We start from the raw sequence: 72,089 nt of genomic DNA, 5'->3' as shown, positions 1-72,089 counted from the left end.
AAAAACAATTTGAGAGATGACTACAACTACTATATAAGGCAGGCATTATCTTGGTTAGCAAGACAAAGTATTGGTGCAATGGGGTTACATTCTAATGGGGGGCACAAATAGATTTAAAAATAAATGTATGATGTAAAGGTGCCTTGCATGTAGTTAATGCAAATAAATATTTATTTATAATAACAAAAACAATTAAAACTGAAATTAGTCATAAGAAATATCACATATAATATGATAATTTCAACCAATTATTATTATAAATGTGACAATAGAGGGAAGCACAGACCTCTGCAAAAGTATAGAAAAGAAAATAAAGAGATCATGACATTTAACCAGAGACTTAAAACATGGCTTTTCCAAAGAAACAAGCAATTATTGAAGGGAGAAGAAACAGTGGGTTTGAAAGAACTAAGTCCAGACAAAATAGTGTATTGGTAGAAATGCAAGTAGCTCCTTCACAAAGCACCTTAACTCCTTTGCCCCCCTCTCCCTCTGTCATACTTATCTGGCAAATATTCCCACATAGGATAAACCTCGCGACTGCATAAAAAAGTGAGCTTGCTGGAGAAAAGCAGAAGGCTGTACTAAGTAATAAGTATATATTTAAATTTGCAGTCACAAACGTGAAAGGAATACAACATTGCTCAGCAATCTTACACGTCCTATTATTTTTGCTTTCCCATAAGCCATAATTGCTTTTCCATACCTTCTCATCTCTCCTCAAAGCTCCTAACTCAATTTTCTTATAGTCATTCTCAGCTAATGACTGAACTCATCTACAGTTAAAATAGAAGCAAGAAAAATTCCCTCCTATTTGCATCATATAAACAACTAACATTCCTTCAGCTGTACCCACACTTTTGTTTCTTTGAGTGGAGGATCTCTATCAAAACTTCTACCAAAGGCCAATCTGTTCCTGTGCTCTGGATTCCTCAGTCTCAAGTATTCAAGCAGAAGTTCTTATTGTATCGGGGAGAAAGGAGTTAGTGAGATGGCAGTGAACATTTGCTAAGTTTCAGGAACTGAGAGCTCATAGTCCATTTTAATTGCAATGAGAAAACAATCAGGTATGTGTCAACCTGTGTGTGTGTGTGTGTGTGTGTGTGTGTTAGTATATGTGTGTGTGTGGAGAGAAAGAACAATACTAACAAAAAGTCAGGTACCAATTCCTTTTCTCTAAAGTTCTTTTCATTCTCATACCTTTGCATATCTGTATTGGATCAACTTCACTTGCATAGCTGGGCTTACTGTGGTAAAAAGGAAACTTTCCTTTCAGGACCCTTCATTTGCATGACACTAGAGTGGACCCTATCATATGTATACATTCATAATCAATTTTGTATTCATAACTGCATTTTTTTCTTAAAGTGAATCCTCCAAATCGCAAAAGTTTCAGGCCCCACAAAACCAGGATCCACATGCTTTATGTGCATATGAAGCCCTATAAATCTAATTGAAACTGGATTGCTTTCTGATCCAGAACAAGTCAGTCAGAGACTTTCACTTGGAGATCTAATGCACTGACTGAACTAGGAGACATTGAAATGCCAATTTTAATTATTTTTAATAAAATTTATTGTTTTAGATTTATAGAAAAATTGCAAAGATAGTACAGACATATCCTTCACATCTAGTTTCCCTTATTATTATCTTACATTAGTATGGTATATTTGTTACAATTAATGAACCAATATTGATACATAGTACTTTACATACTCTTTTCAAATTTCCTTGGTTTTTACTTAAACCCTTTTCTGTTCCAGAATCTCATCTAGGATACCACATTGCATTTAGTTTTCATGTCTCCTTAGACTTTTCAAATTTTCCTTGTTTTTTTCTTTTTTTGAACTTTTTATTTTGAAATGCTTTCAAACTTATAGGACAAATACATGAAACATAAAACTCCATACAGAGAACTCCAACATACCCCTACCCCCAGACACTCAGATCCACCACTTTTAATGTTTTGCCTCATTTGCTGTATCATTCTGTTATCTATCTACCCACTGATCTATCTGTCTGTCTGTATATCAATCCATTTTTTGAAAACTTGAGTGTAGGTTGTATATACATCATGATCCTTGAACATTCAATTCTGCCTTATACATTTTCTAAAACAAGGATATTCACATATGTAACAACCTTAATTACAATTATCAAGTTGAACAAATGTAACATTGATGTAAAGATTACAGTCTATATTCCAATTGTTTCATATGTCTAGTAATGTCCTTTTGAGTCTTTTCTTCTCCCTTGTAGGATCCTGTGCAAGATCATGTATTGTATTTAATTGTCATTTCCTTTTAGTTGTTCTTTATTTTTAAATTGTAGGGACATATATACAACATAAATTTTTCCCATCTCAACCACTTCCAAGCTTACCATTCAATGAGATTAATAACAATAACAATATTTTGGCACCCATGCCACCTTCTATTATCAAAACTTTCCCATCTCCCCAAACAGAAACCCTACATCCATTTTCAATAGACTCCTCATTCCCCATTCCTCCTGGCCCCTGGCAATCTGTACTCTAGTATCTGTCTCTGTGAGCTTACATATTCTCTAAATTTTCTGTAGTTACCATGAGGATTATATTAAACATCTTAAATCTATAACAGTCTAACTTGCTTTGATACCAACTCAATTTCAGTAGTATACACAAACTATGTTCCTATACCACTCTATCCCCCACCTTTATGTCACAAATTACATGTTTATAGATGAGGAGTCCAAAACCACTGATTTATCATTACATTTTACGCATTTGCCTTTCAGATCCTGTAGGAAGTAAAAAGTGTAGTTACAAACCAAAAAATACCATTGTATGGCATTGCTATTTACCCATGGCATAAACCTTACTGGAGATCTTTATTTCTTGATGTGGCTTTGATCTATTATCTATTATCCTTTCCTTTCAACCTGTAGAACTCTCTTTAGCATCTCTTGTAGGCACAGTCTAGTGGTGATGAACTCCTCAGATTTTGTTTATCTAGGAATGTTTTAATCTCTCTCTCTTTCTGAAATTCAGTTTTGCCAGATATTGAATTCTTGCTTGGCAGTTTTCTGCTTCTAGCACTTTAAGTATGTCATCTCACTGTCTTCTTGCTTCCATAGTTTCTGATGTGAGATCAGCACTTACCTTATTGAGGCCCCATTGTACATGACACATTGCTTCTGTCTTGCAGTTTCAAAATTCTCTTTATCTTTGGCATTTGACAGTTTGATTATAATGTAAGTCTATTTGGCTTTGTCCTGTTTGGAGTTTGCTGAGCATTTTGGATGTGTATATTCATGTCTTTCATTAAATTAGGTAAGTTTTAAGCCATTATTTCTTTGAATATTTTTTCTGCCTCTTCTTGTCTTTCTTCTCCTTGTGGGAATCCCAAAACATATAAATTGGTATGCACGATGGTATCCCACAGGTTCCTCAGGATTTGTTCACGTTCTTTATCTTTTTCTTCTTTCTGTGCCTCAGACTGGGTGATTTCAGTGGTCTTATCTTCAAGTTTACTGATTCTTTCTTCTGCCATTTCCAATTTGCTATTGAACCCCTCTAGCAAATTTTTCATTTCTGCTCCTCTGAGTCTTCAGCTCTGTTGGTTCCTTTTCATAACCACCATTTCTCTCTTGAAATTCTGTTTGTGTTCATTTATCATTTTTCTGATTTCCTTTAATTTTTGTCCATGGTTTCCTTCAGTTCTTTGAGTATATTCAGGACTATTTTAAAAAAGATTTTGTTTGCTGTGTCCCAGGAGTGGTCCTTCTCATTGATAGTTTCTAATGCTTTAATCTCCTTTGCCTGGGCCATCAATTCCTTTTTCCTTTTATGTTTTGTAACTTTTGTTGAAACTTGGACATTTTGATAGATCGTTAATGTTATCACTGGAATTTAGACTCTGATGGGGTCTGTTCTTTAAGCTTGTTTTCAGCAAGTGTTATGATGGACCTTTCTTTGAATGCCAGGAGCTAACACAAAAGAAGAGGAAGAAGGAGGAGAAGGAGGAGGAGAGGAGGAGGAAGAGGTAGGAGGAGGAAGAGGAGGAGGAGGATAATAATAGTAATAATAATTAGAGGAGGAGGAGAAAATAGATTGCAGATTGACTTGCATGATTGCTCTTCTTCAGAGCTGATTCATACAATGCATTTAGGGAATTGCTCCAGGTCAAAGATGTTTTTTGCACAAGCAATTTTTCTTGGGCATGAACATTTGGTCCTAAGAATTCCCTAGTTTACATAGAAAAAAATTCCCTTCTTCCTTAGGAAACAGTTTCCTCATTGTCTCACGCATTGCACTGTATGTCATACATCTAGCATCCCTTGCCCCAGGCAGCCATGACTTAACTGTTCTCCCACAGTGTTCCATAGGAGAGTTCTGTGAGCTGCCTTCTACATGCAGGGTGAGTTCTGGGATGGCAAGCTTGATATAAGTATCCTGGTTCAGTCTCTCAGTCTGCTACCAGAGAGACTGGCCAGACACACATGCTCTCAGTATGTGCACAAGGGTTACCTGCCGCCTCCAGAACTGGGACCAGGGATTCCCACTGACAGCATGGGCTGGCTCACAGCTATCTGGTGAGGGGGTGGAGGAGGGGCCAGTCAGGGTGCCAAGAGAGCCACTTTTAACTTCCTGGTTTTTTTTTTCTTTGTTTCGATTGGGCATTCTCCCTGTTGTTGCAATCTTGTTACTGTTTTTTGGAGCTTTTACAAACATGTTTCTGCCATTTCTTGCTGGTTGCTCAAATCTCTGGGACTGGGGATGGAGTCCTGAAGTGTCTCACTTTGCTATTTTGACTGTTTTTGATGACCTTAAGAATTTTGAGTACGGGTCATGTATTTTGTAGAATATCCCCCTCCTGGGATTTGTCTGATGTTTTTCTCAGGATTAGTCTGGGATTAGGGTTATATTTTGATATGGAAGACCAAAAGATTAAATTGTCATTTTAGCACACTGTATCAAAGCACATACTATCAAGTTATATACACAAGTTATATATACTAACTTGTATATATAAATATCTATAAGTATTCCTATATGTATCCACGTGTTTTCATATTAAGCTAAAAATGAGTTCATACTGATTACTTATGTCTCCAACTCTAATCCATACCACATGAATCATTCTAGCCTCTTTTCCTTGCTTATCTCTGAACTCCCACTACAACGGTGAGAAAACCTTGCTCCCACCATGCAACATCTACTTATCTATTTGATTTCAGCATACCTATATAGCAGTATCAGAATTGTTAACTTGTACCTTCATAGGTGTTCTTATATCCTAGTCTTCAGCAGAATGAGAGGGATTGAAAGTAGAATTGACTGAACCAGATATTTCATTCTGAATTAATTTGCCAGGTGATTTGACTTTTTTCCTCCATGATTCAGTTGTTTTAATTTTCTCTAGAAAAAGTTTAAGAAAGAGAATAGCTAAGAACATGATCTGTGATCTATACAAAAAGTGGCAGTAGTGATTTTTTTTTAAAGAACAAGCACTTTTAAATGTAAAATTACTCCTTTACTATGGGACCTTTAATTTTCAACTATATTCACACAGTTAAGGTAACTTTATCACCCTTTTAATTTTTTCCTCAGTGAGACCTTCACTGACTGAATATATTCTTTAAACATTGAATTTCACTCCCTCTGTTCCTGCCATGCAACCTATAACCTTTTTTACCCTGATTTTTCTCCCTAGATTCTCTCTGACTCATATATATATATATAATTAACTGCTTTCCTCACTAGAATATAAGCTTTATAAGGACAGAAAGATGTGTTCAGTTCTCTAGCTCAATTGTCTGGAGCAATAACTGCCACATAGTAGGTGCTCAATTAATATTTATTGAATGAATACATAAATTAAGGAATTACTTTCTTCATGGATGTTTTATTTATCCAATCTCTATGCATCTGTTAATTGCCTACTCTGAGTTAGGTATAGGGGTAGATATAAAGTAATTGGTTAAATAAATAAGAGTTAAAATTATTGAGCAATTACTAAGTGCCAAATACTGGACAAGATGTGTTTAGTCACTGAGTTTTCACAACAATGTTATGGGGTTTTATCACTGTTGTGATCCCAATTTTCATCTAAGGATTTTGAGGAAGAGAAAGGTTAATGAACACGCTCAGAATCATACAGTTATCATTAAGAGAAGAGACAGGTTTCAAAGCCAGGATCTGGTCTGTGATCTTATCCTTTACTCTACAGTTAAAGGAATCGAGAAAAGATGTGATGTAAATACGTAACTAATCCCACTGAAATATGATAAATCATTACAGAAATACATTCAAAGATCTACGGATCATGGAAGATTGTCAATGTTTACACTTTTTACATGTTGGTGCATTCACAATCTTTCTGGAGATTTGGACTTGGTATATTTGAATTAAACTTCTGGAGACATACAAATCCACATGTTTGAAGGTAAACTTGCTATATTCTGGACACTATGAAAATAGTGCCAGCAGGGTTCCAAACTTGCCTTTGGCACAAGGGGAGGATTTAGATAATATAGTCTATGGGTGATAGATTAAAAATCATTATTTTTGGATTCTGAATTCAATACTCTTTCCATTTCACCAATTCTGAATAACTCTTCAAAGTTGTTTCACAAGTTAACGCCACTCACCAGATATCTAAGGGCAAATGATCTGGGCCTTTTTCCAACCCCCAACCTTTACCCTGATGAACAATGAGGTACTTCCTTCCCTTACATAAAATACAATTTAGTTCATATGGTCTAACAATGTAACTAGATTCTGGAAAATCAATTTAGAGTTGCTCAGATTCTTTCTGTCACTGTCCTATCATCCTTTTGCCTATTTTCTGCACACACTACTGTGAAGAGTAGAAGGGCATTATTAAAATTTAACAAAATTTATTATGTTTTTCTTTCTATTCTAAAAATTTAGAAAATTGATATTCAAGAACAACCAATCTCTCTTTATGCATCTAAGGACAGTTCATAATGTCAAATTACCAATTATAAGGGAATATGTTTGAGAGCCCACATTTAATTGCATTCTTGTAAGACACTTGAATTAAATAGAAATAACAAATGGGTCTAGTAACCACTTTTATACCAAACAAATTCCATTGCTTATAATTACTAAAAGATTAATTATCAACTGAGAGCTACATGAAACATATTTATTTTAGTAATACATCTATATTACAAGCTTACAAAATTCTCCTTTGCTCACTAATTTATTTGCATAAACTTAAGACTGCTGTCTGAGAAAAAACATTCAGACTAACAAGCATGTGAAAAAAATATGAGTGAAAGCTCTTTGGTTTTTTCTCAGTTTCTTCTTATCAGTCAAGGTGAAGTAGAATTCAAATTTATTGAGCAAAATTAGCTATTTACGCTGTTAGCAACATGTAATTAGAATGTGAATGTGATTAATTTGTAGATTGAAAATGCTTGTTAGGCACTGCTTCTCCAAAATTCTCTTTTCCAATGCCCATTCATCTTTATTTGACTATTGGACCACAATGTATTTACAGTTTAAATATATGTATTACATTTAAGTTGAACAGTGCAATTGTTCCATGAGATCCAACTTTTGCCTTGGGAAAATAGCAGTATTTGCTGCTTTCAAAAATCAGAAAAGGTTATTTGCAGCTGTCAGTCACTGATGCTCCTATATTCTCTGTATTTGCAGGATAATATTTTTTCTTCTATCAATTTCACCTTTTCATATTCTCCTAAGCCACCCCATCCATATCTGGGATTTACAGCACAGACTGAATTTCTTTTGTCAACCAGACAACCATATATGAATGAATTAAGACTTTGGTTTGACAAAATATCCCAGGAAATATATAACTGGGGAGCACAGCCTAACTTCGGGCATTTTACTTTGAAAAGAATATAGGGTGGAGAAGCTCAACTTTTTCCACTAAGCAGTGGCATAAGCTTTCTTTCTTTATTTTATTTTGATTTTTTGACCTTTTCTGTGTATACCTTTGTGGCTGGGAAATTCTGTTTATCAAGTATTTTACTAAAGTGAAAATATATTGATCAAGACTATGCTATATGCAAACAGATACCTGGATGATGGAGCTGTTTAAGGCATACAGCTCATGAGGGCTCTCTCCTTAAGAGTTTACATGCTAGGGCTTAAAGCAAGTGGATCTTGGCTAAAAAACTCATGTCTATGAACATGTGTGTGCTTGACTTCCCATTAGTCAGAATTTTACTTCATCTTTGATTTAAAAATTTAAACAGGCATCCACACACATCCACACGCAATTAAAACCTTCTATTGAACTACACCATTATTTTGGGAAATAGTAACAAAAAATTGAAAAGCATCCGATTAGGTTATTTTTTCACAGTTCATTAAATGTCATTAGCATTTGCATATAGTTTGAAGCCAACTTTACATAATCTTATCTTATACTCTTCCTCGTATATCAAATTTCTCAACCTTGCCACTATTGGCATTTTGGACTGGATAATTTTTTGTTGTGGGAGACTGTCCTGTGTATTGTAAGGTGTTTAGCAGCCTATCTAGACCCCACTTACTAAATACCAGTAGCACCCCTGACCTGGTCATGATAATCAGGTCTCCAGACATTGCTAAATATTTCTTGGGAGGCAAAATTGCCCCTGTTGAGAACCTCTGTGATTACACATACGCACACACACACACAAAATACGTATATTAGGTAGAGACAGACTTAGACATAGACATCTGTAAAGATGTTTGCAAAAATCAACAAGGTATGTGTGTGGATCTTTCCCATTAAGAACCATCAGAGACAGGGAATGTTACACACCAATACTTAAATGTGATAATGACCTCTATCATTTCTTCTCCCATTTAGTTCTCAGTACACTGTTCTATGAAGATTGGCCAATCAATATATATGTTAAGTGCTTAATTATTAGTCACATTTATTATTTATTGTTGCATTTTGAGGCATCTCCCCTATATAATGTATTTTCCCTACTGGTGATAGATTATATAATATTTTCTTCATACACTAAAATATATAATGTCACATAAGTCCATCATCCAAGATTATCAGCTCTCAATACTATGCTTAGCCTAAGTTTTATTGTATCATTCATAGGAGTTATTTTTATTGGCTTCTGTGCCCTTTATCAACATTTATTAAGTATAAGTTGGCACTGAAATCTTGTCACTAGATTTTCATGAAAGATATGTCTTTAGTAATATGCAAGGGCATTGCTGAAACTCTGATTTATCAGGATCTTATGGTTACCAAGGCAAAAGGACAGACCATTGTTTTTCAAATAAAAAGATTTCATGAACTCAAATAAAATCTTAAAAAAATACCAGTTTGCCTATTTTCACATATGTTTCTGTACACAAGTTTTATGGATCAATTTAGATGCTAAATCTTTCCTAATTAAAAGGAATTCAGAGATACCTAAACATAATTTAAAAGCCAAAGGATTCAAATTTTTTAGGACTGTACAACCTTCTATTTTTGTTCACAATCCAAAACACTTACTAAAAAATTCTTCTGCAAAATAATTTGAATTATACAATAACTTCATGGCCAAGTAAAATGATTTAATTGTCATAATGCCTCTGGATCCTTTGTGAAATCAAAGGTTTAATTTGCTTCTGTTGTACCCTAATTTCTGCATGACTTTTTAAGGTCCTGATAGTCAATGGGAGAAAAGCAGGCAACATGTTAAAATGTCATGAAAGCAGCATTCTATTTTAAAACAAAGACATATATTCTAATTCCAATGACAACGATAAAGCACTCCAGGGTGTACTTTAATGGGCCATTAGTTTTCTTCTTGGGTGGTTGAAATTCTTTGGCCTATAGCCTTCTGCTCCCCGGAGTCTCTGGGCTTCTATTAGGCCCATTAAAACTCCCAGGAATGTGGTTTTGTCTAATGTGATTATTATAAAAATGTCCAAGTTGTACATTTATTCTCCCATTTGCAATGGCACCAGCATTTCACTTGCCTAAATGTTGACATGAGGGTCTTCAGAAAATATAGTTCAGACACTCAATTAGAAGGTAAAAAAAGAAAAAGAGATTTTCAGGCCTGTGTCAGCGGAGGCAAGGGAAGGAAGAGAAATGTCTGAGTTATCTAAGTGGGAATAATTTGCATGCACAGCAAAAAAATGTTGACAAATCTCCACAAATCACAAATTGGATAGACTGTACCCACCTTAGCTTTTCAGAGTTAGTTTCCACTACTCCTCCTCTGTGATAGCGAGAGAGACTCTCTTCCTTACTCCTTCAAAACAAATACACACTATTTTAAAACCCTGGTAAGAAAGCAGACCCGTGTAATGAGGGAAACCTGACTAGCTCCCAGTACCAAAGGTAAAAGAGATCAGAAGTGGTGCATTGTTTTTATTTTCTAGAGAACTTTAGAGGAAGAATCCTTCCCTATTAAAAATGATTCTGGTGCAGATTTCAATATTGTTTCCTTCCCCTTCAACCACAGAGTTCCTTTCAGCCTGCTTGATGAGCTAATCAGGTAAAATGATCTGCCTGTGTACAGTGATCAGTGTTAGGGTGGTCCAAAATAGGATAGTTACCCTTCTTTGCAATCTTATACCTGGAAAATTGGAGAAAAAAAAATGATTTCTATTTCTTTTGAATCAAAAAACTGTGAATAATAAGCTTAGGCTGTTTGGGGACCATTGTTCTTTGCATTGATCTATGTGTGAATTCTATATCAATCAATCAATGCATCTCTCTACAGATATACATATGTATCGAGAGACAGAGAGAGAGAGAGAGTGAGATCACTAAATTTATCTCTATTTGTCTGTCTGTTTATCTATGTGAGAGTCATTGAGAGAGAGAAAGTGAGAGCACAAAAAAAAAAAAAGTGGCGGGGAAACGGGGAAAGACTGAGACTTGATAAGGTTTTTCAATTGCTGGACTCGATTATACCTGAAGGCAGACCTGCCTTTAGAGTCTTGTTAAATGAACTGATAAATTTCCTCTCTTGCTTAATTAGGCAGGTTTTATTTGTTTCTTAGCTTGAATAAATACTGACAAATATATTAGGTTTAGGTACACATCTAAACCGAAATCCCCTTTTTGTGTGGTTCATTATCATGTGATCTTTAATTCTGGTGGCTCTCTCATCTTTTTCTGCCCCCACAAAATACTGCACCCAATTAAGAACACATTTCTTTCCTTTCCCACCATCTTATTCCTCAATTCTGATGCTGTCCCGAGTTGCAACTGCAGCCAATAATGGGATCTGTTCTGGTTCTGACACTGTTCAACGTCCTGGTCAGTCATGCCCTTCATCATCACAGGGGCTAAGACAGTGAGCTATGCAAAGACTGCAGAGTAAATGGGTAGCAGACAGGGGTCAGCGTGTTGACCCCATTGGAGGGTCCTCCTCTGGGCCATTCCAACAACTTAGAAATATATAACAAATGACTACATTACAGTGGAAGCTGGGAAGGAGGAGACAAGGAAAAACAACAACAATGCAGAGATAAGGAATGATTGGCTGGAGTAATCCTACATATATCCCATTACTATTGTATGGGGTAATTTCTGATCAAAATTAATAAATCTACTTTTCGGGGTTTGGATTTTCACCCATGTTTCAGACAAGCTGAGGAAGAAATAGAGTTGTCTGAGAAGGGAGATTACTTATACCTCAGAGGGAGGCTCTTTCTTTGGTTGCCCCAATCAGGAGCACCTTCTTTCCTCTCATTTCCCATAACCCTGTCATTATCCCATATTTGGTTCTTACAATATTTTCCCTTACAGGAATGTCCATAACTTCCTCCCTATATCCTCTCTCCAATTCTTCTAGAAATTCTAAAAGTTCAGGACGGCAATGCCCTTTCTCCCACTGTATCTAATGAGAAGCTTTTTTTAACAGTCATTAGTCTAGAAATGTTTTATAAATGAACTGGTTATTGAATTAATGTAAATTGTTATGCTACATTTGAAATGATCAGCAATACTCATATATCCCAGCAAAAGACCTGAATCTTAAAACGAGGCCTATGCTCTTTGTGGAGGAAAAATAGAATAAATTTTAAATCATTATCCCTATAAACTGGAAATTCATAAATATAGATCAAAGCTTTCCCTTGTGCATCTTTAAAATGGTTATCTTCCCTGACAGAGTCTATGGTCCATGAATGGACCATAACAGAAATTTCCACCACTTCCTCCAAGTTCCTAAAAGAAATCTTGGATTTATTGCATGCTTGGTGTATTTGATTGGGTGAATGAATGAGTAAATGAATGAATGTATGAATCCTGTACATGTATCCATACTGGTACATTTATGCAAAAATATGTATTAATAATGGTTTAGAGGCAGTTTGCCACCAAGATGAACAAAGCCACCCGGGGAATTTAAATTCACTGTCTGGAAATTTCCAAGAATCATTTCACTTTTATAAAAAATTGGCACAATTCCTTGGACTGTTGTTTGAGAACCACTGACTCAAAGGATGCATGCTGAGATGAAGAGGTAAAGTTTCCACCATTTCAAAATCAGAAATATAAGTGCAGGATATTCAGTTATTAAAAAAATGAGGCAACTGAAAGTACTTTTCTGTTTTTCTTAGATTTTGCTCCTCCTACTTTTCTGATGTTAAATTATCCTTTGTTTTAGAAATGATGGTGATTATGAGTAGTGATGCTTCATAAAAGAAAGTGTTAAGTATCCTTAAAATGTGTGTGTATGTGTGTGTGCAAACCTGCATTAGTCTGAGTTTAATTTAATTTTATTTATCAGTGAAATATCCCTTGAAGTTATTTAGATCCCCCACAACAAATCTGTTAGACATAATCAAGTAAGTCATGAATCATTTTCACTTTATGGCAATAGTACTGAAATACACAATCCAATCCTGACTCATTCTTTAATAGCTTGCCCAAAGAGATTTTTTGGGGAAAATTATTAACTATAATTTAAAAAACTAAACCTCTGATGCTATTCACCCTAGAACATGCCACTAAATGTCTGCACCAGAAGAAACTTTACTGCAAACAAGAGTCTGCCTTTTGACCTCATATTTGGGGCTTGTATTTGAAATCACTAGTCATTACCTCTATGGTCATCACCTTCATATGTATGGACTATCTCTCAATATCTGCACAATGTAGAACAAGAATTCTCATTGTAAATAAGTTTTTGGTAGTGTGTATGTTGAGTGCATACTTCCTGTACTTTGCCTTACAATCTCCCATACATACATCCCACATTTATATTTTAAATCAGGCTATCAGAAACACACCATCCACATTTGTGGAAGCTCTTGCATTTCAGTGATGTGTAAAAAATAGAAATAATTTTGTTTTATCTACGTAGGTTTAAAATTTGTTTTTTCAATATCTATTACCTGCCGAAGATACTGACATAAGGATTAACTGAGCAGCTTCTTGAAAGTACAGTTTCTCAAGCCTGACAATGAGATTTAGATTCAGTAAATCTAGGTTGGGACCCTGGAAACCACAGTTTTGACCTATATCCCAGATGATGCTGATGCACAAGGTACATCAATCATACTACTCCATATCAGTGGTTCTCAGAATGGAAGGCATAGTAGACTCACTGGAGATTCAGTGACGCATGGACCACATGACCAAACATCCTGGTTTAAGTGGCCTGGGGCGGGGTTCAGTTTCAGGATTTTAAAAGCTCCCCAGGCGACTATAATGTTCAACCAGAGTTGAGAGTCACTGTTCTCATGCTACTTATTGATTAATTGATTAAGTCTGGAAGTCCATTAGACAAGCTCCTCTCTCTGAGGAGTTAACTATTAACTTAGACATAGTTTAAACATCAATGGACGTTTAGTGTTTTCTCCAGCTCAGATCTCCAGCTCTATGTTATTAACTAAGGTCAAAACATTTAAAAAAAAAAAAACATGCTATTTGGAAAGAGCTATAAATCTAACATCACTAGTAAAAGCAGCTGCTATTCAAGTCCATTAAAAAGTGAAGAAATTCAGTCTAAACTCTTGAATAGAAACAACCAATATTTCCTTCTGGAGGAGTCAAGGGAAATTGACAGGCAATTTCAACTCTTGCACACATGATTAAGTTTATTAGATAACGCAATTAAGACAAAGAGGCTAAGAAGAAGTGTTCTATCTTGGGTTCTTTCTCAGAAGCTTTCCGGGATGTGTTTGAATGTAACTACAGCCCTCACGCTGTTACCAAACCATGAGCTCCCATGGAGTTTTTGTAACTGCTTCCAACTCAGACTTCTGCCAAAACACAAGATTTTCAAAGTATTTTTGAAGAACGTATGTTAAAATGATAAAGAACAAAAAGAAGGTATTAATTTGGGGAAGTGAGCAAATCTCATTTTGAAAAATTCAACCATATGGGAAGGAAAGGGGAGGTAAGAGATTATTCAAATAAGACAGAGTTCTTTAAACAAACAAACAAGCTTCTCATTTGTCCTCTCCCACAATCCTGACAAATACATTATCCCAATTGTCTGCCTTCCAAACAGTCCATGGGATACTGGGAGTGCAAGAGATATTCCCAGGAAGCCCTGGCTTCCATCCCAAGCTTGAGCCCCCTGAAGACTCTAAACACTCTTGCTATGAATTCTCCAATTACCCAGTACATTTCTAAGCTCACTGGCTCTTTATTTGTCAAATGAGAGCAGTTTTCAGAACCAAGGAGATACACCATTTATTTTTATGACTTGAGTAGTCACAAAGAATATGTATATGACTACTAAAAGTGTTTTAAAAATTTACTCCTATCCCACCATTTCCCAAATACAGTTTACTTTCTAGCATTCCCAATGGAGAATGCATGTGTTCTTTTACACATGACTTTTCATTGTTCTTATCTTACCCCCATTTATCTATGAGAAATACTTTTACTTATAAATCAAGTCCTCTGCCCATCTTTCCTGGATTCTTAGGAAGATGTAAGAGATAACTCAGTATAGAGCCAAGTAGACATATGAGTAAAAACCGAGTGTAAGACATAATAATTGAATTAAATATTTCTCACCCCATGTGCCAATTACTCTTTGGGCATGTTTCTGGAATAGACATAATCATATTGTTTTATAATTCTGTGTAATGGCTTTGTGCATTTGGAAGTATATGCTTTCTGAGGGATTTTTTTAAGTAGCAGTATCTAGGGTGCTCGAACAGTGTTTGACATGCAGATGAGTCAATAAACATTTATCAAATCAGTGAATTAATAAAGGACTTGTTTGGCAAATCCCCAACTTATAATATGATATTGGTGAGGGCAGAGGACTCAGCAAAGTATTCAACAAATGGCCTTTTAAAAAGAGTTTTATGATGGTTTTCATAATGAAATTAGAATTAGATCACACACTCTTTTTAAATGTTCCATTGGAAACATGATATGATATATTGTTAACATCAAAATATCACCGTACACAATCTTTCTTCCTTAGATATGGTAGATTACAAAAATTTTCTATTGAACTACAGCATTATTTGGGGAAATATTTAAAACTTAAAAACCATCCAATTAGGTGGTTTTTCACAGTGTATTAAATGGTATTTGCATTTCCATGTGGTTTGAAGCCAGCTTTACATAATTTTCTATGTTCTTTCTTGTGTATAAGGGTTTTTCCACCCTGCCACTATTGACATTTTGGACTGGATAATTTTTTGTTGTGGGGGTTCTCCTGTGTATTATAAGATGTTTAGCAGCCTCTCTAGCCTCCACCCGTGAGATGCCAGTAGCACCCCACCCAATCATGATAATCAGGTCTCCAAACATTGCTAAGTATTTCTTGGGAGGCAAAATTGCACCAGTTGATTACCTATGTGATTACACACAGACACACACACACACACACACACACATACAAAACACACACACATTAGGTAGATATATACTTAGACACAGACATAGACATCTGTAAAGATGTTTACAAAAATCAAACAGGAACTACCCCCCTTTAATTCTACACTGCCTTTGATCCATGTGTGTATTCCTGGGTCCTCTTGCTTTTAAAGCTCCAGCTATTATCCAATATGTAAACTCTCTGTGGTAGTTTGGAGCTATTATGTATTCCAGAAAAGGCCATGTTCTTTTAGTCCATTCCTGTGGGTGCAGACCTATTGTGGGTGGGACCTTTTGGTTAGTTTATTTCAATTGAGATGTGACCCAGCCCAGTCAAGGTGAGTCTTAATCTTTTTACTAGAGTCCTTTATGAGAGGATAAAAGACAGAAAAAGCCCAAAGAGATTAGAGAGAAAAGCCCCAGAAAAATGAAGAGAGGGCCCACAAGACACAAAGAGGAAGCCACTGGAACCAGAAGCTTAAAGCAATGAAACTGAGGAGCTAAGGACAAGCAGATGCCAGCCCTGTGCATTCCCATGTGACAGAGGTGTCCCAAATGCCAGTATCCTATCTTCAGAGTACAAGTATCATCTTGTTGATGCCTTGAGTTGGATACTGTGATGGTTAGGTTCATGTGTCAACTTGGGTAGGTGATGGTGCCCAGCTGTCTGGTCAAGCAAACAATGGCCTGTTAACTGCAAGGACATTCTGTGGCTAGTTAATAAACCAGAAGACTGGTATATTAAATCATCTGTCAGTTGATTGCATCCGTGCCTGACTACATCTACAATCAACTAAGGGAGTCTTCCGCAATGAGAGAATATAATCAGTTGGATTGAAGTCATTTGAAGACTTCAAAGAGAGAAGAGAGAACTTTCATTCTTCTTTGACCAGCCAGCCTCTCCTGGGGAGTCCACTGAGAACCTACAGTGGAGTTGCTAGCTCATGACCTGCCCTACGGAATTTGGACTCGTGCATGCTGCCTTTGGAATTTGGACTCATGCATCCCCACAGTTGCATGAGACACTTTTATAAAATCTCATATTTACAGATATCTCCTGTTGGTTCTGTTTCCCTAGAGAGCTCTGACTAATAGAGTTTGGTACTGGGAGTGGTTCTTGAGAAACAGAATCTCAAAATGGGCTTTTACAATTGCTTTTCTACTCTGATTAGATTCAAAGCCACTCATGACTCTATTTCCAATAATCAAGATGGCACTGGCAGTCCATGGTGGTTGTTAACAATAGAGATATGCAAAATATCACCATTTGATTCCCCTAATCACACTACTATATAAGGCAAGACTCTGAGTGACAGTGTTTTTGATACCTTAACAGAGTTTTGTGGAGTTGAGGTATAATGATGTTGGCTGGTTATTCGTAGTTATACTAGATACAGTTTTAAGAGGAAGGGATGAGCTGAAGTCTTCAAATTTGCAACTTAAATGCCATATGAAAGATGTAAAGGTTTATATGTGTGCCCTGAAAGAAAATCTTATTTCCTGTGGCTGCAGACTGGAGATCTCTGAAAACCAGACCCAGAGTCTCATTGTGTGAGTAGCAGATTTACAATGTAAACTAAAATCAACTTTGCAGGTTGTCTGCTGTTAAAGTAAAGGCATTGATTGGAAAAGAATGGGATCCTGAAAACTGGGATGGGGACATATGGGTTGATAATGATGACAGTGGGGATGACAGTGGGGATATTGAGTCTTTGCTAGATATACCTGTAATGGTCTGTACTGAGGAAACAGCCCTCCCCCTCCCCCCCCCACCTACAGCCTGCTTTGAGGAAAGAACCACCCAATCTCCAGCCTGCTCTGAGGAGACAGCTACCAAACCTCCAGCTTGCCTTGAGGAAAGCAGCCTTTGGACCTCCAGTCTGCCCTGAGGAGCCTGTCATTCAACTTCCACTTAGGGATTAACCCTTCAGTGCCTTCTAAAACTGTAATCACCTTCCCTGGGGAAACAGCCCTCACTCCTGGGTCTGGAGAGAGTAATCCTGTTTCAACAGATGAAACTGTAATGGAATGTCCTGAGGTAATTGGCTTGAAGGATACTTCTAATTCTTTTCATGACCCACCTCCACCACTGCTCTTTACTTCAAGACTAACTAACTAGACAAAAGTCCCAAAAAACCCAAAAAGGTGATGTACAAATTATGACCCATGGGGAAGTATGCTATAGTTCAAAAGAATGGCTTGAGTTTTCCAATTTATATAAACAGAAATCAGGGGAATGTGTGTGGGAATGGTTATCAATAGTGTGGGATAATGGTAGAAAGTATATAAAGCTGGATCAGGCTGAATTTATGGGTATGAGTTGTGCAGGTTTGGATGTATCATGTCCCCCAAAACACCATGTTCTTTGATGCAATCCTGTGGGGGCAAAGGTATTTAGACTTGATTAGGCTGGAACCTTGGGATTGGGTTGTTTCCATGGAGATATGACCCACCCAACTGAAGGTGATAACTTTGATTGGATTATTCCCATGGAGTTGTGGCTCCACCCATTCAGGGTGGGTCTTGATTTAATCATTGGAGCCCTATAAAAAGAGCTCACAAACAGAAGGACCTCAGAGCAGCTGTGAGTGATATTTTGGAGAGCACCTTAGAGAGACATTTTGAAGATGGCTGTTGAAGTCTTTAAGCCACCATTTTGGAGAATGCCATTTTTAAATGCAGCCTAGGAGCAAGAAAACACCAGCCATACTCCTTCTCAGCTAATAGAGGTTTTCCAGATACCAATGGCCTTTCTTCAGTGAAGGTACCCTATTGTTGATGCTTTTTCTTGGACACTTTATAGCCTTAAGTAACTTTGTAACTTTATAGCCAAATAGCCCCCCTTTATAAAAGCCAATCCATTGCTGGTGTTTTGTGTAACAGCAGCATTAACAAACCAGAACATGGACCCACTAAGCAGAGATTCTGCATTCAACATTGAAAAGGCATTAACAGTTTGGGTGGATGGCTAAAACAAGGATCAAAAGATGGCCAATATTACATGAGGTTGCAATGCCAGAACTGCCCTGATATAATGTAGAGGAGGGGATCCAAACACTTAAAGAGATTGGAATGTTAGAATGGATTTATCATGGAAGACCTGCTCACACACCCCAGGAATGTCTAGGACTGCAACTACACAATGGAGGTAAAGAAGAGTTTTCCTGGAATACAGGATATACCCTAGGGCCATCTCTTAGTACTACCATGCCCTGTGATTAAAGTTAATGGAAAACTGCAACAACCCAATCCAGGAAGGACTATCAATGGCCCAGAAACTTCAGGAATGAAGGTTTGCATCACCCTGCCAGCAAAAAACCACAGCCAGCTGAAGTGTCTGCTAAGGGTAAAGGGAACATGGACTGGGTAGTGGAAGCAAATAGATACAAATATGAACTATGACCACATGACCAGTTACAGAAATGAGGACTGTGATGGTATAAGTATTTCCTTCTTGTTTTGTTATGAGTATGTCTCTACTTGTATATAAAGCAAATATCTTTATTTTCTTCTCTATCTTGTCCCCTTATCATATGACATAAATTATATTGTTCATGTTACAGTATTTAAGTTATAGGATATCAAGTTTAAGAGTGAATATTACCCAAGGACTTGCACCCTATTCTGGAGAGATTTAGTGTGTTTCCAGTTGTACGCAGGAAGTTGAGTATTGTTAGGTGAAACATATGCCTGTTATGTTCTATTTAGAAATTAACTGTGGTTTGAGGTGATGTGTATTGCTTCCAAGTTGACAAAGGGTGGACTGTGATAGTTAGATTCATATGTCAGCTTGGCTAGGTGATGGTGCCCAGTTGTCTGGTCAAGCAAACACTGGACTAACTGTTACTGCAAGGACATTTCATGGCTGGTTAATAAACCAGAAAGCTAATTTATTAAATCATCTGTCAGTTGATTGTATCTGTGGATGATTACACCTATGATCAACTAAGTGCATGTCTTCTGCAATGAGAGAATGTAATCAGTTGGATTTAATCCAATCAGTTGAAGACTTTTAAGAGAGAAGAGATAACTTTCATTTCTTCTTTAGCCAGCCATCCTCTTCTGGGAGTTCATTGAGGACTTCACTGGAGTTGCCAGTGAATTCCCGCTCTATGGAATTTGGACTCATGCTTCCCCACAATTGTGTGAGACACTTTTATAAAATTTCATATTTACAGGTATCTCCCATTGGTTCTGTTTCCCCAGAGAACTCTGACTAATACAGACATTATCATGGCCTAAGAACTGTAATTTGTAAAGTAATAAATCTCCATTGTAAAAGCCAACCCATTTTTGGAATATTGCATTCTGGCAGCTTTTACAAACCAAAACACTCCCCAACCATTACCAAACGTCAGGACCTCAGTCCACAGGTACGGGATCCAATAACCACTCTTCTCCAGGGAGTTTCTTACAAAAACGTAGCATAAACCTTAGGTAGTATTCCTTAATAATTAGTCTCCCTTTCTATTTTTTAAATTAAATGACAGCTTATGTAACACTTTATTCATACTAATTATTAGGAACATTATTAGAAACTAATTATTAGTAACATTATTATTCAAGCATGTTTTCCTGCTTGAATTTAATATGATGTTTCTTTCCATAGAATTCATCCAAGATCATGTAGCAGTCTTAACCGACTTATTAGTAAGTTCTAAAAGACCTAATCGTGGTCTGTGATTCATCATTTTACACCATTATCCAGGCAATTCTTTCAGAATTCCCTCCAAGTTACTCAACAGGAAGAATTTTTCTAAGACTAGATCGAATGTCTTCTCCTGCTTCCCACCTCTTATAGGATTACTTGAGAAAGTGGCTGAGGTATAAACTTTGAGCAGAAAGTTATCTTTAGGTCTTTGCAGCTCCGCATTCCAAATTTTATATTATTCTTTCACCCCTGCTTCTTTCTAGTAGGATCTGATTTCTATTTAAAAAAGCTCCAAGCTGCCTAAGAAGAGCTGGTAATAGTCACACTTAAGTAAATCTTAATCTCTGCAAAACAAACAAATCAATACCAAAATGAAAACCAAAAACCAAAACCAAACAGACTTGTTGTATCTCTCTGACACTCATTAATTTTCATGCCTTGACCACCAAGTTTCTTTAATATAATTTTCATGCTTATATATTGTTATTTTTTAAGGATTAAAAACAGTACAAATTACAGCAGATTTAACTCTCTGGCTATTATTGAAATGTCAGTTCATATCAAATTGACAGTTGAAAGGGAGCAATCTTTTGCATCAGCATACAAAATCTCATCTGAAATGACCTTTTTGAAAAACTGATGAGGATTTCTATCTTTGTTGCAACTTTCTAGAGTATGCATACTGCACAGTAGCCAGATTACCTCCAATGGACTCTGCACAGCCTAATTTGCAATGATTACTGTGAATTTTTCGGTAAGTAGTGACATTTGTTGGGAAACTCCCCTGGAGTCAGAACAGATGACATAGTATTAGAGCATATTCTATCTCTTTCACTTACTTTCAAATTAAGCCCATTGGTTGTATAATGCCCAATATGCTATACAATTAATGAAGAAAGTCAACATACGATTTTTAATTTTCCAGTTCACATAAAGTAAGGAGAATAGTACTCAAAGGCAAATGATGAGTCAAGGTCAGGGTTTCTGTATTTCTTCACAGTTTAAGATAGGTGCATTTCTAATATTTTAGTGATAAAATTATATAGTTCTGAAGAATGATGACAACAACTTGTACATTCTATGACCTGTATTTATACTATATTCAAGAAAATGGGGTAGAAAAATAGCTTATTTTTAGTCATATTAGCTAAGCTAAAAATTGTTGCTGCAATCTCTTACAAGTCATCTGCTATTAACTTGTGGTGTTAATTGCCTTTCTGATAAAATATACAAATGGAATGGAAAGTAATAAAAATCAACCATAATCATACCATCCTGCCTTAATCATAATCCAAGAAAATTTTTCAGTAATGAACAGATATGAATGTAGCTATGGATAAAGATAATCCATGGCTATGCCACTCCACCTATAAACATATAAATTATTAAATGTTTTCACAAAACAGAGGTCATAATATAATTATAGTTTTATATCTTTAAAATTATTTTGTGAAATATTTCAAATGCACAAATACCCAATATCCTACTGTATTGAATTTTATCATTATCCTATGTTTACTGCAGTTCCATTGTTTTAAAGAAATAAAATATTTCAGACACAGTTGAGGGCCCTGGAAAAAAAAAAAAAGGAACCATCTGATTTTATAACCCTCAGTTGTTCCCTCTACCAAGGTAATCACAAACATGGATCTAATGTTTATACTCCCATGCAAGTTTTAATATTTAATACATATTTACATATCCCTAAACATAATATAATCATGTTTTGCAGGATTTTAAAGTTTAAATAAATTAAATCATACTTTATATGGCACTCTGCAAACTTGCTACTCCTACTCAACATTACATTTGACATTTATCTTTGCTGATACATGTATCTCTAATTCAGTGGTTCTCATATTTTTTGTAGGTATCGAAAAACACATGGGGAACTTGGGAAAAATACAAAGGTCCAAGCCCTATCCTACTGCAATGAGCCTGGGTTTCTGTGTCCTTTCTTAGGTCTCTGGCTGATTCTGATACACACTGAAGTGGGCGAACCATTATGTTAGTCTATTGTATTGGCCATAGTATTGTATTTCATTGAATATATATTTCACAATTTATTCATTCTCCTTTTGCTGAACAGTTGTTCTTCTTGTTGTTCTCTCCCGCCCCTCCCCCCTTTTTTTGCTTTTACAAATAATACACCAAGATGTGGAATACGAAATGCTGCAATATTGCTCTCCAGAGTTGTTATACTAACTTACACTGTGATGAGGGTGACTAATTAGTTTTGGTTTGCGTGCAATGTTCCTGGGTTTAGCACAGAAATCCCCATGTCCTGCCTGGGCAAATTTCTACAGGTGTCACTGTAAAGAAAGGGAATATTTTCACATGATCAAAAACATTAGCATTGTCACACACATACACACATACCCACATTGGCCCCACAGAGGGGTATGTAAAGAATGATTTCTATGTTTTTAAAATTTGTACTTCACTGAGTACAAGTATGACTGATTAATTTCTTGCCTATTGGTCTTTCAGTTTTCCTCATTTATGATTTATCTTTGCCATTTTTCTAAGAAAAATCTTTATTCTTCAATATAGATTTCTAAGTTTTCATAGATTTTTAACATTAAATTTTTATCAATTATATGCATTGCAAGTGCCTTTCATTAGTCTGTGCCTTGTCTTTTAATTAAATTCAGTTTTATTGAGATATAGTCACATATCATACAATCATCTATGGTGTACAATCAGCTGTCCACAGAACCATCATATAATTATGTATTCATCACCCCAATCTATTTTTGAACATTTTCTTTACACCAGAAAGAATAAGAATAAAAAATAAAAGTAAAAAAGAACACCCAAATCATCCCCCATCCCACCTTATTTTTCATTTAGTTTTTGTCCCCATTTTTCTACTCATCCATTCATACACTGGATAAAGGGAGTGTGATCCACAAGATTTTCACAATCACACTGTCACCCATTGTAATCTACATTGTTATACAATCGTCTTCAAGAGTCAAGGCTACTGGGTTGGAGTTTGATAGTTTCAGGTATTTACTTCTAGCTACTCCAATACATTAAAACCTAAAAAGGGTTATCTATATAGCATATAAGAATGTCCACCAGAGTGACCTCTCCACTCCATTTGAAATATCTCAGCCAGTGAAACTATTTCATTTCATTTAGCATCCCCCTTTTGGTTAAGAAGATGTTCTCAATCCCATGATGCCAGGTCCAGATTCATCCCCAGGAGTCATATCCTGCATTGCCAGGGAGATTTACACTGCTGGGAGTCAGGTCCCACATAGTGGGGAGCTGTGCCTTGTCTTTTACCTGCCTTTCATTTTGCACAAATTCATTTTTTGATGTAATCAAATTTGTCAATCTTTACTTAATGCTTTATGATTTTTTCTTCTAATCTCATCTAATCTATTCCTTCTGTATACTGAGGTAATAATACTAATTTAACAGATGTTTTTCTAAAAGTTTAAAATTTTACTTTTAGGTCTATTAGTACACCTAGTATTGTGTGTAAGTTAAAGAGAACATTTTACTTTTTAGCATATAAATAATCAATTATTTCAATACCACATATTGAAGAGTCTATCTTCAATTGATTGTAGTATTATTTATGTTCCAATATCAAGTTTTTGTTTATGTTTTATATAAATTTGGATTCTGTGATTAGTTCATATAGTTTATTTTCTAATCCCCATTCCCTTCCACACCCAAGTAATCTCTTTTAATTACTGTTGTTTTAAATGACTCATAAAAACATGAAGAACATGCCTATATCCTGTTCTTTTTCCAATATTCTTTTTGCTATTCATGCCCTTCGTTCTTCCACTTCAATTTCATGGTAAACTCATTCAGTTGCACTAAAAATGTGATTTTGATTAAAATCACATAGATTTTTAAGGTAATTTAGAAAGAATTACCTTAATCCCATCTACCAGCATAATATGTTTCTTCATTATACAGTTCTTTTTTTACTCCTTCAATATTATTTTTAATATTTCTCCATAGAAATTTTACTAGTCCTATACACTATTGCATTATAATGAAACTTTTCATGTGTATTTTCTAATTTGTTAAAACTGATGTCCACAAAGAATATTTTTCTGCACTTTTTATGATTGTTAAGCAACATATCTGAACTATAGTCTTAATAAGAGTTTGTAGTTTCTCTTTGATTTTCTATGTAGACCAGCATATATCTACACATTGAAAGACTATTTTAAATATTTTTTCTTTACTAGAGAAGAGTGGGTTTACAGCACAATTATGCATAAAATACAGGATTCCCATATACCACCCCACCACAAATACTTTGAATTGATGTGGAACATTTGTTACAATTTAGATAGTGCAATTCTATAATCATATTGTAAACTGAAGTCCATGGTTTAACTTAGGGTACACTGTGTAGTTTAGTTCTGTAGATTTTTTAAAAAATTTTTATTCTTTTACCATATATACAATGTAACATTTCCCCTTTTAATCAAATTAAGATATATATTTCAATACTATTAATTGCATTCACAATTTAGTGCTACCATCACATGCTCCATTACCAAAACATTTCCATCATTCTAAATAGAAACCCTGTATATTTTAAACCTTAACTTCCCATTTCCTCTCCCCACCCCATTCCCTCTTAATCTATATTCTAGCTCTTGACTCTATAAGTTTGCTTATTCCAAATGTTTCAAGTCAGCGATATCATACAATATTTGTCCTTTTGTGTCTGACTTATTTCACTCAACATGGTGTCTTCAAGGTTCATTATTTTGTGGCATGTATCAGGACTTCATTCATTTTTATGGCTGAATAATGTTCCTTTACATGCATGCACCACATTTTATTCATCCATTCATCAGCTGACAGACACTTGGGTTGCTTCCATCTTTTGGCAATTGTGAATAGTGCTCTATGAACATTGGTGTGCAAGTATCTGTTCAAGTCCCTATTCAGTGCTTTTAGGAAAAAAGCTAATAGTGGGATTGTCAGATCATATGGTAGTTCTAAGCTTAACTTTCAGAGGAATGGCCCAACTGTCTTCCACAGCATATTTTACATTGCCACCAGCAATGAATGAGTGTTCCAATTTCTCCACATCCTCTCCAGCACTTGTTATTTATCATTTCAACACATTGCAAGGTTGACATTCATTTGTTCTCCCACATGTAAAAACATTTTTATATTTGTACATTTAGTCACCATCATTGACAACTCTATGTTTCACCAAGCTATACAGTCTCAGTCTTTATTGTGTATCTTTATTTCTGGTGTCATATGTACACACAACCTTCCTCTTTAAACTTTACTCACAGATATCTTTGTTCAGTGTACTTATAATATTGTGTAATTGTCACAGAGTATTGTACTATCCATTTCTGGATCTATACAATCAATCCTGTTGAACAGGCTATGCTCCTTCAATATCAAATGCCCAATCTCTTCCCTCTATCTCCTAATAACCTGTGATCTCAGCTTTAACTCTCAGTTTGCTCATTAATGTTAGTTCATGTTAGTGAGACCATACAGTATTTGTCTTTCTGTTTCTGGCTAACTTCACTTAACACAATGTCCTCAAGTTTCATCCATGTTGTTATATGTTCTGTGACTTTGTTCTGTCTTACAGCTGCATAATATTCCTTCATATGTATACACCACAGTTTGTTTATCCTCTCATCAACTGATGGACAGTTGAGCTATTTCCATCTCTTGGCAATCGTGAATAATGCCACTATAAAAATTGGTTTACAAATGCCCATTGTGTCTTAGTTTTTAGTTCCTCTGAGTATATACCTAGTAATGGAATTGCTGGATCATATGGCAATTCCATACTTAGCTTCCTAAGGAACTGCCACACTGCCTTCCAGAGTGGCTGGACCATTCTACATTCCCACAAACAGTGAATAAGTGTGCCTCTTTCTCTACAGTGTAAGGTGTGAGATAGGAGTCCTCTTTCATTCTTTTGGATATGGATACCCAGTTCTCCAAACACCATTTATTGAAGAGGCTGCTCTGTCCCAATTGTGTTGGCTTGACTGCATTATCAAAGATCAATTGTCTGTACATGAGAGTGTCTATTTCTGAATACTCAGTTCAATTCCATTGGTCAGTATATTGATCTTTATGCCAGTACCATGCTGTTCTGACCATTGTAGCTTTGTAGTATGCTTTAAAGTCATGTAGTGTGAGACCTCCTACTTCATTCCTCTTTTTTCAAGATATTTTTGGCTACTCAGGAGACCCTGCCCTTCCAAATAAATTTGGTTATTGGTTTTTCTATTTCTGCAAAGTAAGTTGTTGGGATTTTAATTGGTATTGCTTTGAATCTATAAATTAGTTAGGCAGAGTTGAAATCTTAACTATATTTAGTCTTCCAATCCATGAACAAGGTATGTTCTTCTATTTTTTTAGGTTCTGTTTGATTTCTTTTATCAGTGTCTTGTAGTTTTGTGTGTATAGGTCTTTTGTGGCCTTGGTTAAGTTTATTCCTAAATACTTGATTCTTCTGGTTGAGATTGTAAATGGAATTTTCTTCTTGATTTCCTCCTCCTTTTGCTCATTACTTGTGTATAGAAACACTACTGATTTTTGCATGTTGATCTTGTAGCCTGCCACTTTGCTGTACTCATTGATTAGCTCTAGTAGCTTTGCTTTAGTTTTTCTGGATTTTCTACATCTGCAAACAGTGAAAGTTTTCCTTCTTCCTCTCCAATTTGGATGCCTTTTATGTCTTTTTCTCGTCTCATTGCTTTAGCTAGAACTTCTAGCACAATGTTGAAGAGCAATGGTGACAGTGGGCGTTCCTTCCTCGTTCTTGATCTTAGAGGGAGAGCTTTCAGTCTTTCCTCATTGAGTATGATGTTATCTGTGGGTTTTTCATATATTGCCTTTATCATATTGAAAAAATTCCCTTCTATCCCTATCATTTTGAGTATTTTCATTAAGAAAGGACATTGAGTTTTGTCAAATGCCTGTTCTGTATCTATTGAGATGATCATGTGGTTCTTCCACTTTGAGTTATTGATATGCGTGTTACATTAGTTAATTTTTTTGCATTGAATCAGCCTTGCATACCTGGAATAAATCCCACTTGGTCATGGTTAGAATTCTTTTAATGTGCTGCTGGATTCAATTTGTGAGTATTTTTTTGAGGATTCCTGCATCTATATTCATTAAAGAGATTGGTCTATAATTTTTGTTTTTGTAGTGTCTTTGTCTGACTTTGGTATTAGGGTGATGTTGGCTTCATAGAGTGAGTTAGGTAGCTTTCTTTGCTCTATAATTTTTTTGAAGAGTTTGAGCAGGGTTGGTACTAATTCTTTCTTGAATGCTTAGTAGAATTCACATGTGAAGCCATCTAGTCCTGGACTTTTCTTTTGGGGGAGATTTTTGATGGCTGAATCAATCTCTTTACTTGTGATTGGTTTGTTGAGGTTGTCTGTTTCTTCTCAAGTCAATGTTGATTGTTCATGCTTCTCTGGGAAGTTGTCCATTTCATCTAAGTCGCCTAGTTTATTAGCATATAGTTGCTCATAGCATCACCTTATTACCTCCTTTATTTCTGCAGGGTCAGTAGTTATGTTCCCTTTCCCATTTCTGAATTTGCATCTGCTCTCCCCCGATTCATCCCCCCACCCCACCTCTTTTGTTAGCCTAGCTAAGGATCCATTGAGTTTATTGATTTTCTCCAAGCACCAACTTCTGGTTTGTTAATTCTTTCCATTGTTTCCTGTTCTCAATTTCATTTATTTTTGTTCTGATCTTTGCCATTTCTTTCCTTCTCTTTGCTTTGTGGTTAGTTTACTGTTCTTTCTCTAGTTCCTCCAGGTGAACAGTTAATTCCTCAAGTTTTGCCTTTTCTTCCCTTTAAATATAGGCATTTAGGGAAATAAATTTCCCTCTCAGCACTGCCTTTACTGCGTCCCAAAAGTTTTGATATGTGTTTTCTTTTTCATTTGCCTCAAGATATTAACTAATTTCTCTTGTAATTTCTACTTTAACCACCGGTTGCTTAAGAGTGTGTTGTTAAGCCTCTATATATTTGTGAATTTTCTGACTTTCTGCCTGTGATTGATTTCCAACTTCATTCCATTATGATTCAAGGTGTTTTGTATAATATCAAATTTTTAATTACTTGCTATGTGACCCAACATGTGGTTTATCCTAGAGAATAACCCAGGAGCACTTGAGAAAAATGTGTACCCTGTGAACTAGTCTGTCAAGACCAGTTCGTTTATCATACAACTCAACATCTCTGTTTCCTTGTTGATCCTCTGTCTAGAAGTTCTATACATTGATGACAGCAGTTTATTGAAATCTCCAACTGTTATTGTAGATGTATCTACTTCTCCTTTCAGTGTTGTCAGTGTCTGCCTCATAAATTTTGGGGCACTGTGGCTCAGTGCACAAATATTTATAATTATGTTTTCTTGTTGAATTTTCCCTTTTATTAATAATTAGTGCCCTTCTTTGCCTCTTTTGATTATTTTACATTTGAAGTCTAATTTGTCTGATATCAATATAGCTACCCCTACTCTTTTCTGGTTGTTGTTTGTGTGAATTATCTTTTTCCAACCTTTCACTTTCAACCTATTTTTGTCCTTGTGTCTAAAGTGAGTTTCTTGTAGACAGCATATAGATGGGTCTGGTTTTTTAATCCATTCTGCCAGTCTAACTAGAGAGTTTAATCCATTAACATTTAGTGTTATTACAGTAAGGGAAGTACTCTCTTCTACCATTTTGTCTTTTGCATTTTATATGTCATATCGTATTTTTTTCTCTCTCTCCTTTTACCCTTCCTGACAGCCTTCATTTCTAGACTCCTCTCAAAACTTCTCTCCCCCCATCCCCTCTCATTCTTGTAGTGCACTCCTATTCACAAACTCTCTCAGTGTCTGTCTGTCTGAAAGCATTTTAATCTCTCCATCATTTTTGAAGGACCATTTTGTCGGACACAGAATTCTTGGTTGGCAGCCTTCCTCTTCTAGTATCTTAAACATATTGTACCACTGCCTTCTTGCCTCCATGGTCTCTGTAGAGAAATCTGTATGTAGTCTTATCAAGCTTCCCTTGTATGTGATGGATTGTCTCTCCCCCACTGCCTTCAGAATTCTCTTCCTGTCTGTGACATTTAACATGCTGATCAGTAAGTCTTGGAGTAGGTCTATTGGAATCTATTCTGTTGGGGTATGCTGTGCCTCCTGAACCTACAATTTTATGTCTTTCATAAAAGTTAGGAAATTCTCAGTGATTATTTCTTGTATCATACCTTCTCCCCTTTCCCCTTTCCCCTCCCTCTGGGACACCCACAGCATGCATATTCATGCCCTTCATGTTGTCATCCAGTTCCCTATGACCCTGCTCATATCCCTCACCTCTTCTCCCTATCTGATCTCTTGTGTATAGGATCTCAGATGTTCCATCCTCCAATTCACTGATCCTTTCTTCTGCCTCCTCAAATCTGCTGTTGTATGTCTCCACTGTGTCCGTCATCTCTTCTATTGTGCCTTTCATTCCATAAGTTCTGCCATTTGTTTTTTCAAGTTTATGAATTCTTCTCTATGGTCATTGTGTGTCTTCTTTATATCCTTCATCTCTTTTGACACATTTTCCTTCAGCTCATTGATTTGATTTAGAAGATTTGTTTGAAAATATTTAGTTAGTTGTTTCAATTCCTGCATCTCAGTTGAAGTGTTAGTTTTTTCCTCCAGCTGGTCCTTATTTTCATGTTTCCTAGTATGGCTTGTTACTTTTAGCTGTCTAGGCATCTGATTTTCTTGATTAGTTTATTCTGGAGCTTGCTTTCATTCTTTTGCCTAGGGTTTTCTTGTTGGTTGGCTTTGTTCTCTATCTATTCTTTGGCATTCAGTTCAACTTATTCTAGACCTCAAAAACAGTTTCTGTTTAGAAGATCAAAATTTTTCAGCTCTTGTTTTTCTGGTTCTTACCCTGCCTCTATGTAACTTTTTTGGGAGAGGTTCTCCCCAGATATGATCAACCCCAATCAGATTTTCCAAGTCCAGACAGGTCCAGGTCTCATTAGTTGAGTGTAAACCATATGACATTTCCCTGAGAATGAGACCCCACAGGTTGTTGGTTGTTGTCAGCCTGCAGCTCTCCACCAGTGTAAAGAGGTGCAGTGTCTTTAATTCTCAGCAGACCCTGTCCAGGCCTGGGGCATGGATGACTCAAGTTGTTCTGTTATCCAGTCTGAGTTCTCTGAATAAGGACTGCCAACTGAGTTGGGCCTTGACTCCCCTTTTCTTGGGGAAGTTAGGTCCTTTAGGGACTAGAAATTGTATTTGCTCGCAGACCTACCTTAGCTCCACCCTTGCCTGGGTCCAGCTGCCAATTGCAAATATCTGAGGCTTTCTGTAATTAGCTACTTAGAATAGTTTAAAAAAAATGAAATCCCTTTTCAAGGCCTTTCCTCAGTCCCCAAGTTTTGTCAGTTCCAGCAGACTATTTAAAAATATGCCCTTTAGGGAACTATCTCTTTCACCTGACTCCTTACTCTCAGACAACTTTAATTCTACCTTTGCCTGGGGCAGTGCTGAAGCCTGAGGTTTACAGCAGCTCTGATGGGCTATTGAAAAGTAATAAAAATAATGAGTTGGAGAGAAAAGAAAAGAAAAAAACCCTTTTCAGAGCTGGTCCCCAGCTCCCCTTTGCAAATGAATGCTGGAGTTAGTACCTGTTTCCATGTGTCCATTTTTCCTGGACCCCAGCCCTTTCTGAGTACTCTGAACACCTCTAACTCCAAAAGTCACCTTTGTTTTTTTCTTTGGTGGTTGTTGTTGTTAGCCCTGCATCCTCTCTGCTGTGCCGAGTCCTCCTGGCTCCTTTCATGCATGCTCCTGGTTTATCCGTGCTCAGAGCTTTCATTCAGCAGTCCAAATTTGTTAAGTAATTCTGCAATTGGGGCCTGGTTGGTCCCCCCTCCTTGCTCCCAGCACAGACTACTTCCTTTTCCCCTGGGGAACCAGCTCTAAGATCACCTGCTGTGACTGTGGGTGAACAGTACCATCCCCCTGGCCAGGGAAACCTACTGTTCTTTGCTGCAATCTCAGCCATTCCACCCATTCCCGACTGGTGCACAATGCAAGCCCAGCCACAGAAGTATCTGAAATAGCTGTTCCATACAGTTCCTGGTTATGTGCCTGCTGCTCCAGAGGAGTAACCAAATTTCACACCTCACCATTCTGCCATCTTGCCCCACCCTAGTTGAAAACTTTTAAAAGAGAAGAAAGAGCTTTCATTTCTCCTTCAGCCAGCCAGCTTCTCCTGGGGAATTACTTGAAGACCTTCATTGGAATTGCCAGCTCATGGCCTACCCTATGGAATTTAGACTCATCCATCCTGCTCTACAGAATATGGACTTGTGCATCTCCACAATTGCATGAGATACTTTTATAAAATCTCATATTTACAGTTATCTCCTATTGGTTCTTTCCCTAGAGAACCCTGACTAACATACAGTACCATGTTGTTTTGATTACTGTGGCTTCATGATAAGTTTTAAGATCAAGAACCGTGAGCCTTCCAACTATGTTGTTCTTTTTCAAGATGGCTTTAGCTATTCAGGGCCCCTTGCCCCTCCATATAAAATGGATGATTGGTTTTTCCATTTATGCAAAGAGGGGTCTTGGAAATTTGATTGGTATTGTATTAAATCTATAAATTGCTTTGGGTCATGTTTTGGTTTGCTAAAGCTGCTGACGTGCAACATACCAGACATGGTTGGCTTTTACAATGGCAATTTATTAAATTAAAATTTACAGTTTTTAGGCCATGAAAATGTCTAACTCAAGGCATCAACAGGACAATACCTAGACTCTGAAGACAGGCTGCTGGCAACTGGGACTCCTTTGTCACATGGCAAGGCACATGGTGACATCTAATGGTCCATAGCTCCTGGGTTTCTTTGCTTTCAGCTTCTTGCTTTACTGGCTGCCTCTCTCAGCTTCTCCAGTGCTTTTCTCTGTGAGCTTCTCTTAATTTCATCTATTAGCAGCTTCTATATGTGTTTTTTTCCTCTTATAAAGGACTATAGTAAGAGGATCAAGACCCACCCTGAATGAGATGGATCACATCTCAATCGAAGTAACCTAATCAAAAGATCCTGCCCACAATAGGTAGGGTTATACCCACAGAAATGGATTAAAAGAACATGGCCTTTTCTGGGAATACATAACAGCTTCAAACTACCACAGGTAGGATCCACATATTGATACTTAGTCTTCCAATCCATGAATACAGAATGTCCTTCTATTTATTTAAGTCTTCTTAATTTCATTTAGTAATTTTTTTGTAGTTTTCTGTGTACAAGTCCTTTACATACTTGGTTACATTTATTCCTAGATATATGATTCTTTTAGTTGATATTATAAATGTAATTTTTTTTTCTGTATTTCTTCTGATTGTTCATTGCTTGTGTATAGAAACACTACTGGTTTTGGGGTGTCGATCTTGTACCCTGCCATTTTGTTGAGTTCATTTAGATTTTTTTGTGGATTTTTCATTATTTTCTGCATAGAGGATCAGGTCATCTGCATATAGGGAAAGTTTACTTCTTCCTTTCAATTTGGATGGCCTTTATTTCTTTTTCTTGACTAATTGCTCTGGCAAGAGCAGTATTGAATAACAGTGGCAAATAAAAGTGGTGAATAACAATGGTGACTGTTGGCATCCTTATCTTCTTCCTGATCTTAGAGGGAAAGCTTTCAGTCTTTTACAATTAAGTAGGATGTTATCTGTGGGCTTTTCATATATACCTTTTATATTTCTAATTTTCTAAGTGATTTATCAAGAAGAGGTGCTGGATTTTTTCAAATGTCTTTTCTGCATCCCTTGAGATGATTCTGTGGCTTTTTCCCATCATTCTGTTAATGTGGTGTATTACATTAATTGATTTTCTTGTGTTGAACCACCTTTGCATACTGGATTAAAAACAACTTTGTCATGATGTATAATTCTTTTAATGTGCTGTTTGATTTGTTTTCCTAGTAGTTCATTGAGATTTTTGCACCTTGTATTTACAAGAAATATTGGTCTGTAGTTTTATTTCCTTGTGGTAGCTTTATTTGACTTTGGTATGAGGGGAATGTTGGCTTTGTAGAATGAGTTAGGTAGCATTCCCTCCTGTTCAAATTTTCAGAATAGTTTGAGCAGAATTGGAGTTAAGTCTTCTTGGAATGTTTGGTAGCATTCCCCTGTGTAGCCATCTGGTCCTGGGCCTTATTTGTTGGGAGGGTTTTGGTTACTGATTCTGTCTCTTTACTAGTAATTGGCTTGCTGAGATCTTCTATTTCTTCTTGAGTCAATGTAGGCAGTTTGCGTGTTTCTAAGAAATTGTTCATTTCATCTAGGTTATCTAATTTATTTGCATACAGTGGTTGATAGTATCTTCTTATAGTCCTTTTTATTTCAACAGGGTTGATAGCAATGTCCCCCTTTTCATTTCTGATTTCAGTTATTTCTATCCTGTCTCTTTCCTTTATTATTCTAGCTAATGGTTTGTCAATTTCACTGATCTTTGCAAAGAACTACTCGGTTTTCTTGATTGTCTCTACTGTTTTCTTGGTATCTACTTCATTTATCTCTGCTGTAATGTTTGTTATTTCCTTCCTTCTCTCACTTTGGATTTAGCTTCCTCTTCTTTTTCTTGTTCTTCCTGTTTCAAGGTTAGGTTTATGATTTAAAGTTCTTCTTTTTTATGTAAGCATACAGAGCTATAAATTTCCCTCTCAGCACTGCTTTTCCCATTTCCAATAAGATTGGGTATGAGGTATTTTCATTTTCACTTTCCTCAAGATATTTCCTAATTTTGTTTCTGATATCCTTTTTCACTCATTGGTTGTTTAAGAGAATGTTGTTTAATTTTCACATATTTGTGAATTTTTCCTTCCTCCCTCTCTTATTGATTTCTAGCTTCATTCCATTGTGGTCAGAGAATATACATTTTATGATTCCTATATTTTTGAATTTATTGAGACTTGTGCACTTAGGAAGAATGTTCTGGTTTTTTGTTGTTGTTGTGTGAAGTGCTCTATGTATGTCTGTTAGGTCTAGTTGATTTCGAGTATCATTCAAATCTTGTACTTCCTTATTGATAACTAGATATTTTATCCATTATTGACAGTGGTGTATTAAAGCTTTTTATTGTTAACATATAACCATGAATTTCTCCCTTCAAATCTGTTAGTATTTGCTTCATATATTTCAGGGCTCTACTGTTAGATGCATATATATTTATAATTACTACATCTTCCTTTGAATTGTCCCTTTTATTAGTATATTATGACCATCTTTGTCTCTCATAACTGCTTTTTACATAAAGCCTATTTGATCCATTATTTGTATAGCCATTCCAACTCTATTTTGGGCACTATTTGCATGGTATATTTTTTTCCATCCTTTCACAACCTACTTATATCTCTGACTTCAAGTCTTTTGCAGACAGCATATAGTAGGGTCATCTTTTTGATCCATTCTGCCAATCTCTGCCTTTTGCCTGCAGAATTTAATCCATTTACATTTACTGATAATATAGGACTTTCTTCTGCCATTTTACTATTTAGCCTTTGTATGCCATACCTGTTTTGTCCCTCACTTCCATTAATGACTAATTTTATATTTATTTGAATTTTTGTGTTGTACCATATTGAACGTCGTTATCATTCCCATCTGGATATATATTTCATCTGTTTTCCTTGTGGTTACCAAGGGGTTAAAATTGAACATCCTAATTATATAACAACATTTCATTTGATACCAACTTTACTTCAATAACATGTACATATACTTTTCCTATACCCCTCTGTCACTATACCTTTTTTTTCTAGTTGTTACTACTAATATCTTTGAACATTATTTATCCAGAAATACAGATTTATCATTACTTTTTATGCATTTGCTTTTTAGCACCCATAGGAAGTAAGGCATGGAATTACGTACTGAGCAATACACTACAATAATACTGGCACTTGTAATTATCCAAATGGTTACCTTTACTACAGGTCTTTATTTCCTCATGCCACTTTGAACCACTGTCTATTGTCCTTTACTTTCAGACTGAAGATCTTTTAGCATTGCTGATAGGCAAGTCTAGTGGTGATGAAATCCCTCAGCTTTTGTTTATCTTAGAATGACCAAATTTCTCCTTCATTTTTGAAAGAAAGTCTCAATGGATATGAAACTATTGGCTAGCAGTTGTTTTCTTTTAGAACTTTAAGTATTTGAACCCACTGACTTGTTACCTCCATGGTTTCTGAATGGAAATTGGCACTCAGTCTAATTCTGACTCCCTTGTATGTATCATATTGCTTTTCTCTTGTAGCTCTCAGAACTCTCTCCTTGCCCTTTGCATTTGAGAGCATGATCAATATATGATGGGGTGTATTTTTCTTCATGTTTATCTTTCTTGGTATTCTCTGGAATTCTTGGATGTTTTGACGGTTAGGGGCCCAGTTGTTTCATCAAGCACTGGCCTTTTACTGTGAGGACATTTCATGGACTTAAATCATCAGTAAGTTGACTGCACCTATGGCTGATTGCATCTACAATCAACTGAGGAGATTGCCTTCAGCAATGAGACACATTTCATCCAAACAGTTAGAGACTTTAAAAGGAGAAGTGATGACTTCAGCATTTAGAAGAGAGAATTTTCATCTCTATTCAGCAGGACAGATCTTCCTTGTTAATTTGTTGAAAACCTTTATTGGAGTTCCCAGCATACAGCTGGTTCTATGGAATTTGGACTAGTGAATCGCCACCATTGTGTGAGACAATTTTACAAAATCTCATAACAGTTACAGATATCTCCTCTCAGTCCTGTTTCTGTAGAGAACCCTGACTAATACTGATGTGCCTGTTCACTTCTTTTGCTAAGTTTTGGGAGTTCTCTGTCATTATTTTTTTGACTATTCCTTCTGCCCCTTTGTGCTTGATGGAGTCCCAGAGGTGTCTTAGGCTATTTTCACTTTCAATAATTCTTTTTTCTTTCTGCTTTTTAGCTTTACTCATTTCATATGTCTTTTCATCAAATTCACTAATTCTTTCTTCTCCCAGCTCCAATTTGCTCTTGAAACCCTCCTGGGAATTTTTCATTTCAGTTTTTTTGGTCTTCAACTCCAGTAATTCTCTTTGGTTCCTTTTTAAAATTTCTATCTCTTCACTAAGACTTTCTTGTCTCTCATTAAGTGTTTTCCTGATATCCTTTAGTTCTTTCTCTGTATTTTCCTTCATTTTTTGAGCATTTTTAACATTATATTTTGAGGCTTTGATCAGTATGTCTGCATTCTCATCTTCTTCAATGGCGTTTCCTGGATTTTCTTCTTCTTCCTTTGGATATGCCATGATTTCCTTTTTCTTTTGTTTATATTGTACCCTTTTTTTTTTGCACACTGTGCATTGTGATATTTTAAAATGTTAACTCTGGTATTCATTCCCTGAGATGTATTTTTCTTGATTTTGTAAGCAGCTTGTTGTAAGACAGAGACTTTCTTGTGCTTTAGCCCACTTATCAGGAAGGTCTGCCCAAGGTGTATGCACTGTGCAGGGTGTTTCCTGTCTTTCTGGGCCTCTGACTTGTCCTGAGGCCAAGTCTTGTTACTTGTTTGGGGATTCCCATGTTTACAGGAGTTTGGTTGTTCTCTTGCTTCTCAGGACACAGACGTCCCTCTCCCAGGTGTTTGAAGCTGGCAGGCCTTTGACCTAGACTGTCTGCCTCTGTAGTTTTTTAATACTCCTTTCGTTATTTGAATCTGCTTTTGCCTGGAGTGCAAATTCTGGGACAAGAGGCACACTGGAGACAGATTTCCCAAGTCAGTCTTTCCCAACCAAAATAGAGCTAAGACTCCACAAAGTGGGTGCAGACCAGCTCCAGAGTGCCCCAGAGAGATAAGGGAGGATACCAAGAGCTTCTCTTGCATATCCCCAAAGCCGAGCTTTCCTGGCCTGCCCAGCAAACACAGCTCTTCAACTAACTGTCCCCCACAACCCTGAGGAAGTGCTGTGTCTTTGTCACCACCTCAGCCACCACAGCCCCCGTCCAGGGAAAGTTAGAACAATGGCTGCCACTGCCTTTGTCCAGGCATGTTGAAACAAGAGCTGCCCTTAGTTGGGTCCCCAGCTTCCAGAAATCTCTAACCAAATGCTGTGATCAGTGATCAGTGGTGCCCACCTCTGTTCTTGAGAAATAGGATTTTATGTCCTTTTATGTCAGCAGCAAGCTACCCAGTGGCTGGACCCTTTGATAGCCTGCTGCAGGAGTGGAGAATGTGTGGTGAGGGTGCCAGTAGCTGCCTCATGGAGTGAGCAACTCACTGTTCTTTCCTGTAATTTGTCAGCCTTTTCCTCCTGCTCTTCCCTGGATGCTTTACAGAGTTCTTGTGGCCTCCAGAGTTTCAAAATAATTGTTTCAGACAGTTTCTGCCTATTTAATAGTTGTATTGGTGGAAGGATGGAGTCCTGGAGCCCCCTACTCTGCCATCTTCCCCTGAAAGAGTGTTTAAACTCTACTTTTCCAATTCATATAATTATGCTTTGTTTTATTTATCCTCTTATACTGCACTGTATATTTGGTAATTGTGGAATAGGAGTGGCAATGAAAGGCATGCATGTTTTGTTCTTCATTATATAAGTCTGCTTCTAAAGATTCATCATTACATAGAAGATAGGCTTATATGTGTCTTTAATTGTTTAAGAAAGCTCTCTTCTATTTCTGATTTTCAGATTCTAAAAATGTTGAATCTTGATTGTAAAGCATAAGTGACTATTGCATTTTGAAGAATTTTTATCACCTTGTCTTGGAATGATCTAATTTGCCTTTTATCTGCTGTTGCAAGCAGCTTCTAAAATAGCCCTTAGTGACCCTCACATCCTAGTACCCAGGCTTCTGTGTAAGCCCTCCCCCTAAGCGTGGGCCAGACACAGTGACTCACTTCTAACAAATAGAATATGGAAAAGTAATGATGTGTCACTTCTGAGTTTGTGCTGCTTAGAATATCTCTCTGGCTTTTCTTACTTGATCACCCTGATGAAGCTAGTTGCCCTATGGATAGGCTCACCTGGCAAGGAAATGAGGGCAGCCTCTGGTCAGTATAAGTTAAGAACTTGAAACTGCCAAGAGCCAAGTGAGTTGAGCTTGGAAATGGATAATTTCTCAGTAGAACACTGAGAAGACCACAGACCTGGCCAACTTTGTGGGAGATCCTGAGCCAGAGGTACCAGCTAAGCCATGCCTGGATTCCTGACAAGCAGATACCGTGAGAGAAGAAATGTTGTGCTTTTAAGCCTTTGAATTTGGCGTAATTTGTTATGCAGCAATAGATAACGAGTACAGCTCTCAATATGGTCATTATTTTAATTGATTTTCTGTGGTTGAAACATTTTTCTCCTATTGAAAGAACTATTATGTCTTTGTAATAGATATTTTTCATTTCAGATATTGATTGAACTGGCCTTTTCTCTTTCTAGTACAACCTTAATAAAAGAGTGTCTATTCTTTTAATGTCTGTGTTTGTAAGGACCAACTTTCAAATTTGTTACCCTTATTTCTTTAATCTCTCATTGATTTATTTCCTTCATTACTTCATTCCTCTATTACATTCTGACTAATATTCCTCTTTCTCCCTCCCAGATCTGAAGATCTTTACTATTGAATTTTTTTAATTTAAAAATGAATGCATTTAAGGCTATAACATTATCTCTATTGATTAAGCTGCTTCTCACATATTTTTAAAGTAGTGTTTTAAAACGTATTCAGTTGCAAAAGTTGTATAGTGTGCATTGTGGCTCCCCTTTTTATGAATGGTTCTTTTTTGCTTTTATAAATATTATATTTGAAAATAATTTACACTTAAAGAATTGAAAAATATAGTACAATGAAATTCTGCAAATCCTCAACTAGATTCACTAGTTGTTAATACTTTGCCAAATTGTTTTTTTCTCACATAATAGGAAACATGATGCATATATATATGTGTGTGTATATATATATGTGTATATATATATATATATATGTGTGTGTGTATATATATATATATATTTATCTGTACCTTTTGTCCCCCCACTTTGCTTTGCTTTTTAGTTATATTTCTGGAAATAACTTTTTGCTTAGTTAATAGAGCTCTTCACTCTGTTTTGTGGATGGGTATATTCCATTTACTGGATGTATAATAGTCCTCTGTCATGGATGGGTATTGAGTTTGTTTTCAATATTTTCCTATTAAAAATAATTCTGTGATGAGCTAATGTCTGCATATATTGTTACATATGTAGATATGTATCTTTAGGTAAATTCCTAAATGTGCTTCCTGGGTCAAGTGTTTAATGTGCAAGCAATACAAGCAAATGCTGATATAAAATTATTCCAAACAAACAGCAATTGTGAGCATGACAGTTTTTGCACATTCTTGCCCTAACAGTGTGCACTCAAGGTTTTGACTATTTGCCATTCTGATAGGTGAGAGCTTTTAAATATCTTAAATCAATATTATTGAAGCATAGTTTACATACAATGGAAAGCATCTACTTTATGTGTACAGTTCAGTCAGTCTTGGTAAATACACAACTCAGAAACTGCTACTACATTAAAGACAAAGAACATTTCCTCCCCTCAAAAAGTTCCCCAGTACCTGTTCTCTGGCATTACTCCACCTACTTTTGAGACCAGGCAACCCACTGCTTTCATTGTAGATGTGATTTACTTGACTTTTAAAAATTTGGTAGCAATGGAATCACTGTTTGTACTCTTGTATCTTTTTAGGGTTTTCATACAGGCAAAAATATACAGTATGTATTCTCTTGTATGTGGCATCTTTCACTCTTTCATGTTGTTGCCTATATCAGTAGACCACCCAATTTTATTACTGGCTAATATTCTGTTGTATGAGCTAGCCCCATTTTGTTACTGCTTAACCTGTTGTATATTTGGGTTGTTTCTGATTTTTAGCTGTCATTTACAAAGCTGCTGTGAATATTCACAAGAAAGTCATTTCTTAGTGAAATTGCTGAAATCATATGGTAAGCATATGTTTAGAATGTATAAGAAACTGCTAAACTGTTTTCCAAATGGATGCGTGCTTTACATTCACAGTAATACATGAGATTAGAGTTTCTACATCCTTACTAAAACTTTATCAGTCTTTTAAAAATAAGCCATTCCAATTTGCATATATTATGTCATTGTGGTTTTTACTTACACTTCCTTGATGATTAATGATGTTGAACATCTTTATGTGGTTATGTTAACTGTTCACATATTTATTTTGGTGAAATATCTTTCAAATATTTTCCCAATTTTTATTGCATTATTTGTTAGTATATTGTGAGTATTCTCAATATATTCTGAATATAAGACCCTTGTTATATACGTATCACAAAAGTTTCCTATTGGTCTGTGGCTTGCATTTTTATTTTCTTACTGGTGTATTTTCAAGAAAAAGGTTTTATTTTTGAAGAATGCATTGTATAAATTTTGTCTTTCATAGTCTTATTTAAAAATTCTTTGTACAACTTCAAATCAGAAAGATTTTGTTCTGTGCGATTTTTTCTAGAAGTTATATTGTTAAAACTTTCACACTTAAATCCATAATCTATTTTCAGTTAAATTTTATGTATGGTATATAGGAAGGAGTTGAGTTCATTTTTCCCTGCTATGGATATCAAGTTGTTTTAGAATCTTTTTTTTAAAAGACTATATTTTTCCCATGAATTATATTGGAGCCTTTGAGGAAAATCAATTAGTCAAAGATTTACAGTTCTCCTTCTGAAGGATTTTTTTTCTGTTTTATACAGTGATCTGTATATGTGTTCTTATGCCAACACCACACAGTCTTTATTATTGTAGCTTCATGCTAGGTTTTAATATCACATAATGATAAATGCTTTACCGAAATTCTTCTTTTTCAGAATTGTTTTTGGCTAATCTAGTTTCTTTATATTCCCACAGAATCTGTAGATTCAGAATGCGAACTTTTACAAAAGTGCTGGTGAGATTTTAATTGAGATAGTACTGAATCTATAGATCCATATGGGGGAATTGACATCTTAACAATATTTAGTCTTCTGACCTATGGGTAAGATGTATCTCTTCATTTGTTTATTTCTTTTTATTTCTCTCAGCAGAATTTGAAATTTTTAGTGTACATGTCTTGCACTTATTTTGTTAAATGCATTCCTATTTATTTTGTGATATATCATTAATGCTCCTTTTTTAAAAAAAATCCTGTTTCTTATTGTTAGTATCAAAACACATTTGATGTTTTCAATTTGACATTGTACCCTGAGAGTCCTTATTAAAAAGCACAATTATTAGTTCTACTACCATCTTTTGTAGATGCCTTAGAAATTTCTACATATAAGATCATTATGTCCGCAAATAAAGAGACTTTTATTTCTTTCTTTCCAATCTATTTACCCTTTATTTCTCTTCTTGCCTTATTGCACAGTGTAGTATTCCGGTATAATGCTGAATAAAATTTGTGAGAGCTTACATCCTTGCTGTGTTCCCCGTCTTATTAAGAAAATACTCAGTCTTTCACCATTGCCTATAAAAATAGGCTATGATTTTTGTAGATGCCCTTTATAAAAATTTCCTTTTCTTCCTAGTTTGCTGATATATACTATATATAGTTAAAACTGGCTGTTGAATATTGTCAAATGTATTTTTTTCAGAGGCTGAGATGATTATGTTTTTCTCACATTCCGTTAACAAGATGAATTACCTTTTTTTTAATGTTATGCTAATCTGCACTTCTGGGATAAATCCCACTTGACCATAGTGTGTGAAACTTTTTATATATCAATGGATGGATTTATTTTCAATTTTTATTAAGGGATTTTGCATTTATGTTCATGAGGGAGACTGGTTGGTAATATTTATTCCTTTTAAGGTTGTGTCCGGATTTTATGAGTATTGTGTTGGTACCTTAAAGTGACTTGAGAAGTATCCCTGCCTCCTCTATATTCTGAAAGATTTTTATAAGTTGATATTCATTTCTTCCTTAAATGCTTGATACAGAATTCTCATTTGAAGACATCTGGGCTTGAGGTTTTTTGCTTGATTTCTGTTTTCTGTTTTTATCACAAACGATTACATGTTTATTATAATTAAGAGTTGATTAAATTTCTTTGCTTACCATTTCCGTCTCTCTCATGCCTTTTATTTGAGTTTACTTTTATTCATGTTAAAACACATCACTCAAAGGACTCCTTGAGTGTGCTTATTTATTTATTTATTTTATTTATTTATTTTTTAGTTTAATATGTAGAGAAACTTCTTAGTCTGCGTATGCCAAAAATGTGTTTGCCCTCTCCCATGGGGCCAGCTCCTGATGCTGAAACCATATAGGTAAATTCCAAGAATGAATTTAGCCCCATTATATTAACCCTATCTCTAGAGTCAGGGAACTCCCATCTCAGACATGAACTTGAAGCAAATGGAACACTTTTCTTCCTCCTTTACTGTGTAGAACTTGAACTTTCTAGTACTGTGTGATTGCAGGCACGGGGAACAGCAAGCCACAGCTGTTTTTTCTTGTTTGTTTTTATTAGGTGTCTGGTACAAAAACATTATTTACTTGTATTTGAGTGCAGCTGTGTCATTTGGTTTCCTTTTTTCAGATGTCACCCATCACTGCTAAGTGTTTGGATCAGTGGGTCTGTGTATATACTCTGCTTTCCGTTTTGACCCCAAAGTGGAATATACAATTTAACACTGCATCGCAAAAGTTCTTTATTTGTATACATTTTTACTACTTCATAACTAGTTTGTATCTTCCATTATAATCCTATCCAGAATTCCTAGCAGTATTTCTATATGCCAGGGACAAAAACATGTACTGAACATTTACTACATACTAACCATGCTTCTTGGTATTTTATATGTATTAACTTATTTACTTCTAACAAAGACTCCATAAAATAGCTACTATTGTTGTCCATATTTTAAAGATGATAGAGATTATATAATTTTTTCCCTGGCCAAAGAGAAGTAAGTTTCCTGGCTAATGTTTGTACCTAGGTTGTCCGACTATATCATTTAGATGTTTGATGAATGAGAAATCAATGGATGAACGTCCCTAACCAATTGCCCTTCCTGACCCACCTCTTAGTCACGTCTCACCCACCATATTGAACTAGTGTTCAGGGTTCTTCAGTTCAAGGCCATGCTTTATTTGTCTCATTATCCTCAGCACTTAGCAATGAACTTAGCACTTTCCAGATCCCTTGCGTGTGGCTGTCATGGTTAAATCTGACCTAACTGGAGTGGGATTCTTTTCTAAGAATTCACTCTATATATGGGTATAATGGAGACCAGGTCTTTCAATGTTTTCTCAAGAGGACTATTCATACTTAGCAAACAGTCGTTAAAACTATATATATTTTAAAAACTGGCCCGTGAGGATACTCTAAGAAGACAGCTGTTTTCTAGCAGCATTTAATGAAGATTTGCTGAAAGAAGCTTTGGGAGCACAAATAATCAAAGAACTTTCATTGATATCAAATAGTCTCTTTTCTAACAGATGCACAAGAAAAACTGAACACGTTGCAATATCTCCATTAGAAGTTTGGCCTTTTCCCAGTATGAGCTCCATGTAACTTTATGCATATGACCCTCAGCTGGAAAAAAAATAATCTCCCAGAGTGGAAAGATTTGATAAAATCATTGTCTTAAAATACACTTCCATTCTGGTCATTTAAAACAAAAACAAGAGAAATAAATAAAAACATTTAACTCTCTCTACCACAACAAGAACATGGTGACAATTTCAAAAGGAACATCCCCCAAATGGAAATATATAAAGTCTGGGAAATTATTGAAGGACAGCAAGGAAAGTCCATTGCAACAGGATTTAGGAAGCACATCCATGGAAAGTTATATCAACAACTGCTTTTTAAAAGAAACTTTAAAAAGGAAGGAATGATGCTTACTAGAACAGAGCAATTAGTGGCCACTTCTCCAGTTTCCCTGCTGAGAAGGCAGCCCTTTCAACTACGTCATTACTGCAGAAATACTCGGTCTTGATGGTCTGCACTTGTCTCCTGGGTTGCTTTTGTCTACAAATTGATATGTTATTCTGCCTTAAATGATCCAGCCCTGAGAACGCCTTGGGTTCTGAACTCTGACGCTGACTTATCAGCGTGGGAACACACTATGGCAGAATTGCTGTTGGAGAGGACTGTCTCCTTTTTGAGTGAAATTGCATTGAGAAGGAAAACTAAAAAAAAAAGGCTTAATGTTTGGACAGTGAGCTGAAAGTCACCATGCTGTCAGGGAGGCTGTGGGTATGAATTGAAACTGTACTTCTCATTTTGACTGGTTCCAGCCCATAAGGAAATTGAATTCTATTCTCTCAAGTGTGTTCTCACATCAGTTGGATATTTTTCTCTCTTCAAGTAAGTAGAAGTGTGGAAAGAAGAGGTCTGTAAAATCAAATTTCCCTGACCTGTAACCCTGGCAGTCATTGGCAATACATCCAGAAACCTTTAAACTGAACCCCGTGGGAAATCTTGACTCTTCAGTCACTAGAGAAACATTTATTCTGCCTGATCAGTTAGCCTCTGATTAGATCATTACAACTTACGAAGAGGTTTATCACTGCAATTTTCTAATCGGTAGTTAAGTCCAATGTCCCTAACCTAACTTAGTGACATAATTGATAAGAACAGACAGGATATCAAATGTAACAAGGCCATCATTTATGAAGCTTTGGCAATCAGATACAGTAGATGAATAACTAAGACTCATGGAGCCTTTAGAGATGTTATGTATTGAAATAAGTACTGACTCTAAAACCAAGTGTATTAGTTAGGGTTCTCTAGGGAAACAGAACCAACAAGAGATATCTGTAAATATAAGATTTTATAAAAGTGTCTCATGCAAATGTGGGGATGCACGAGACCAAATTCCGTAGGGCAGGCAGTGAACTGGCAACTCCAATGAAGATGTTCAATGAATTCCTTACGAGATATTTGCTGGCCAAAGAAGAAGTGAAGGTTCTGTCTCTTTCTCCCTTAAAAGCCTTCAACTGGTTGGATTAAATCCAGCTGATTGAATATGGCCTTCGTTGATGTAATCAGTCACAGGTGCAGTCAATTGACTGATGATTTAATAAACCAGCCTTCTGGTTTATTAACCAGCCACAAACGTCCCTTCAGTAATGGTTAGGCCAGTGCTTGCTTTGACCAGACACCTGGACACCATCACCTGGCCAAGCTGACACATGAACCTAACCACCACATCAAGGACAGCAGGAACAAAATTTGGTTGATGTAAAATTTTCATCTGTGGTATCTGGATAACTTAGGTAATATGAACTAAAAAAAAAAATGAATGCACAGAAACTTCCCAAAACATAGCATTCTCTTATAGATATGCTTCTTTACCCTATCACCTTCACTTTTCTGTTATAAAACAGATGCTAAAGTGAAACATGGTGTTCTGATGCATAATGCGTTATCTGTTAGCAAATTGAAATGGCCAAATTACCAATCTGGAGGATGCAGAATCAACATTATGATTCCCGTAACACTTCAGATCCTGACGTGTAGCCATAAAAGCCACATCTAACATGGAATAGATGCAATAAGGCCGTACTGCATCCCTCAGTTCTTGGCTGGCACTGGGTTAGGTGGGAGAAAAAAGGAGGGGGGAAAAAGAGAGGGGAGCCAAAAAAGTGTTGATCATATTTGAAGAATTAAGAATGTAAGAGGAATTGGAAGGAAACATAGCACTTAAATGTAATGCTTTACTCACACAAAGTGCTTTAAGGAATCACTAGCCCCTGGATCTTGCCGACAGCAACATGTGAGAGGCCCTGGCGGGTGTCATTGTTTACGTGTTATTCATAAAGTTACCAATGTTCATACAGTGACATACTCTTAAGCCACATAGCTAATATTTGTGGAAGCCAGATTGAGAGCACAGGACATCTGAATCCTAGTCCAAGGAGAGTCACATGATGCCTCATAAGACATGCAGTATGTGAGGATCAAACTTACCTTTTAATTGTAGGAAACAAACCCAATAATATCAGATTATTGGGGCAGTTCACTACTATCATTTGGTCTACCTATTACAACTGGAACGTAAACCCCAAGAGAACAGAGATTTTTGTCTATGTTGTTTAATATAGGTGATGATTGTATCTAGAAGGCACATGGTAAATATGTGTTGAACAGACAAATAAAAAAACAAGAAATTTTTATACTTTCTCTTTAGTGGAACAGTTGAAGTACTGAGGAGTACTTGGTAAATAGCATGACACAATGGTAAGAGTTTAGAACAAGAAATAGATGGCATGATAACCAGATGGTGCTCCTGATTCACTTCAACTCGGGTAAAACACGGAATTTCTGAGCCTCAGTTTCTACTTTGTAAACCATGAACAACAATAAAATACTTGCTTTGAGTATGAACAAATGAAATTTTGTTTATAAAATTATTTGCATTATTTTTACAACTTGAAATTTCTTTATCTAAGACTACACTATTTTAGTTTTATAAAGAATTTTTAATAATACCTGTTTGGCCATTGCCAGATGATGTGTTCAGATACTTGCTTTAATCCAAACCTAAACTTCCAAATCATAGTATAGCATCTGTTCTCAAAAGCAATACAAAATCAGAAAAGCATTCCCAAATACATCAGACAGTGAGTTCCTTAGATATATGTGCTATGTCTTATTCAACCTTATATCACTAGCACCTGAGCTCCTCAGATGATGCTTAGTAAACTGTATTGATAATTATAGCGGTACTGATACACACACACACACACACACACACACAAACATGCACACTTATAATGTGTGCATATTTATAAAAATTACTATTCTATGTTGTTTAATTGTAGATGATTAAGATTCCATTAATAGGCCAGCATCAAAACATTGACATGAAATTTTCTGAATCTGGAAAACATGCGGTTTCTATATTTCAATTATTCATAACCTAATACAAACTCAAGTCTTAGTTTTTGTTTTATTTTGTCAAGTTTCACCTATTTAGCATGGAGCTCAGAACTACTTTCAAGCACAATTTGTTTTATTTTAAAGCTTTTTGTTTTACTATTTGAAAATTATATTTTATTTTTCTTTTATTCATGATGAGTAAAATGTCTCTAAAGCTTCTCAAATAATATCCTATGGTTGAGAATAAGCAGGAGTGATTAGGGGCTTCAAATCAGAAAACTTCAGAGAGCCAGAAGCCCTCAAAATGTGCAGCTTTAATGAATGATTTCTCACTCATTTCTGTTTAACAATCACCACCAATATACTCTCAAGCTTATTCCAAAGCATATATAATTGGCAAATCATCTAAACCCCCACAAGCAGGCAATTATTCCTCGACATTGATGCAGAGTCACTGGTTCCAACACTTCATTAGAATATACCATCATCCTTTGTTCTCATATTAACCTTCTCTGCAAAAAAATCTAATCCATCCAAAACTGACACACTGTCCTGTTGGCTATGCAAATACTCACAATGCAGGAGACAGAGTTTCAAGCCTTTTTTCTGTCTTCAGTCCCATGTGTGGGACTCTTATCCAAATCTTTAAATAGAGCCTATGAGTTCTAATAATTATTCAACTAACAGATATAAGCTTCCTTTGTGCTCCCTTTTGAAAATGTGCTTATCTTTTCCTCTCACAGAAAAGGGAGACATTGACAGAGAGATTGAATGGCACCGCCAACACCAGAAGAATAGCTGGAAAAGGGAGCAGGAGGGCACTTCGGTGCAAGGGAGATGATAAGAAAAGTATAAAGCTGCCGGGAGAAGGATGCTGCCTCCACCCCTCTCCTCCTCTCCATTCTCGTAATCCAGTTGTCCTTTCTACTGACCCTGCCTTTGCATTACATTGGAAAGAGTACAGCTCTGGAGCCATCCCCACCTGGACTCAGGTGCCATATCTGGCATTGACTAGAAGTGCATCCTTGGGCCATATTACTTGATATCTCTGAGCTTGTGAAAAACAGAGATAAAATGCCCTGGGAAGTCTGGGACCAATAGTGCAAAACCAGGTACATAGGTGCAGTCATAGCAAACGTAAACTGACGAAGGATATGCCCCCCTGAAAAGCACTGAATACTTTTGAGCACCTTCTGTTTCTAAGGAGATTTTATTTGAGAGTCATATAGGAAGAAGATTTGGCAGAAATTTGATTGTTCCATGGGCCTTGGATAAAAACTTACAGAAAAGCATATTTCTTTGATCCTGAGTCATGATTTCAATTTGGTCTTTCCCAATATACAAGCTTTGATACAAAGTTAATAAAGCTTTATAGGAGCAATTACAAATTGCTGCCTTACACCTTTACTAGTTTTCGTGTTACCTCTGGGTCAAGATTAGTGGAGCAAATGATCAACTGAACCCCCACGTTCTTAGTAATAACAGTAATGATGATTATAACTTGAATGAATGCATACTCTGTAACTTGTGTTAACTGATAATAAGCTAAATATTTCATTTCAGCTTCACAACACACCTGTGACTTCACTGTTATTTTATCTTCACTTTATAAAAGGTAGGATTGAAGATTAGAGACATTCAATAACTTGGCCAAAGACACACAGTTATTACATGACTGGGCCAAGAGTCAAACCCAGGCACTTCAAGTCTATTATATGCTCTTAACCAACCTTCAATTCCAGACAATCTACTGGCTACTTCCCTTTCTCAACTGTTTATCTGATCTTGTTTTCTGTGCCACAGAGTAAAACTGCTTCCATGAAGTAAAAGTTTTAGAAGACAGTAAGTGAACTCTCAAACTGCTTTCAGCTAGACTTCAAGTCTCACTCAGTGTTTGTAGAGCAATGATTCTGAAACCTTAGCTGCAGAGTGAATCACCAAGGGCACTTGAATACTGTCTGGCCCCCAGGCTTCTGATTTAATTGGTCTCGCCTGGGCATTAGAAGTTTTAAAAACTCCCCAGGTGACTGCAATATGAAGTCATGTTTGTGACGTACTGCTCTACAGGTCTGGAACTCATATATTTTTGGATCTGCAGCCCAATGGAATCCTGATCTCAAAAACCTACTGAGTATCACATAAGCACTTGCAGAATTTACAGCGATTGTTCTAAACAGCTAAAGGCTCAGGGCTAGCCCTACTGACTGACTGGGGATATCCTGGCCTTGAATTAGAGATATCTAGCATTTCAGTTGTGTAAAAAGTCTGATTTGAAAAAGATGAGGATATAATAATAATAACAGTCACTATTTATTGACTGTTACTAAATGCTAGTCTTTACATATATTATGATGTTGGTGACATTAGCCCTTTTATTTATTTGGAGTCTAAGGTACAGAGAATTGCAGTTATTTGGCCCAAATCCAAATGTTAATAAGTGTCAAAGTCAGGTATGCCAGTTATTGTGGGTGACTACAAACTCATGCTTTTAATTGTATGAGTTAAGGCCATGAAGTAGGACCTTTTGGAGGCTGATGATCATTGTTGCATGATTAGGGACAATTTTATGAAAGGGGTTTCTTTACCTGCAATCTGATGGGTTAGTGGGTGGGAGAGGGAACTGAAGCAGAAAATGGATTTTAGTTCCGGTCAACTCTCCTTTGGAGCAAAGCCAGTTACCAAAAAAGAAATCTGAAGAGTTCAGTCCAAATCTGTTTATTTTTTCTTCCGACTTCCCCATGGCTTTCATGAAAGTCTTTCAATACAGAATTCATTACTAAATGTGTGTGTATGCATGTGTGTGTGTGTGTGTGTGTACATATGCTTTATAGTGAAAATACTGATAAAGAGTCAGTAGATAAAAACTACACTGGTGATTTTATGGCTCACGTATTTCATGTATTACCAGTGAAGAGGACTCTTTCTTTGAATTTGCAATTAATTGTGAAAAGTTTTAATAATCACAAAATACTTTCCATCGAAGTACCTGACCAAAGGACACATTTAAAAGCACAAATACTTGCCTGAGCGGTGAGCCGTCCACAAGAAGCGCGCGGGAGACCAGCGGTCGCACGGAGCCGCGCGGGGCAGCGGGAGCCGCTCCTTCTCGCCGCCCCGCGTGGGCCCCGCACCCCGCCGCCCGCGGGGATGTCTGACAAACCGAACCTGACCGCGCACCTGCCCGCCGCTTCCCTCCACGCGGCTGGAAGTGTCCACTTTCCTTTTACCAGCGTGGCAGCGCCATCCCTCGGCTACACCAGGGAACTGAGAAAAGCCCGGTGCCCCAAAGCAAAGGAGCTGAGCTGCTGGCCATCACCGAAGAACTGGGAAAAGGGATCAGACCCACCGAGGAGGGAAGCAAGAGTGCAAGGGTGAGAGTAAAAAGAGGCATCATTCACGCTAGGACTGGCTCGTCAGTGCTCGGCTGAAACGGAACGGAATGCCGGCTCTTAGCCTTGCTAGCTTTGAAAGCTTTCCATCTTTTTACAAGACGAGAAGTTACAGTTCACTCCCCTGTTCGGATGAAACTCTTGTTTTCAAAATGTTAAGTTTGTTTTTATTTCTCCTCGTTTCCCTCCCATAGTCCACTAGGTTTTTAACCTACAGACTTTAAGCTTGAGAAAAGATTTTGCAGTTGATTAGGATTTGTGTTTTAAATAATTAGGAAGTAAGTACCCGGATTTTATTTTTTTCCTTAAGCATTGATTAAAAAAAAAAGAGATACATGAAAAAGTTACCTGTCATCAAATTGTAGTTTGCCTCCAAGATACTAGTATCTCAAGTCAATCTTCTCTTTTGAATACATCGATGCTACTTAAATTGTTCTTTGTTCCTTTTCATAAACTAATACAACTCTAAGGATTAGGTTTTTAGTAAATATTGACAGCACATTATACTTAGGGGCAGTTCCCAGTTTGGCAATAGAGTGTAAATTCTGCTTAATATAACTTCTTTTTTTTGCTTAAGGATTTGCATGAATCTTAGTGCTTTAAAGTCAATTAAAAAGTGCACAAGTTATGAATAGAGAAGAAGGAGCAACCTATTATACCTAACGAGGACCACCAAAAATTTTAACACCGAGACCGTATATAGATTTTAGTTCTGTGTTTCCTGTATTTGATCAAAGTGTCTGGAAAAAATGACTAAAACAGTTTGCATCTTTGTATCTATTACTTGATGTATTTTCATTAACAATAACAACAAAAACACTGTGGATGCTACATCTTATCTGATATGAGGTCATATAATTTCATAGAATTGTATGTGCTGATAGTGGCCCGAAGGAAACAGTGAATCAAACCCTTTTCTGGGTTGACAACTAGGAAACAGAGAGGTTTAGTGACCTGTCCAAAGCAGCATATCTGGTAAGCGACAGTTCCACAGCTTGGACCAATGCCTCCTGATTCATACAGTCCAGTACTTGGTCAAAATAGGAAACTATTACCTCCATGAAAATAGCATTTACTCATGGAACACCTTCTTTATTCCAGGCCCTATGTTAGACATCCTCCATATATTAGATTACTTGATAATTACTATAACTCGAGGAGCCAATTATCATTATTATTCCAACTTCACAGATATAAATATAAGACTCAGATTAAGAAAATTGCTCAAAGTGATGGGGTAAGATATAAAACAGGACCCTTTTCACTCCACATTACATTCACTTTTACAAGAAATATTTATCAAATGTCTTCTATTTTCTCCAAAAATAGCAAATGGAAGATGAAGCAATTTGCTAAAGATGTCCCCAAATACCCAAACTGGATATAATTCAGAAGCACACATTCAGGCATGCACAAATACAATTACTTTACTCTTTTCTTCCAGACAGACTAATCCTTAGACACTTATCTAAATCTATTCACCTGGAAATTACTTCAATTCTACATTTTGCTGGACTAGCATGCAAATATTTAGGGGCAGCTACCAGTTCTGTCAGTGCATACTAGAAATCTGCTTTAGCTCTCTGAGCCTCAGTTTTCCCATCTGTAAAATAAGGAAATGGGCAAGCTAGGTAACTTTCTGTGTTATACAGATATTTGGTGTTCAAGGGCTGATGCGATGTAATGGGGTGGCCCAGCCATCTGTGTTCTTAGTCTATATCTATAGTTTTGAGCACATTATCTATTTTATATAGTGAAGTTTCAATGTAGTATGTTATTTCCAAAAGTTTGCTATTACAAAAATAGCTTGAAAGTCACAGGAATAGATGGCTGTAAGAGTAAATTTAGCTTGAACATTTTTTATTTCCTATTATATTAGCCACAAATATGTTTATTTTACTTCAGTCTGCATTTGTGTGGAACAAAAATAGAGGCTAGAACTCAAATGTTCTGCTTTAGCAGACATTTATTTGCCACTGAAATATGTTGAGAGCTAAAACTTGAAACCTCTGTACTTCCTATGGCATCAGTGTGCCCAGATGCTGCTTTACTCTTCTTCCAGGATACCCTTGGAATGCATTCTCCCATGTTTGAGCAGGACAAAAACCATAAGGTCACAATCTGGTGCAAATGGTACCTTCTCAAGAAATAGCTGCTATCTACAGACTTATTTCCACATGATAGCCTTCTTAAAATATATATGTAAACACCCCCACCCACCACCCCACCCCACACACATGCCCTGTACCAGATTACTCAAGGTCCTTCATGTTGGTTGTACATAACTTTTAAGAATCATCCTTCAAGCCACCCTATATATCTGCCATATCACAATCACTGTAATCCTTTGAACTATAGAAACATTTCTTTGAGTGGTCCCTGTGCTCTTAGGGGCATACCATTCTGTATTTCTCTACAGAAAAGTACCTCATATGAAACAAGATCAGCTTTTGTAGCTTTGTTTCAGCATACCCACAATCTGCTTTCAATTGCAGAATATTAGTGGAAAGAATTTTTATCAGCTTAGACCTAGAGTTGAATTATGATTCTACCCTATACTAACTGTGAATGTCTGTGAAAGTCATCTAAATTCTCAGGCATACAGTTTCTCTACCAGTAAGATGAGAAATGAACAAGTTATTGCATAAGGGATATGAATGATGGGAATTACATGAAATAATATATTTAAAGAAATCAGTACAGTGCCTGATTCATAGTGGACCAATAAGACCTTTTAAAACTAGCTGCTATTGTTAAGAGCAAATCATATCTTTTTCATCAAATATTTGTTGTTAGAAAAGGCAAAATATTTCCAATAAAATCAAAGGTTATTTGTTGTAGGTATTTGACTCATTGAAACAGAAAAGCACCCAGAGGCACACATTAATGGGAGACAATTCTCCATGGGTCTCTTGTGTTTCTAACCATCTTGTGAGCATTACGTGCCCTTTTGTTCCAGACTATCTTTTCAAGGATTTTGTATAGAAAACAGGCTTGGATGATAGGGAGAGTGACTATCCAGAGCAGCTTTATTTGCTATACAGTATAATAAAGATAACGTCTCTTTCTAGGACGAAATTTGGGGAGACTTGCTTGCAACTCGTAATAAAAGATTTGTCTCCCCTAACCTCAAGGCACTTCAGGTGTGACACAAATTCACAAATGCACAGCTCCAACTTGACCCTCTGCATTGCCTCTGTGGGATTCAGAGGGCAAGGAGAACTGATGTGAACATGACACTCATGGATGGCTGTTCCATAAATAAAAAAGCCCCATGTCTCTGATTTGGGGGTCTCATGTCTACTGCCAGCTCCATGAACTTGCAGTAGGCTAATTTGTTAGCTTGGAAGTAGGGCAACATTTCAGACCATTCACTGTTCTTTGGATACCCTGTTCTGATTATGTTATTATTAAAAGAGAGTGAGAGAACACAACCGAAATGGCCACCAACTGATGAATGGATAAACAAAGCATGGTATGTCCATGCAATGAAATATTAGTCAGTCAGATAAAGGAATGAAGCACTGGTACATACTATAACATGGATGAACCCTGAAAACAGTATGCTAAGTGAAAGAAGTCAGACACATATTTTATGATTACATTTATAGGAAATGTCCAAATTAGCAAATCCCTAGAGATACAAAGTAGACTGGTGGTTTCAAGGGGATGGAGGATGAGGGGATTGGGATGACTTCTACTAGGTACTGGGTTTCTTTTTTGGGGTGATGGAATTGTTCTAGAATTAGCTAGTGCTGATATTTCTATAACACAGTGACTACATTAAAAACTACTGAATTATACACTATAAAATGGTGAATTTTATACTATGTAAACCTGTCACAATAAAAATATTTTTAAAAGAGCAACAGAGAGACAGGTTTTTAAGTTCTAAAGTAGCATGGATTTGAGGCTAGCAGACATGAGTTTGAACCTTAGCTCTCTCTTTTACCAGCTGCCACCCTGTATGCTTTATTCTTTATATTTTACAAATGACTAACATAGTACCTACTCATATGTCTGTTGTGTAGCTTGATGCTCCTTACTTGGTAACTATAAAACTGACAATGACAACAATTTCTTTAGATAAGAAATAAATTAGTGGCAAAACCAAAAAACAAACACACAAAAAACTACTCCTCTAAAAATGTGCCCCCAATTGCTTACAAAATACATAGCTAGGGTCACAGTGAGTCCACTGTGGTTCTTGTAAAAATATTTCTCCTACAAACACTTAAATACATTTTTTTTAAATTTTTATTGAGATTGTTCATATACCATACAATTATCCAAAGATCCAAAGTGTACAATCACTTGCCCCTGGGTACCCTCATACAGCTGTGCATCCATCACACATAATTTTTGTTCAATATTTAGAAACTTTTCATTAGTCCAGACAAGAAATAAAGTGAAAGATGAAAAGAGAAAAAAAGAAACGGAAACTCTAATCCTCCCCTATCCCTAACCAACCCCCCTCAATTGTTGACTCATAGTATTGATATAGTACATTTGTTACTGTTTATGAAAAAATGTTGAAATACTACTAACTGTAGTATATAGTTTGTAATAGGTATATAGTTCTTCCCCATATGCCCCTCTATTATTAACTTCTAATTGTATTGTCATACATTTGTTCTGGTTCATGGAAGCAATTTCTAGTACTTGTACAGTTGATCATGGACATTGCCCACCATAGGATTCAGTTTTATACATTCCCATCTTTTGACCTACAACTTCCCTTCTGGTGACATATATGACTCTGAACTTCCCCTTTCCACCTCATTCACACACCATTCGGCACTGTTAGTTATTCCCACATCTTGACACCAACACCCCTGTTCATTTCCAAACATTCAAGTTCATCCTAATTGAACATTCTGCTCATACGAAGCAACCACTCCCCATTCTTAAGCCTCGTCCTATATCTTGGTACCTTATATTTCATGTCTATGAGTTTACGTATTATAATTAATTCCTATCAGTGAGACCCTGCAATAATTGTCCTTATGTGTCTGGCTTATTTCACTCAGTATGTTGCCCTCAAGGTTTTGTCATCAACCCATTTTTTTTTTAATATGGTTTTGTTCACTCACCATACATTCCATCCCAAGTAAATAATCGATGGTTCTCTGCATGGTCATGCATTTATGTGTTCACCACCTTCACCACTATCTATATAAAGGCATCTACATTTCTCCCACAAGGCAGGAGGGAGAGTCAAAGAAGGTAGAGAGGCAAAAGAAAGAGGAAAAAAAAATGACAGCTAGGAAGCAGCAAAAGGAAAAATAACCTTAAATCAAAGTAGAATAAAGAATCAGACAATACCACCAATGTCAAGTGTCTAACATGCCTCCACTATCCACCCCCCTCTTATCTGCATTTACCTTGGTATATCACCTTTGTTACATTAAAGGAAGCATAATACAATGATTCTATTAGTTACAGTCTCTAGTTTATGCTGATTGCATCCCTCCCCCAATGCCTCCCCATTTTTAACACCTTGCAAGGTTGACATTTGCTTGTTCTCCCTCGTAAAAGAACATATTTGTACATTTTATCACAATTGTTGAATACTCTAGATTTCACCAAGTTACACAGTCCCAGTCGTTATCTTTCCTCCTTTCTTGTGGTGTCTCACATGCTCCCCATCTTTCTCTCTCAACCGTATTCATAGTTACCTTTGTTCAGTGTACTTACATTGTTGTGCTACCATCTCCCAAAATTGAGTTCCAAACCACGCACTCCTGTCTTCTATCACCCTGTAGTGCTCCCTTTAGTATTTCCTGTAGGGCAGGTGTCTTGTTCACAAAGTCTCTCATTGTCTGTTTGTCAGAAAATATTTTGAGCTCTCCCTCATATTTGAAGGACAGCTTTGCTGGATATAGGATTCTTGGTTGGTGGTTTTCTCTTTCAGTATCTTAAATATATCACACCACTTCCTTCTTGCCTCCATGGTTTCTTCTGAGAAATCCGCACATAGTCTTATTAAGCTTCCTTTGTATGTAATAGATCGCTTTTCTCTTGCTGCTTTCAGGATTCTCTCTTTGTCTTTGACATTTGATCATCTGATTATTAAGTGTCTTGGCATAGGCCTATTCATATCTCTTCTCTTTGGAGTACACTGCGCTTCTTGGATCTGTAATTTTATATCTTTCATAAGAGATGGGAAATTTTCATTAATTATTTCCTCTATTATTGCTTCTGCCCCCTTTCCCTTCTCTTCTCCTTCTGGGACACCAATGATACGTACATTATTGTACTTTGTTTCATCCTTGAGTTCTCGGAGACGTTGCTCATATTTTTTCATTCTTTTCTCCATCTGCTCCTTTGCGTGTAGGCTTTCAGGTGTTTTGTTCTCCAGTTCCTGAGTGTTTTCTTCTGCCTCTTGAGATCTGCTGTTGTATGTTTCCATTGTGTCTTTCATCTCTTGTGTTGTGCCTTTCATTTCCATAGATTCTACTAGTCGTTTTTTTGAACTTTTGATTTCTGCCGTATATATGCCCAGTGTTTCCTTTACAGCCTCTATCTTTTTTTTTATTAAATTCAGTTTTATTGAAATACATTCACACACCATACAATCATCCATGATATACAATCCACTGTCCACAGTATGATAACATAGTTATGCGTTCATCACCACAATCTATCTCTGAACATTTTCCTTACATCAGAAAGAACCAGAACAAGAATAAAAAATAAAAGTGAAAAAAGAACACCCAAATCATCCCCCCATCCCACCCCATTTGTCCTTTAGTTTTTATCCCCATTCCTCTACTCATCCATACACTAGCTAAAGGGGGTGTGATCCACAAGGTCTTCACAATCACACTGTCACCCCTTGTAATCTACATTATTATATAATTGTCTTCAGGAGTCCAGACTGCTGGGTTGGAGTTTGGTGGTTTCAGGTATTTACTTCTAGCTATTCCAATACATTAAAGCCTAAGAGGTGTTATCTATATAGTGCATAAGAATGTCCACCAGAGTGACCTCTCGACTCCATTTGGAATCTCTCAGCCACTGAAACTATTTCGTCTCATTTTGCATCCCCCTTTTGGTCAAGAAGATACTCTCAGTCCCACGATGCCAGGTCCACATTCATCCCCGGGAATCATGCTTACAGCCTCTATCTCTTTTGCAATATCTTCTCTAAACTTTTTGATTTGATTTAGCATTAGTTGTTTAAATTCCTGTATCTCAGTTGAAGTGTACATTTGTTCCTTTGACTGGACCATAACTTTGTTTTTCTTAGTGTAGGTTGTAATTTTCTGTTGTCTAGGCATGGTTTCCTCGGTTATCCAAATCAGGTTTTCCCAGACCAGAACAGGCTCAGGTCCCAGAGGGAAGAAATATTCAGTATCTGGTTTCCCTGTTGGTGTGTCTTAGAAAATTGCTCCACCCTTTGATGCCTTAGGTCACTGTGCTTTTCTGCCCAGCAGGTGATGCCTGTTAACCTATAATTCTTGACTGGTGTGAGGAGGTATGACCCTGTTCCCCCAGGCTCTGGGGTCTGGTTCGGAATGGAAAGGGCCCCACTCCTTTCCTCCTAGACAAGACAGAGCCCCCAGGTGGAGGTCATTAGCATTTCAGTGGTCTCGCTCTCTGCTTGTGCTGTCTCCATCCTTCCGAGTCACAGCTCTGGAAACTGAGTATGACTGGGGCTTTCTCCACTGAGCCAAAAAAGAAACAGATAGTCCCCTTCAGACCCAGTCCAAGGCGACACTCCGGCTCTCCAAGGTCAGCCTCTGTCTGTTTTTTTTGGGGATGTGTACCTGTAGTGAGCAGTTCACATTCGCTACTTAAAACCCCAGTAGGAGCTCAGCTGAGCTATATTCGCTTGCTGGGAGAGAGCTTCTCTCTGGCACCACGAGGCTTTGCAGCTCGGGCTATGGGGGAGGGGGTCGCACGACTTGGATCCGCAGGTTTTACTTACAGATTTTATGCTGTGTTCTCGGGCATTCCTCCCAATTCAGGTTGGTGTATGATGAGTGGATGGTCTCGTTTGTCCCCCCGCAGTTATTCTGGACTATTTACTAGTTGTTTCTGTTTTTTTGTAGTTGTTCTAGGGGGATTACTTAGCTTCCACTCCTCTCTATGTCGCCATCTTGCCCCGCCTCCTAAATACATTTTTTAATATTGTTGTTCATGTTTCTCCAGGTAATTGGAAGTGTCCTTTTTTGTGCAGTCCTATAGTAAGAATAATATACTGTCACCAAGATTGACATGCAAATAACTTTTTAGTGTACTTTAGTGGGGAGATGTTGGATAATTAACTGTGTTGAGAATACATTTCTAATAACTTCTCTGGCTCTGGACTGTGCTCATTTTTAGAGGTAGTATAAAATTTTACAATCAAGATGACAATATCAAAAATTTGTTTATGAAAACAGCTTCCATCATGTTTCTCTAAGATGAAATTCTTTCTTTGGTAAGGCTAAGATACGTTGATGTAATGTTATTTCATTAAGTTAAATATTACTGGATATAAAAAACAGCAAACAGTAGAGTGATGTGTGTTTGATGGTAGGGAATGTTAATAAAGAATATCTGGAGACATTAAGATGTCTACACTGTACACACTCTGTCTCATACTTACATGTAGTTAAGCCCACTTTGCCCACCTTCATTCTAAGTGAAGTGCATTTTTAAAGTAGTTGTGGAAATCCTAAATGGGATTTGGTCAATCGGTGCTTTTAAAATATCCAGATATCATTTGAAAGTATCAGAAATGGTGGTACTTATTCTTCAGAGCATTTAAAATGGGGCCATTAGAATTCATCCCTCTTTCTCTAAATAACACCAGAGAAAAGAGCAAGGCAGGTGTGAGGGAAACAAAAAGATAAGAATCTGTATGCGTGCCTAGCAAAGGGTGAGTAAAGGACCATCAATGGATTTTAAAAGGTGCAGAGGACAAGGGACATCAGCATGTGAAAGAGAGGTTGTGGGAAAAGAATCAAAATTTTTAAAAGAGAAAGACTATGTTTCTATTTTCCTTTGGCTGTTCTCATTTAAATCCCATTTTTCAAGATGTCCCTTTCTATTCATCCTCTGCTCAATGCTTCCCATGCCTCCACCTGCTCTCCTTGTGTCTCTACATATCATTTTTCATCATCCAGTCTCTTCTTTCTGTTCCAGTTATTGCCTCAAGCCAGTTTCTCAAATTGGATCGAGGGCCCAGTTTCTCAACATCTCATTTGGGAGTGTCCCGGCAGGGGCCCAAGCTGGAGACAGCCAGGAGAGAGGGGCGTGGGCTGGGAGTCCATGCTGGCTTCAGCTCAATGCTTCTTGGAGGCAAGCAGCCCCAGGGGCTGTGGGAAATGTCTTCAGAGAGAAATGTGCTGTGCCAGTTAGAAATGCTCTCCAGGCCTTGGCATTTCAGGCCCTCATACAATGACTGCAGACCCTGACGCCGTTCCAAATGTACTGAGTTGAATGAATGCAATGTCAAAGAAAGCAGCAGCTGCTTTGGAAAAGGCATTGTGGCCTTGATGCATGTCTCTAACTGGGTCTAAACACTTATTTTCTAAGATGATGTTTCAAAGCCCTATTACCTAATGTCATATTCTGAAAGTCTGAGACGTAAAAATATTTTTCAAAATACTTCAAGGTGTTATTTAAAATTTTTGCATATTTATAGAAAATAGTTTCTATACTGCAAGTACACATGATTTTTCAGTTATGGTTGTTGTGACAGATTGAATTATTACCTGATTTAGACATGTTCTTGGTCTTTATCTCATTTCTATGGGTGTGAACCCATTGTAAATAGAATCTCTTGAAGATGTTACTTTAGATAAGATGTGGCCTAGTTAAATGAGGTTGGGCCTTAATCCAGATTACTCGAGTCCTTTATAAGCAGAAGAAAATCAGATATAGAGAAAGTCATGGGGAGAAGGTGGCAGCTAGAAGTCAATGGAACCTGGAAGAGAAGACAGAGGACGTGGCCACGTGATGCCAGGCAGGGATACAGGCCAAGGAACCCCAAGGACTGCCAACCAGCAAAAAAACGCTACTGTCCCCAGGAAGAGGCAAGTCTTCTAGCTTCTTAAACCATGAATCAGTAAACCCCTGTTTTCTAAGCCAAAACCAGTTTATGGCATTTATGCATAGTAAAACTAAGACCATAGTGATATAAAATTTCATTTTAAATACATTTAAGTAAAAATTTTAGTTGAAAATTTTTAAGAATTAATTATATATAAAGCACTTTTATTCTTGTCTTTCAGAAAAGCACTCAATAAGGATTAACTCTCCCCTCTGATATTTCAAGACTCATATCAGGAATGGAGGGAGGAGGGCACAAGTAATTAAGGTTTAAGACATGCTGATCTAGGGATATCTCATATTTAAAATTGACCCAGTGCCTAAAATAGTGCCTGACACATTGTAGACACTCAGTAAATATTTATTGAATGAATAGAGAGATCTCTTGGGGGGAGGGGGCGGGGGATAAAGAAAAAGTAATGAGAAGAAGGGTGAAATTAGGAAAAAATGTTCCTGAACAATCAAATAGGAAAAGTCAATTTCAATCACAGTCTCTAAATTCAAGTCTTGGAGCAGACATACCACATGCTCATTCTGCTGTGAATCCCCTTCACTGGGCCATGGTTTACTCCCCATCTCCCAGAGACAGAGACATTTCATACTATTAGTCACTTTGAATATATGATTGTTGATGAGTGACACCAAAGAACATTTTTTCCTCAGATCGCAGCCCTGCTTTATCTGCTCTGGTGAATGGCCTCCTTACCCTGCTTTGTTTCTTATGTTTCTCCCTGTGTAGATGCCACCTCATGTCTGCAATTTTGTTCCTCCCTTTCTAAGCCAATGCTTTGTGAAAATGTATTTCTTATTGCTTATTGCAAGTAATTAATGCTTGTCTATTCTCTCGCATTCTCTCTCTCTCTCTCTTTCTGTGTATATAGGTGTGTGTGCATGTGTGTGTGTATATATATATATACATATATCAGTCAATCACTAAAGAAGGAATTACTAATGAACACAATAACATAGATGACTCTCAAATCCTTTATGCTAAGTGAAAGAAGGCAGACCCTAAAGACAGACTGTATGTATGATTCCATTGTATGACTGTCGGGGAAGGGCAACACTACATGGACAATAAACAGATTTGTGTTTGCCAGGGTTAGAGATTGGAAAATGGATTATTGCAAAGTGGCATGAACCAGTTTTTGAAGAAGTAGAATGGTTCTACATCGTGATTGTGGTGGTGGTTATACAATCACATAAGTTTCAAAAGTCACTGAACTATACACAAGTAGAGTGAATCTTACTGTATATAAATTATACCTCAAATAACTTTAACAAATTTCTGTCAAATAGGAAAAGAAAACAAAAGATGAGCTCTGCTCTGGCAAAGAACACAAACAGGCATTTCCAAAATAGTACATTAAAAGAGCAAGTAAGAGTTGTTCAACCTCAGTAGTAACTAGATAAATTCAAAATTAAAATCATAGTCAGCTTTAGCTTACCATAATATATGATTCATGTTCTGAAAAAGATATATTTCATATATTTATAATGAGCATGAATTTGTTACAATGCTTTATAAATGGGGCACTATAGCAATATGAACTGTAATTCTAAACTATATAGATTTTTTAGACTCAGCAGATCCACTGGAGGAAAAAAAGCAACTTCAAATGTTCAAATATAAGTAAAAAAAGATAGTAATTCTAACAGGAAACCCAGGAAGCACATTGAAAAATCCAAAAATAAGGAATAGGCAGAATTAATTAATTACAGCTAATATCATACTTAATGGTGAAATACTGAATGTATTTATAAAGCAGAATGCAAAAAGGACATCAAAATGATCAAGTAGATATGCATTTTTAATGAGGTGGAATGATTTCCAGGACACATTTAAAGTGAAATTTCAGAGAACAAGATAGTATGTACCATATGATCCATTTTAAATGCATATATTTAAAATGTATCAAAAATACAGATAATGATTATTTTTTCATAACTTATACCATTATCTATATCTTCCCCAAAATGCTGAATATTCACCTTGGAAAAGGTGTTTGTATAATACAATTTGTGTTGTTTTCTTAATTTTGACTTGCAATGTATTTCCAAATAATCTTCCATATTAATATAGGACATAAAATCAGATCCTGAAATATAAGCATACTTTTGTAGATGAAGTAAATTAAATATGCATAAAAGAGGCCGGAATGAAATTCTCCAATTACTTATCTCTGGGTGATAGAATAAAGAAAATATTATTAGTCACTTATTGCATTATTGAGATTTTGAAAGGTAAAGTGGTACACTAACATATAGGAAGAATAATTACATATGCATGTGTATATGTGTATGTGTGTTACACATGCACACCAATATGACTTAAAGGGAAGGAAAAATAACAAGTTGATTAGATCTTTGCCAAAGATTTATTATAGTATACATGTTGAGCATGTTTAATGCAGGCCCCCAGATTCCATAACCAAGTCATTATAATATCATTTCATAGCTTGTAACCACACACACATCATTTCACTACCAAGCCTCAATTTCCTTACCTGAAAATGATAATTTCCCTCTGCAAACTAGATGAGATAATATACTGGAAACATTTGATTTAATTGATAAATCACATCTCAGATGATGATGAAATAGAAGGTGGTGATGCTAATGGGTGGGATTAACGGTGGCCTTTTTAGTAATAGTGATAGCGTAGTAGTAGGGTTTATTATATGAGAGAGGGGAAAGAAGGGAAAGAAGCCACAAATATCGTTCTTTGTACATAGAGGGAGAGAGCAGATGGAGTCAGGTGTAACCTGGTATAAGAATAGCTCATTGGAGTTTCTGGTCTAGTAGTTGGGAAAACAACTGGACTAATCTTTTTATTTATTTATTTATTTATTTATTTTTTAATGAGATTTTTCACATACCATACAATAATCCAGAGATCCAAAGTATACAATCAATTGCCCGTTGTACCATCATACAACTGTGCATCCATCACCACAATTAATTTATTTCAATTTCTAGAACATGATCATTACTCCAGAAAAGAAATAAAGACAAAAATAGGAAATTCCAATCCTCCCATACCCCTAACCACACTCCCTCCATTATTGATTCATAGTATTGGTATACCACATTTGTTACAGTTGATGAAAGAATGTTGAAATACTAACGGTAGTATATAGTTTGCAATAGGTATATTTTTTCCTATATGCCTCTCTATTGTTAACTTTTAGTTATAGTGTCATACATTTGTTCTAGTTCTTGAGAGAGATTTCTAATATCTGTACAGATAATCATGGACATTGTCCACCACAAGATTCACTGTTTCATACATTCCATCTTTTAACCTCCAACTTTCCTTCTGGTGACATACATGACTCTGAGCTTACCCTTTCCACCACCTTCACACACCATTCAGCACTGTTAGTTATTCTCACAATGTGCTACCATTACCTCTGTCCATTTCCAAACATTGAAGTTCACCCTAATTGAACATTCTGCTCATAATAAGCAACTGCTCCCCATTCTTTAGCCTCTTTCTATATCCTGGTAACTTATATTTCATGTCTATGAGTTTACATAGACTCATTAGTTCATATCAATGAGACCCTGCAATATTTGTGCTTAGGTGTCTGTCTTATTTCACTCAATATAGTGCCCTCAAGATTTCCTCATCAACCCATTTTTTAAGACAGTTCTGTTCACACACCATACATTCCATCCTAAGTAAACAATTAATGGTTCCCTGTATAGTCACGTATTTATGTATTCACCACCATCACCACTACTTATATAAGGACATCTCCATTTCCTTCCACAAAGAAAGAGGAAGAGTCAAAAAAGGTAGAGAGACAAAAGAAAAAGAAAAAAGAGAAAAAAACATGACGGCTAGGAAGCAACAAAAGGAAAGATAGCATTAAGCTAAGGTAGAATAAAGTGTCAGACAACATCCCCAATGCCAAGAGTCCCATACACCTCCCCTATGTCCCCCCCCATAGGCATTTATCTTTGGTATATTGCCTTTGTTACATCAAAGGAAGCGTAATACAATGTTTCTGTTAATTATAGTCTCTAGTTTGCATTGATTGTTTTTCCCCCAATACCACCCTATTTTAACACCTTGCAATGTTGACATTCATATGTTCTACCTCATGTAAAAACATATTTGTACCTTTTATCACAATCATTGAGCACCCTAGGTTTCACTGAGTTATACAGTCCCAGTCTTTATCTTCCCTCTTTCCTTGTAGTGTCTCACATGCTCCTAACCTTCCTCTTTCAACCATACTCACAGTCATCTTTGTTCAGTGTACTTACATTGCTGTGCTACTATCTCCCAAAGTTGTGTTCCAAATCTCTCACTCCTGTCTTTTCCTTTCTGTCTGTAGTGCTCCCTTTAGCGTTGCCTGTAGAGCAGGTACCTTGTTCGCAAACTCTGTCATTGTTTGTCAGAGAATATTTTAAGCTCTTCCTCATATTTGAAGGACAGTTTTGCTGGGTATAGGATTCTTGGTTGGTGGTTTTTCTCTTTCAGTATCTTAAATATATCATACCACTTCCTTCTTGCCTCCATGGTTTCTATTGAGAAATCTGCACATAGTCTTAGCAAGCTTCCTTTGTATGGGATGGATCGCTTTGCTCTTGCTGCTTTCAGGATTCTCTCTTCATCTTTGATGTTTGATAATCTGATTATTAAGTGTCTTGGCATAGGCCTATTCAGATCTATTCTATTTGGGGTATGCTGTGATTCCTGGATCTGTAATTTTATGTCTTTCATAAGAGAAAGGGAAATTTTCATTGATTCTTTTCTCTATTATTGCTTCTGCCTCTTTTCCCTTCTCTTCTTCTCTGGGACACTCATGACACATGCATTCCTGCATTTCATGTAGTCATTCAATTCCCAGAGATGTTGCTCATATTTTTCCATATTTTCTATCTGTTCTTTTGTATGTAGGCTGTCAGGTGTCTTGTTCTCCAGTTCCTGAGTGTTTTCTTCTGCCTCCTGAGATCTGCTGTTGTATATCTCCATTTGTCTTTCATCTCTTGTGTTGTGCCTTTCATTTCCATAGATTCTGCCAGTTGTTTTTTCGAACTTTAGATTTCTACCTTATGTACACCTAGTGTTTTCATTATATGTTTCATCTCTTTTGCCATATTTTCCCTAAGCTTTTTGAATTGATTTAGTATTAGTTGTTCAAATTCCTGTATCTCAAATTCAGTTGAAGTGTAATTTGTTCCTTTGGGCCATAACTTTATTTTTCTTAGCGTATGTTGTAGTTTTCTGTTGTCTAGGCATTTGGTTTCCTTGGTTACCCCAATCAGTTTTCCTAGACCAGAATGGGCTCAGGTCCAGAAGGAGGCAATAGTATCAGGTTTCCCTGAGGGTGTGTCTTAGAAGATTGATACACCCTGTGAGGACTCAACCCACTGTGCGTTTCTGACCAGCAGGTTGCTTCTGTCAGCCTGTCACTCCAGACTGGTGCGAGGAGGTGTGGCTATTTTCCCCCAGGCTCTGGGGTCTGTTCCTGAATAGAAGACAGGTGGTAGAGTTTGGCCCCACCACCTTCTTCTTTGGGAAGATACACCCCCTATGGAAATATCATTTGCATTTGAATAATCTCTCTGACTCTGCTATCTCCACCTTTGTCTTGGTCAGAGTGCTGGGAACTGAAATGGCTGAGGCTTTCTCCACTGAGCCAAAAAAGGGACAGAAAGCCTCCCTTCAGGGCCAGTCCATGGCCTATCTAACTTTCACCCACTGGCCAGTGATAGCACCTGGTCCTCTGGGTTCCCCCTCCCTCCCAAAGAGGTCCTCCAGCTCTCCAAGGTCAGTCATCACCAAAAGCCTCTGACTGCTTGTTGGGGATTTGTAGCTGGTATTGAGCAGTCAACATTTTTTAATTAAAACCTCAGTTAGAGCTGGGCTGCGGTATATTCACCTGTTCAGAGAGTGCTGCTCTCTAGCACAACAAGGCTTTGCAGTTTGGGCTACCGTGAGGGAGGCCTCTCAACTTGGGTCCGCAGTTTTTACTTACAGATTTTAACTTACAGATTTTATGCTATGATCTCGGACATTCCTCCCAATCCGGGTTGGTGTATGATACCTGGACAATCACGTTTGGCCCCCAGAAGTTATTCCAGATTATTTGCTAGTTGTTCCTGGTTGTTTATTAGTTGTTCCAGGGGGACTGACTAGCTTCCACTCCTCTCTATGCCACCATCTTCTTCTTTTTTTATTTTTTTTTTATATAAAAAAATCTCGGCAGAAAAAATTATGCAATTGTAAGTATATGCTTGTTGGATGTGAGATTTCTCAAACCAGTCTTGTTGGGCTGCAGGGTAGAGATAAGAGTTTGGTTCTTAAGGAAAAAAAAATAGAATAATACAAAAAGAACCTCTTAACTACATTCTCTTACTAAACTAGTTAATTTTGAGAGCAAATCATCCTCAAGATCTTAATAGCTTCTATACTCTTTTATACCAAGTCAAAATTTAGAGATCTGAATATTTTTAAAGCTCCCCAAGTTGTTCTTAAGCAGGAAGTATTTGAAACTATGGAAGGGGCAGAGATAGACATAGAAAGTGTAATTCAACTATGTTAGTGTGGAATTGGTGAAGGAGAGGGTGCTCTACATGTTGTTGAATGAAAGAAGTGTTGTGATAAAGGTATTATAAGAGGGATCCTGGATCACCTAGAAATTAAATGGTCTATATGGTCCAGAAATCAAAGAAGCTAAAGGAGCAGTAAAGAGGAAGAAGATATGATACCTGGCTTGATACTTGATGAATGGGTGGCAGTTAGCTTGATAGGGATATGTCAAGAGACTTCCAGGGCAATGAAGAACTTTTTTAGAGGCACAAAAACAAAAAAAGAACTTGGCATGTAGATGATAAGGGAATATCAACCAACTGGAATATAGGGTGGGAATTGGGGCTTTTTGAAAGAAAGCCCTAGAGAAAAAGAGAGAGGCAGTGATGAGATCATAAAGGACCTAAGGGAGCTATTGCTTTGAAGTCAACAAATGGATTATACAATTGACTCATAGTCACTCAACACATAGGCATTGAGGGCTGACTGTGTGGTCAATCATGTGTTGGATCATGGCACATGGACAAGATATTACCCTTATCCTCATGTAGAGATGTTGTTGTTAAAGGAAAACCACAAAAAAAGTCGCAGAGATTTATAATGCTATGAATAAAACAAACAGGGTTAGGGGTAGAAAATATAAAGAGCCATATGCCAGGCCAAGCAAAAAAGGCCAGCCCAAAGGTCTCTGGAATGATAAAGTCTGACATATTCTAGGTCCAGAATAGAGGATGCCCAGCATGGGGCAAGTGGGTCAGGGGAAGAGACGTACACAACAAAGTGCGAAAGATGGCGTGAAACAAACTATGCAGGTCCTTGTTACTGTGGAATACATTCTGGCCAAATCTCTTCATGCAACACAATAGAATAAAAACACTTTATAAAATCAGAAAATCATTTGCATTTGCAAAGGCCCCCCTAGGGAATCATTTGTTTCCTTTCTACATGGTGTCAGGGATGTTAGGGAAGATACTCTTGAGAGCTGTCAAATCTCAGTCTTCCATGTGGGAAAAAGCTTCATAAAAAAATAAAGTGCTGTTTGTTTCAAGAGTCCTCACCCCCATTTTTCTCTTCATATCTCTGAAGCACAATATGCACCATGTCTTGCAGGGATTCCTATTGTAAATACACATTTCTCATGGAATACAGGAGTTGACTTATGCTTCTAGCAAGTGTTATGTTATTGGGGTTTGGGAGTGCTGTTTTGTCTCTCTCTTTCTTTTTCTTAATACTTGGTTCTTACAGAGTCAGTTTTTGCTGCCCCCGGGCTTCTGATTTTTTTCTTACCACATGTGTGCCTTAGCCTTTAGATCCATTCCTTTCCCTCAGTATTTGAAATGAATTCTTTAGGTGAGAACTTTGTAATTCAAATTAACAATGTGGAAGAGTAATTGGGTGTGATGAACAGATGAGGGGATTTCATTGGGAAAACCTACTGAAACTAGAGAGAAGAGTTATATTGTTTTGTTCTCAGTAATAAGCTTCTTCTCCCCACAAAATATAAGCAGAAATTGTTTTCCTCGTTATTCATATTTTGAAAAGAAAGTCTTGAATAAAGAGACACAGTGTGTCAGGTCAGATCCTCCCCCACCTGTTTGGGATATCCCCATATTTGGCTACATAGTTTTAAACTTAATAATCTTTAAGTGACTTTTAAGTTAACTGCTGTGAGGGCCAACATGCTTACCACCGAGTAGGCACTTGGGTTGATACAAGCGTGAGAGCATGAGTTGGTTTCTATCCTTCTTGAAGTTGTCACCCCTACCCTTCCTCCCTTCCTCGTCTCTTCCCTTTTTTCCTGCGTGTATTTTTGTCTTTTTAACAGTGGAAGAAATGTGTGGATATAGTCAGAAGAATGAGAAAGGACTCAAGACAAATTTGCCATAGCATATGTATTATAAAAGAGATACAAACTACGAACAAGAACTAGAAGCTGGGCAGAAAGGGTCAAGACACGTAATCTGGGGGACTTCATGGTCAGGGAATGCTTTGCTAATTAAGTTACTTGAACTAAGCCTTTAGTAAAAATGAAGAAAAGACATTCCAAGTAGCAGGAGTAGTATGGGTGTGGTACAGCAGTTAGGAGCACAGGTTTTGGAGTCCAAGATCTCTTAGGAGTCCCAGTTCTGCCACTATCTTAGGCAATTTATGTAATGTCTCCATGTTTCATCATCTAAAAATAGAAATAAAATGTAAAAATAAATGAAAGTATATGCTGCACATATTATAATGAAAATTCTATTAGCTGATTAATACTTATTTACCCTTGGTGCTCAGCTTAAACTTCATTTACTCAAATCTTCTTGGACCAGGAAAAGCTTTGCTAGAGTGTTCTCTTTGGTGTTCTCTATAAATATCTCTTTCATGAAATTTCAAATGCTAGCAATTATGGATGCATTACCTCTTTTCCTTATTATGGGTGAAACTCTACTGGGGAAGGATCATGTCTGTTTTTGTAGAGGCTGTGCCCCTATCACAGTGCCTAGCCCTCCAATTCTTTGTTGCTGGCTGGATATTCTCAGAGAGCATTTGGTAGGCTTGCCACATTGTCAGAAGGGAATGATAACTCCCTTTTGGGCAGTGCTGGCCTGGAGTCCAGGATAAATCAGTCTAAAATATGAATCTAGCTGACTTCGAGTGGAAGAGCAATAAAGCCTCTTCTTATGGAAATTTCTAAGTGATACCAAATGGTTGCAAAGAAAGTCAAGTGAAGGATTGCACAGAAACTGTGAAAAAAAATCCTCTGCTGCCTTCTCAAACAGCCCCAGAGAATTAAAAATAACAAATCAATGTGTAACACTATGGGAAGAAAAACTTGTATCCCCAGAAAGATAAATACATTGCAAATCACACTGTCTATAAACGGGATTCCATCCTATGGGAAACATGGCTAACATGCTCAAAATAGTAAGGATAAAAAAAAGGAGAAATGCAACATATATTTTCTTCAGGTAGGCCTTATGATGTATAGCAGGGAGACGGCTGTACCTGTCTGAAGAACTCACAGACTGCAGTCAGGTGATATTTTTTTAGTTAGAGGTAATTCATGCTCCCTTCTCTGCAACAGAAAAGCATTGTATGATTGGCACTCAAAAGTTTTAAGGATTTGAGATATTGATTTATGAGGAGATAGTACAGCAATTAAATATGTGCTAAGAGAAAACCGGGGTGGGGGGGCATAACTGCCTATATCTGAAGGTTACAAATACTAAGACAGAAAAGGAATTTTTGAGATGATTAAAAGGTTGTGAAGAAGAAAGAGATGAAACTGACAGATTAGAAATGTTTTTGCCTGGTAATATATTCTTCTAGCAACTGTCTTCTTATATACCGAAGCAAAGAGGAAGGGAACTGACATTTATTGACTACCAGGTCACACATGATCCATCCAGACCTTACAAACATTCCCAAGAGACTGTGATAGAGTTTGTAGTGATGAAGCCAAGGTCAGCCAGAGTAAGAAGTAGAACTGGAACTCACACCACTGGCTTGACCCTCATCTTGGTATTTTTTTCATGGTCTGTCTGGCATGGTGGTTTTCTTGACTCTCATGGAGTACCATGCATTTTCCCAATTAGATTACCTATTTAGTTGATAAAAGTTAGTGTTTTTTTAAAGTTTGTATTAGCCATTTTACAACATGCATGAGAATAATAAGACTTCTATTGGTTTTACTATTTAACTATTTTAATTGGCTTAACTATTTTAATTAAGAATGGATTGCAGTTCTTATTGCAGAGTTTGATGGGGCTCAAGTGGCCCAGCATTTGGGTGCTCACCATGACCCCAGAGCCCATAGCCAAGGTGAGAACCACAGTGTCCACACTGACACTGTTCCATTTAGGTGAGTGGTGAGTCTCTTCCAGGTATTGCTACCTCAAATTACATATTCCATCACTTACTCATAAATTCATTACATACATATTAATTGAGTTGTATATAGTACAGTACTAAGTACTGGTGGTAAAAAAAAAAATCTCAGGAAAGATATCATACCTTTTGGGTATACATTTTAGTTGAGGTGTCATACCATAAGCAGTAATCAAATAAACAACGACTTGGCAATGTCACTTTACTATGAAGAATGAATCAGGGTGATGTAGACAGAATGACTGATCATTGCTATAGATAATCAAGGAAGTGACATTAAAACTGATTGGAATGAAGAAAAGAATTCAGCCAGGAAGGGGGTAATGAGGTTTAAGCCAAGTGCAAAAGCTAGAGGCTGTATATGTGCAAAGAGAGGAGAAGATGAGTCAAAGATGACTTTTGGCAGGTCTGTTTAGATAACTTATCTCTGTGCTTCTGTTTTAGATCCTTGGCTCTTGACCATTCTTAATAAGGGGGATTGGTTAAGGACTATTGCAATAGTCCTAGTGAGAGATATGAACCGGGAATAGAACCAGGTGTTTGAGTTAAGAGAAGTGAACTGTCATAACAAGAAAGCTGGTTTGGGAGAAACAGAGGATATATAGAGGAATCAGGTTCACTGTGGTTAGTAAAGGTGGATCTGAGTCACAGAAGGACATCAATGCCAGACTAATGTTGCTTCCATCTCAAGGCCCATTCTCTATTCAGATTTTTCAGTCATGGCTTATGGGGAATCAGCATAGGACATGGGGAAAAACCGAGTTAAGAAATCTAAAAGATCTTTAGTGATGGCTTTACCGACCCAGGAAAATTGGGATGTGTCATGCTGGATGGCAGAAGTCAAATTTTCCACCTTTCCTCTCACAGATGGTAATTATATGTCATAATGCATATTGTAA

The 72,089-nt window shown here is 36.9% G+C and overlaps 1 pseudogene; it reads left to right on the top strand.

The window, feature by feature from the left end:
- The first annotated feature begins 50,487 nt into the window (after positions 1-50,487).
- Positions 50,488-50,793, top strand: LOC119519055 (annotated as a pseudogene).
- The last annotated feature ends 21,296 nt before the right edge of the window (positions 50,794-72,089 follow it).

Source organism: Choloepus didactylus, chromosome 22, assembly GCF_015220235.1.
Source record: "Choloepus didactylus isolate mChoDid1 chromosome 22, mChoDid1.pri, whole genome shotgun sequence".
NCBI classification, from domain to species: domain Eukaryota; kingdom Metazoa; phylum Chordata; class Mammalia; order Pilosa; family Megalonychidae; genus Choloepus; species Choloepus didactylus.
This window is presented reverse-complemented; position numbering and strand designations above follow the sequence as displayed.